Consider the following 60,948-nt stretch of genomic DNA (forward strand, 5'->3'; position numbering starts at 1 on the left):
TGAACGCCCACCTGGAGGGTTATCTTTATCAGGTGCTAATGTACTGAGAGATGGTGTACAGTGTACTGTACATCACTTTTCCCATAGAAAATCATTATTTTAAAAAATGGTTTATGAAATTACAGAACCAAATTCATTATACTCCTTACTAACTAACCAAATCCTGAAACTGAATGCAACACATTTCAAGTTAAGCATTTTTCCATAGAAATCCATTATAAAGAAAATGTAGCTCTTTGCATTTATATTGAATTAGATGTCTCAGTACATTAGGGCTGGTGCTGTATAACTTGGTGTTTGTTAACATATCTTTGTTTTTCTTTTGAGAGGTGATCTGAATATGTGTGGCTTAAAACAAAAAATTCTATAGATGTTTTGCCCATCCGTTTATTTATTTTGCCAGTCACATGACTAAAAACTATTAATAAAGCACCAGTACATAGATGGCTTACTAAAGAACTAAAAAAATGTTCTTTGTGGAAATTAAACGGCATTATTCTATTAGCAATTTAACTGCAACCTTAGAGTGTAAATTTCAATGTGTATTTTTGATAAATATGCAAATTAAACATCATCTTCAATCTTTTGTGGTGACAGATACGCGTGAGTGTGTGAACTGTGGGGCCACTGCCACCCCTCTGTGGCGGCGTGATGGAACGGGCCACTACCTCTGCAATGCCTGCGGACTGTACCAAAAGATGAACAGACAGAACAGGCCTCTCATCCGACCCAAAAAGAGACTGGTACACCTCACTGATACTCAGTAATAATAGTAATAGAGTAATAGCCCAATAATAATGCAAATCTGAATTTTTAACATCATTACTCTAGTCTTCAGTGTTACATGATGCTTCAGAAATCGTTGTAATATGCTGATTAGCTCCTAATATTACCAATGTTGAGAGCAGAAACCGTGACACATTTGTTTTGCAGGAATCTTTGATGAATAGAAAGTTAAAAAGAACAGTGTTTGAGATGGAAATCTTTCTGTGACTTTCACCTTTCTGTTACTGTTTATAAGACGTAGAGTGACTCTAGCCTTCGTCTCTCTTTCTGTAGGTCATCAGTAAGCGAATAGGAACTCAGTGTGCCAACTGCCAGACCAGCACCACCACACTGTGGAGACGCAACGCCAGCGGAGAGCCCGTGTGTAACGCTTGCGGACTCTATTTCAAGCTTCACAATGTGAGCAATTTCCCTCATTTCACTTGATTGTTTTTGGACGAAAATGCCAAAATCTTATTCGGTTAATTTTAGTGAAAGCTGATTTGTATCATTTCAGTGGACGAATTTGTGTTGACACTCAAAACCTAGCAGTGCATTTGTGCTGTTACCTGATTTGCATAACTAGTTTTTGTGGATCCAGATCCAAGATTAATTACTTCCTGGAATTCTGTGGCACTTTCAAAACATCATGCGTCAACATTTCAACTAACCTTTTTCCACCAATTTCAACCCATTTGTCATTATTTTTCCAATTCCAATTGGTTCAGGTAAAGGCACATGAATCACACATAGCACCTCTAAAGTTGCTGTATGTCATTTCTTGACTGTGCTAAAGCATACAAATACCATAATATGTTTGAAAACATGCTAAGTTCACATAGTTTTTTCCCAAATCAATGCTACAGCCATTTATTTTACTTTGAAATGTGCGTTCCGTGTCGAAGTCTGTCTTTGTTTTGACACGTCTTTTCCAAGACGTCCTCCCCATCCTTCCTTGTCTCCACGTCCCTCAGCTCTCCCAGAAGTCGGATGTTGCAAATTCCACCTGACCTAAAAAAGCCTCGGCATCCATCTCTAGAAAATCTTAAAATTGTGTTTTTTATTTATCCTTTGTTTTACCAGGTGATGAGATATCCCATTGAGATATTCAAATCTCTTTTACAAGGGAGCCCTGGAGCAACAATTACATGAGTTACACATAAACAACACAACAAACTAATGTAAAAGAGTTTAAGAATGACTTATTAATCATTGAAAACATGTGCATTGTTAAAATTTGGAACATTTAATAATTGAAGAGTTCCGATGCAAAAGCCTCTAAATGCCATTTGAAATTTTCTTCTTTAATGATGATTTTTATCAAACTTGTGTATATTTAAGTTCAGTAATTTCACTTAAATAACAATTACTAGGTAATTATCATTGCCATTTAAGTGAAATCACTGAACTTAAATATACAAGCTTGATAAAAATGATCATTCTAGAAGAAAATTTCAAATGGCATTTAGAGGCTTTTGCATCTGAACTCTTCAATTGTTTACAATGTTCAAGTGGGATAAAAACAAAAAGCTTCAATACTTTTTGGAGCAAATTCCCCCCCATTGGAGCAAATGAACGGGAGTATACTAAAACGCAGATAAATCATGTTTGAGCCACTGCACTGTAAAAAAATATTGATGGTTTAACTTAAAAAAGTAAGTAACCTGGTTGCCTTAAAATTTTAAGTTCATTGAACGGGAAAAAGTGAGTTAATACAATTAAGTAGATTAATTTAACCATCAGAAACTCAAAATTATATGTTATCTGAACTAAATAAATTATTATAAAGTTGATTTGACAAAAGAAAAAATGTTGTGATTACACTGTAAAAAAAATATTGTTGGTTTAACTTAAAAAAGTAAGTAACCTGGGTTGCCTTAAAATTTTAAGTTGATTGAACTGGAAAAAGTGAGTTAATACAATGAAGTAGATTAATTTAACCATCAGAAACTCAAAATAATAAGTTATCTCAACTAAATAAATTATTATAAAGTTGATTTGACAAAAGAAAATATGTTGTGATAACAAATCTTGAAAATATTTTTTACAGTGTGTAGTCACTCGGACTATTTTAACAATGTCTTTCATAACTTTTGGGCCGGCAAGTTTCTCAGATTTAGTCATAAATATCCTAATTTGTGTTCCGAAGATGAACGAAAGTCTTACGGGTTGGAACAACGTGAGGGAGAGTAATTACTATGGTTGAGTGAACTAACCCTTTAATATTTTCAATCACACTCATCAGGTGAACAGACCGCTGACTATGAAGAAGGAAGGCATTCAGACACGCAACCGTAAAGTGTCCAGCAAGAGCAGAAAAGGGAAGAAGTTCAGCACTGCAGAGGAGAATCTCTATTGGGATTTTTCGAAGAATCCTGCCTCTGATCAGTATTTCGACATGTATCCTCAGAGTCCTGGTGCTCTGGGGGTCTATAGCCATTCTTCCCATTCACTGCCGCCCACAGCTGCCTTCTACAGCCATGCCACCCTGCCCTACCCATACCACCCGCCGGCTGCCATCCTGCCCAGCGTGATGTAAGAACAACTGGACTGTGACTGTGTACAAAACACTCACTGCACAGCCACATGTTCAGATACTCATCATGAACACACTTGAAAACTTTACAGATGTGGATGCATGAGGGCAATATACAGTTGTCCTAAAACATATTTGGACATTAAAGTCACAAATTGAATATTTAAAAATGTAATTATACACTCTTAGAAAAAAGGGCTCTATATATGAAGAGTTCAGATGCAAAAGCCTCTAAATGCCATTTGAAATTTTCTTCTTTAATGATGATTTTTATCAAACTTGTATATTTAAGTTCAGTAATTTCACTTAAATGGCAATGATAATTACCTATTAATTGTTATTTAAGTGAAATTACTGAACTTAAATATACAAGTTTGATAAAAATCATCATTAAAGATGAAAATTTCAAATGGCATTTAGAGGCTTTTGCATCTGAACTCTTCATATGTAGCATAGGGTTCTTTACTCAACTGCAAAAAAAAAAAACGATGATAATGACAAGAAAGAACACTTTTGGCACAAAGGTTCTTTATAGGCTATTAATCATTCATATATTACATTATTCTGCAACATTTTGGAGTTGTAACTAAGTTATTGTTTATTAAACTGTTGTAGTAACTTAATATCCAATTTTAATCATGCTGATTTTTGAAGGATAAAAACTGAAATGGCACTCTTTGTGTGATATTGATTAATTACTTTTTTTAACCCCCATATTTTGAATTTTGTGATCATTCATGCATTGCATTTTAGGGGTTCCAAATACGTAGTGCTTTAGAACCTTTTAAGGTTCTAAATAGAACCTTTTTTTCTAAGAGTGTAGGCAAAATATCAAACCAGCTGGCATTTATTTTAAATAAAAACACACTTATCAAGTTAGAAAGCATCATGACACCTTTTGAGAATTAGTTGAACATTAAATTGAGCAAAAGTGACAGTAAAGACATTTATAATGTTATTTCAAATAAATGCTGTTCTTTTGAACTTTCTACTATATCAAAGAATTCTGAAAAACATATCATGGTTTCTATGAACATATTAGGCAGCACAACTGTTTTCAACATTGATAATACAGGTTTCATCCGACGCTCCTAATATCAGAGATAGTATTTTTAATCTAATTTTTTTAAGGTTAGCTCTTCCTTTTTTTTGTACTTTTCCTCTTTTTCTCTCTCTCCTGTGTGTGTTGTATTTTGTTCTGTTATGTAAAGCGCCTTGAGAAGCTGCTTTTAAAGGCACTGTATAAAAATAATGTTATTATCGTCAATGAAATGTTTCTGAGCAGCAAATCATCATATTCGAATGATTTCTGAAGGATCATGTGACACTGAAGACTGGAGTAATGCAGCTGAAAATCACAGGAATAAATTACATTTTACAATATATTCAAATAGAAAAGAGTTATTTCAAACTAATATTTATATAATAGTATTTTTATTATAAATGTATAATATTATTATAATATTTTTTATCTATATAATATAAAATATAGATAATCATTTTGATCAAATACACGCAGCCTTGGTGAGCATAAGAGACTTCTTTCTAAAACATTTAATAATCTTACTCGCCCCAAACATTTGTACAGTAGTTTATGTATATTCTACATTTATATTTTTTTAGTGTTTGTAACCACTTTTCTTTAACTACCTTTTTGTTTACCATTTGTAACAGTTTTTAAAGTGTTTTACAGAAATGAATATTGTTTACAAATAAAAGTTTACATTAAGCACATTTTAATTGAGCTCAGAGTACAGAGTATCGACACGCCGAGGCTCCTCAACATCTGCATCTTAATAGACGTTTGAATCTGACGGTGTGGTGGTTTTTCTAAGGCACCATTGTGAGCTCTGCAGCTTGGATGAATTAGCTCATAGTGGGAGTTCGACAGTTACAATGTGCGATGACAGCACATGCAAATCCAGCACTTTCCACAGAACAGCGGCGCAGCTCTAAAATGAGACAGTTTTCAGTGATGTCACACCATTAATCACATGACCTCTTCAGTGATGGAAAAACAATACTTCAACAATATTTGCTTATCTAGTGAAACATGTCATCTTAAGTTTAGCTAAATTATTGCTAGTCATTACTTAGATTTGCAAGTCAAAGGAAAGATGTTCAACTTTCTTATTTCTCTCTGTAAAATAGTAAAAATATAGCAGCCGCACACTCAAACACTGTGCACTGTGTTTGAGTGTGCGGCTGCTATATTTTTACTATTTTTCACGTTTCAATGCAGCAGCACCTCCCTACAAGACTTTTTTTGACGGATGAGCGGTGGTTCTTTTGTATTCTTTTGTATCTTGTATTATTTCTCTCTGTAGAAATGTGTGTGTGAATGATAAAATGTGCTTTTAAATGTTCTGTTTTGTACTTTTCTCTTTATCTCTGTTGGTTGATGTTTAGGGTGAAGCCAAATACAAATTTTCACCTTGCGCAATAAAAGTAGTCTAATAACAGTAAACAACTACTGGTAACCATGTCGCTTCCTAAAGTATCGGTCTTGACATTCATTAAAACTATACACTCACCTAAAGTAGGGTGAGCATATTTTGATTACCAAAAACTAGGACACTCGGCCCAGCAAACACATGGGCCAACTCAAATGATACTCGAAGTTTACTCAAGGATGCCTTATTAAGTTCAATACATTTAAAGTAGGTTATGCCTCCTCTGAATGGATAGAAAATTGTTATATTGTTATATGAAAACAGGACATGTCCTGGGAAAACAGGACAGTTGGTCACCCTACTTAAAGGATATTTGGAGCACCATACTAATACTGTTTGACCCCCTTTCGCCTTCAGAAATGCCTTAATTCTACGTGGCATTGATTCAACAAGGTGCTGAAAGCATTCTTTAGAAATGTTGGCCCATATTGATAGGATAGCATCTTGAAGTTGATGGAGATTTGTGGGATGAACATCCAGGGCATGAAGCTCCCGTTCCACCACATCCCAAAGATGCTCTATTGGGTTGAGATCTGGTTTTAGTACAGTCAACTCATCGTCATGTTCAAGAAACCAATTTGAAATGATTGGAGCTTTGTGAAATGGTGCATTATCCTGCTGGAAGTAGCCATCAGAGGATGGGGACATGGTGGCCATAAAGGGATGGACATTGTCAGACAATGCTCAGGTAGGCCGTGGCATTTAAACAATGCCCAATTGGCACTAAGGGGCCTAAAGTGTGCCAAGAAAACACCATTACACCACCACCACCACCAGTCTGCACAGTGGTAACAAGGCATGATGGATCCATGTTCTCATTCTGTTTACGCCAAAATCGGACTCTACAGAAATCGAGACTCATCAGACCAGGCATTCCAGTCTTCAACTGTCCAATTTTGGTGATCTCTTGCAAATTGTCGCCTCTTTTTCCTATTTGTAGTGGAGATGAGTGGTACCCGGTGGGGTCTTCTGCTGTTGTAGCCCATCCGCCTCAAGGTTGTGTGTGTTGTGGCTTCACAAATGCTTTGCTGCATACCTCGGTTGTAACGAGTGGTTATTTCAGTCAAAGTTGCTCCTCTATCAGCTTGAATCAGTCGGCCCATTCTCCTCTGACCTCTAGCATCAACAAGGCATTTTTGCCCACAGGACTGCCGCATACTGGATGTTTTTCCCTTTTCACACCATTCTTTGTAACCCTAGAAATGGTTGTGCGTGAAAAAGAGCACCGCTACATAAAATGCTGACCCAGTACTTGAAGGTCATTGGCTACTGATACAGCGGGAGCCAATCAGCTGTTCCCTATAGAGGACCCATCAGCCTGCGCAGGCTAGAGTTTCATGCCTGTGCAAAACTCACTGCACAATGATCGGATGTTGTGTGAGGTTGAAAATCATAACGCTGACCAACCTGTCATCGGATTGAGTCGATATGCACCCAATCACATGCACAATAAGTTAACAAACTGGCATCACCGAGTGAATAATTCCATGCCGGTATGGAAAAACGTCTGAAATATGGATTTGTGTCTCAGTTTTACTCTGGTTGGTGATGATATCTCAGATGGCGCCCCTCCCTCTCCTCCATCTGTTTCCATCTCTCACGGTTGACCACATTGCTCTGCTCCTTTGGCTTCTAGTGGAGCCTCATTGTGCAACGCAGGCGGCTTCTGGTTTTCCGGACTCTCTAAAAAAAAGAGTGCAGAAGGGAAAAGGAGATGCACAGAAGAAGGCTGCAAGCTTTTCAAGCCTGGTACACGAGGCACATCGCTCGCTTTTTTCTGTCATCGGCTTCCTCCATTCAGGGTGAAGCCGTGTTATCTGGTGGAGTCGGCACCATAGCGAGGGGGAAATGGTACTGAGTGACTTGGAGAGATTAGCAACCACAGGACAGGTCCAACCAACGCGTACAGGCCTGTTCGTTAGCGCTCATCAGCTCCTCTGCGCTCACGCTTGCAAACTCTTTTCCATTCATGTAAACAGAGTAGATGACATGATGATTTTTCATCACAGGTCACAAGGTCAGAGGCCTCCTCTAGAAGAGCCTGACTAACTGCTTGTGTGCAAACTGTTGATCACATTATGAATAGTCTGATTGGACGCTAATTGTGTTTGCAATGAAATAAAATATTTGAAAAGAGCATTTTTAGATGGTCTGCTTGATATCTGATGACACTTTATTTTAACGTTCCCTCAGCAGAAATCTGAGTAACTTTGAAGCCCCATGTCAGCTTATTCTACCAATATACTGTAAATGAGAGTTAGGTGACATGTAGTTGTAAAGTTTCTTATAGTCAGTAGACTGTCTAAAGTGGATCATTAAAACACAGTGTAACCAAATGCTCCTGCAGATATGATTAGTTTGTCATTCCTTTTGATGGTCTTCACCAATGGGTCACGAAACTACTGGTTGACCCCATGGTAAACGCATCTTAAAGTAACCGTGCATTCTGATTAAATGTAACCTAAAATATTTAATTATTTTAGTTGTTTTATCAGTGCTGATGACTGTTTTATAAGGTAGTGGCTCTTTTAGGGGGCCGTAAATGTATTAAGATTAATGTATTAATATAATCTAACTCTAAATTAAAATGCTTAAAAACGAACGATCAAGATGTAAATTAAGTCATATTTCTTCTCTTATCCCACCCCATCAATAACGAATCATTTTATTGAAGAGCATATTTTTAGGTTAATTACTTTAATATATCAATAATCCCCCAGTTTCTGTTGATAAAAAAGTTTGACAACAAGCAGATTTGTCATAATTACAGCAAAATGACTGAACAGCTTAGCCGGTGTTTTCAATTTTTTAAGGCAATTATTTTTTTTAGTCCACCTAGAAATCCCTTGAGGTAGCTACTCAGTTTGTAAACTCCTGCTTTAGCCGATATGGGATGCTTTGAATATTGAATATATCTTATTATTGTGCAGTTTGGACAACGTAAATTGCGTAAATTGAGAAAAAATAGAACAGAAAAAACAAATAGGCTAAAAAATAAACAAATAAATAAAAATAAACAGGGTGTACTGGTAAATTATTATTTTTTTTTTATAATTTAATGATAATGTAAAATCTCTTGTGCCAAGCGAAATAACAAATTTGTCTTTTAAACACATTTTCCTGTTAACGCTCGTTAAAAATGCAACAGTGACCTCCAGCGTTACAGCACAGACTACAGCGAGCACGCGCGATGGGTTTTTACTGACGTCATTTTAGTGCGCCTGCCAGTGCTCGTAGAAAAATAAGTGGGAAGAATGGCTGTTGAACTTGCCTTAAATATCAATCATGAAAGGAGCGAGTTAGCCGCTGTGTTTTAACTGTTTACTAGTTCACATGGTAGTCAGATTCTCTATTCATTGGACCAAGTTTTGCAGATCAATTATTCAGGTGAACACATCAAAGTTACAACTAAGTTAACCTTATTAAGAAATAAATTCTTGAGGTCAACAATTGATTTTGAATGACAGCCTATGGAAACTTTCACTAGTATTTATTTGCAGGATTTGAATCCTCCATACCAAGAATTAAATTTTCACTAGTTAAATTGATAATTATTGATATCAAGAATTAGCATTGTTACTAGTGAAAATGTAATTCCTGATATCAAAAATTGCCATTTTTATTACTAGAAATATTATTCCTGGTGTCAATAATTATCATTTTAACTATTGAAAATTTAATTCTTGATAATAAGGATTCATATCTTGGAAATGAATAAAAGTTAAAACGGCTTGCCATAGCACTGTCAGGATAGCACTGTGTTTACTGGAAATGATAATTTTATAGAGAGTGGTGTGAAGGATTTTTCTTTTTGTTTTTACGTTTATACGCTTAAATAAGAGTTTTAAAGCTGACAGTTGAATGTAACTCTACTACTGTCTGAATCTGAGCCTTCTCGCGCCCCGTAGCGGAGGAACCGCTTTATGTCTCATCGAAAGTAGTTAGTTCTTGGCGAAATCTGCGCTTCTGCTGTGCAGATTTGGGCGTGAGTTAGCTATTAGCATCTCCAAACAACAACATTGTGCTTTCCTTCGTATACACCTTAATGCATATTTACCTTACAGTTGTTTTTGCTATGCGGTCCCCATTTTGCTACGTCTATTTTCCACTTTTATGTCCAACTAAGAAGAATGACAACAGCCACGAAAACTTAAGAAAGCAAAGGGCTTGAGGCTCAAATGACTGGCAGTTTCGTCTTTTCCCTAAAATTTCAAGGTGTTTTTTGTTGTGGGTTTTTTTTTTTTGCCAACGACATAAAAATCTGACAACAGTTCTTTTCTTATCCTCTCACACATTTCTGAAAGCAGTAAGTAAAACCTGTTATGTATTCTTGTGACATCTGTCACTTTTTGAGATTTATGGGCGTTTTTTACGAAAGAAAATGACATGGTCTGTTTTGCTTATCTCATTATATTGAATTTGTGGAGTGGAATGATTCAGAAGCAGAATGATTGAATGGGTTATTAATTAGTAACTTTTTCTTTTGATTAATTTGTGTATTGGTTTTATTAGTAATAAAGAATCACAAAACAAAAATGAAATCGAAAATGAAACTAGCTATCCAGTGATGTATATAATATATCATTCATAGCCACACTTAAACAACTTAACACAGCAATGTATGGGTAATTTATTCTGCATATATGCAATAAAAACAGGTACAACATCTGCAATGACCTCTATGTTATTATTAAATGATTATATCTTCTATATAATCAAACTTGCTTATAGATTAACACCCAAGTTGTGACTTTTGATGTAGATGTTTTGAGCGCCTGTCACTAACACTTTTCAAGGTCTTTGGTGTGGATCTGAAATCCTCCACTGATGGATCCTGGTCCAGATTCTACTCGTTCTCCAAGAGAAAAACCAGAAACCAAAGTGAGATAGTGTTTACACTCCATTACAGTGGCGTAGAAACATGCAAAATGTGGTGTTGCGTGTTTTAATCAGTGTGTACATGAGTAGTTAATAATCCACAGATATTCGTGAAGTTTGCCCACTTGATTTACTCAACGTTGTGCTTTGTTTTGCACATTTTTAAAGGTCGGGTGTGGGTGCTAGTGCTTTACTTGGATTCCTGTTTTGAGAGTTTTGCCCTCTGCTGTGTTGTAATTCTCTCTAAAAGACCTTTTTGTTCTTCAGAGAGAAAACAACAACCCGAACCGTAAGAAGAGTCTACAGGAGGCACGGAGGAAAGGTAGAATGGACCGGAGCAAAGTGGAGGAAGAGATGAGCAACCTGGTAAATAAACACTTAATCACAGTCACAGTTTGTTTTCTCTTAAAATCTGTCATGTGTCAAGCACTTTGAGATTTGATGTCAAATGTAAAGTGCATTATAAATAAAATTCATCATCATCATGTTCGATAAATGTCTGTTTGATATTTCTCATCATCATCAACAACAACAACAAAGATATATACAAGCTAAATCTATTTTTGCATAAATAAAACATTGAGATTTGAAGATTGAGATTGTCATTGCAACATAATTGTCCAATTCTCCCTATTCTTGTCTTGTCATGGAGCTTATGTACTCAAAAGGCTAGCTTTACTGTACCTAATCATCTTAAATTACAAGTGTGGCAAGACCATCAAAGTAGCTCCCCAACATTGGCAGTGATGCACGTTTATGGTGTTGTGTATAGAGTTGATTATTAAAGGAATCGTTAACCCAAAAAAGAAAAATTCTGTGATTAATTAGTTACTCACCCCCATGTCATTCCAATCCAAACCCGTAAGACTTTCATTCATCTTCGGAACACAAATTGAAGATATTTTCGATCAAATCTGCCACTCAACTACCACTCAAAATGTTCATAATGTTCATAATGATGAGATCATAAAACTAATCTATATGAATTTAGTCCAAGTGTTTTTTTTAGACATGATCGCTTTATATGATAAACTAATATAATTAAGGCTTTTATTAATGTAGTGGAAAGTCCAGGTTCAGAAAGTAAAAGTCCTCCTCAGTATTTTGTTCCAATCACCTGGATTTGATAATTAGCACAGTTTTTCCAGCCAGGAGATTAAACTAATTAATCAAATCAGCTGGCTGAGTTCATGGGTGAAATAAACATATGGCAGGACTTTTTCTTTTTTGACCCCTGGACTTTACACCTCTGCATATAAACATTCATCAGCACACACACCTCTGCATATGATAAACTGAAGCTCAAGCATGTTCGCTTGATGTGCGAGAACCAATGAGGTTCACTCTCGAGTTACGCAGCACGTTTGAGCTTCTGCAAGTTGGATCTAACTGCCCAATTCATATGGATTAGTTTTACAATCCCATTATGAACTTTTTGAAGCGTCAAAGTGGTAGTTGAATAGACTGTCAATAGAGGGACAGAAAGCTCTCAGATTTCATCAATAATGATTTTCATTTGTGTTCCGAAGATGAATGAAAGTCTTACGGGTTTGGATTGGAATGACATGAGGGTGAGTTATTTTTTTTATTTTTATTTTTTTTTATGAGGGTGAGTTATTAATGACAGAATTATCATTTTTTGGGTGAACTAACCCTTTAAAATTCAGTAATGTGCATGTAGTGTTTTATTTGATCACTGTGGGATTGCATGCTCAGAGAGAGAGAGTGCTTTTGAACACTTGTTTTTCTGGATCCTTTTTCAGGATGTGTGTGGGAAGACTAAAGCATCAGGAACAGGTCTTGTCTATATAGATGCCTTCACTCACTTTCACTGCCTCTGGGATGCCAGGTGATGCTTTAGAATGGTTGAATTATAATTGACCAAAAAAAAAAAGGAAAATTCTGTCAACATTCTGGCATCTAATTTTGAATTTTAGTAAAGAGAGAGTCATGCGTCAGCATAAAACGGAGGTTCAGATAGTCTTTTATTACATATTTGATGTATATCCAAGTGAAACAAGAAAAATTGTAGGGTGGGACTTAATTTTGTCCATTGAGGATTTATTGGATCGGCACTTTGTTCTCATTTGCTATTGCTGTGACCTCATGTAAGTGACAGGTTGTAACTCTAGGAATAAATAAATAGTCTACTATTTCTTACAAAATAATTGTCAATTTTGATTTTTGACTTTAAGACTCTCCAGTGGATGCTATGAAGCAAAAGACAGAATCTTCTGATCAAGTTTGTGCATACATGTAGATGCGTTAAAATTAAAGCAAAGTATTTGTATGCAAAAAAAAGTATTTGTTGTCATTGCGTCAACAAAAGCTGCACTTATTCTTGATATTTAATCTTATTTTAAATAGTTTACTTTTATAAAAGTTCTTATATAACAGCGGATTGGATGTTTTTTTGCAGTCACCCAGAGTGTCCAGCGAGAGTGAGCACTGTAATGGAGACTCTAGAGACGCAGGGGCTGCTGGGACGCTGTGTACGAGTCGAGGTAGAGACACTCCTGTAGTGATGTATTCTTTTACAATCCCTCCTGTCTTTGAGCAGTTTTAAATAGTTTAACTTTGCGTTTCAGGCCAGAGCTGTAACAGAAGATGAGCTCTTACTCGTCCATACGTAAGTTTATTAAATAAAGATTGGTTTTGTTTGATGATTATCTTATGTGACATGGGGAAATGTGTTGTGTATTACAGAAAGGATTATGTAGAGCTGATGAAATCCACGCAGAAAATGACAGAGGAGGAGCTGAAGACTCTCTCTGATAAATACGACTCTGTCTACCTGCATCCTGTAAGTCACCCAATCACATGTCTTTTCCAGTCCTGGAATTTACTGTATGTTTAATTGTTCATAAAAATCAAAATCAAAAAATTTTAGCCGGGTTTTCCGCCAGGAAGGCTCTATAGAAATCCAGCTCCCTATTGAACGAAGTTAAACAGAGAGTGTGCGTTCACATACACCAGAATGAATGCATTCACAGCAACATTCATCAGGCAGTAACAGTACGTTCAGTTCACGGTCAACCAAAACATGAAGAAGTTCAATGAACGCGTTCAGGCACAACACTGGTATTTGAGCATATGAAATAACATTTAGGTTACGTAAATATTTTGAAATATGTGTGGCAAACAGTTTCAGAGATTTCAGAATTTCTTCATTCAAGTAGATGGGACTTGGTCTTGGCTGCCTGAAATACTTGCCTAGAGGCGTTGCATGTATGGCCACCAAGTGAACAGACTTTCCTGATTATTTTATGGTTTCCGTGGCGTGCAGCATGGCGAAATAACAAATATATATATATATATTTTTAAATTCCATCAGGAATTTTTCACCTCAGCCTGTCTGGCGGCGGGATCAGTTCTCCAGCTGGTGGATAAAGTGATGACATCACAGCTGCGTAACGGCTTCTCCATCAACAGGTCTTGTTGCATTTGTTCTTCTCAACAGTACTAATATCTTTTTATTTTGATTTATTCATTGATTTATTTGAGTTTCTGTTTTTCACAGGCCTCCGGGTCACCACGCTCAGGCAGATAAGATGAACGGCTACTGTATGTTTAATAATCTGGCCATAGCGGCGCGCTACGCTCAAAAACAGCATGGAGTTGAACGGTGAGAGTCTGCATTTTGCTTTAGCGTCATACATTAATGAACACTTCATGGCCTGGGTTCACAGACAATTAGTTCAATTAGGACGTTAAACATGCCTTAGAAAAAAAAAACATTACTGGTGTGCATCTTGAGACAAAACAATGGCACTGACATATTTTAAGATATGCCTGTGCAAGTTGCTTTCAGTTAAAACATGCATTTTAGTCTGGGACTAGATTTAAGCCTTTTCTGTTAAGCCGGGGGTCAAATATGATATTGACTTGATTTTGTTTCTTGATATATTTTCCTGGTCTTATTATCAGCAATTCATTAGAGCATTTTTGATCTAGTGATTCATCAAATGTAATGACTTTCGCCACCAATTGACATTGACGTACTCAAATATTAGCCTAATGATCCAATCAAATTCACGTCTGGTTCTGGATTATTTCCCACTGAATATTCCAAAAATGTCACATGACATAAGTTGAATGTGTTTCAAATGCATTTTCACGTTGTCTTTAATGAAGTTTATGGTTTGAGAATCTATAACATGGATGGTTGCTTTTCCAATCATACAGAGTTCTAATTGTGGATTGGGACGTGCATCATGGACAGGGAATCCAGTATATTTTTGAAGAGGATCCCAGGTACCTTTGTCTGTACCAGCACATCATATTACAAAAGTTCTGTATAAATAGGTGCAAGTCAATTTGCATGCTTGTGCACTATTCTATGACGTTTTTTAGTATAAATAAAGTGTGAGTAGTGTGTTTACACTGAAAAATCCAAATATAAAAAGTACAATTTATAAACGCAGATGATGAAATCAATTAATCGAAAAAGCGTGGATGTTGGACACTTGATTATGTTGAGGAGGGGCTATCAGACTCCGCCAGTGAATAACAAAATAACCTCATAAATTGTATACACTACACAGATGTACATGCTGTCATCTAAAGAGCATCTAACCTCTGTCCTCCTTGTGGCAGTGTGCTGTATTTCTCAGTGCACAGATATGAAGATGGCTCGTTCTGGCCGCATCTCAAGGCGTCTGACAGCAGCTCGGTGGGTTCAGGAGCAGGACAGGGCTACAATATCAACCTGCCCTGGAACAAGGTACACCCCGCTAGCTTACTCCACTTTACGCGACTCATTTCGAAAGGTTAACCGATTTACAGTTGCATGTAGAAGTCATAACAGACGTGTTCAATTTCAGAGATGAGGTTGAAAAGGGTCATTTAAAACTAAATCACCACCTTGACTAACATTATAGTGGACTATAAATGAAATGAGTGTGGTAGAATATGGTCTTTGTAGGCTGGTGCTGAATGTGTCCTGATCTCTTTGTTTTAACTCCAGGTAGGGATGGAGGATGGAGATTACATCACAGCTTTCCAGCAGCTTCTCCTGCCTGTGGCGTATGAGGTACACCTTTTATATCGGTCACCTGCACATCTGATTTAATGTTTTTATTGTCTAATCATCTGATATTTAGGTCATTTAGAGATGTTTGTACAAGTTCCAAAATATACTGACAGTTTTGTCAATGAATAAACATTTTAACATGAACATTTAAAGAAATATTATTTAAAATTGGTTCCATTTGTATTTGATCTCTACGGAGGCGTATTGCATTCACTTGAAGAAAAAAAAATCTACTCAGTGTTTCTGAATTAACAAGTTAATTATCTCAGAATTACGAGATAATTTTTCATGGAAAAAAATTTTTGCTCTGTTTTTCTGAATTAACGTGTTAATTTTTCATGGAATTTTTTTGCTCTGTTTTTCTGAATTAACTCATTAATTCATAAAAACAGAGCAAAAACTTTTTTTTCTCATGAAAAATTAACTCATTAATTCATAAAAACAGAGCAAAAACTTTTTTTTCTCCTGAAAAATTAACTCATTAATTCATAAAAACAGAGGAAAAACTTTTTTCTCATGAAAAATTAACTCGTTAATTCAGAAAAACAGAGCAAAAACTTTTTTTTCTCATGAAAAATTAACTCATTAATTCATAAAAACAGAGGAAAAACTTTTTTCTCATGAAAAATTAACTCGTTAATTCAGAAAAACAGGAAAAACTTTTTTTCTCATGAAAAATTAACTCATTAATTCATAAAAACAGAGGAAAAACTTTTTTCTCATGAAAAATTAACTCGTTAATTCAGAAAAACAGAGCAAAAACTTTTTTTTCTCATGAAAAATTAACTCATTAATTCAGAAAAACAGAGCAAAAACTTTTTTTCTCATGAAAAATTAACTCATTAATTCAGAAAAACAGAGGAAAAACTTTTTTTTTCATGAAAAATTAACTCATTAATTCAGAAAAACAGAGGAAAAACTTTTTTCTCATGAAAAATTAACTCGTTAATTCAGAAAAACATAGCTTTTTTTTCTCATGAAAAATTAACTCATTAATTCAGAAAAACAGAGGAAAAACTTTTTTCTCATGAAAAATTAACTCGTTAATTCAGAAAAACAGAGGAAAAACTTTTTTTCTCATGAAAAATTAACTAATTAATTCAGAAAAACATAGCTTTTTTTTCTCATGAAAAATTAACTCATTAATTCAGAAAAACATAGTAGATTTTTTTTCCTCAAGTGCATGCAATACGTTTCCGTAGATATCAACTCATTTTATTATAAAGAAATAATATATGGAGATCTCTTGTGTATGTGCTGCACAGTTTCAGCCTCAACTGGTGTTAGTGGCGGCCGGCTTTGACTCTGTGATTGGTGATCCAAAGGTGGGACGCTCAGCTTCGTTCCTTTAATATAATTTTCCAAAGCTCATTCAATTATGTTACTCATTTAAAACGTTCTGTGTATCTAGGGTGAGATGCGAGTGAGTCCACAATGTTTCTCCATCCTGACCCATATGCTGAAAGCTGTAGCACAGGGCCGACTCGTGCTGGCTCTGGAGGTATGAGCATATTATGCCATAAGAGGACGAAATATTCTTCTTTGTGGTTCACATCTCACACGCAGTATTTCATCTGTTAGGGTGGGTATAACCTCCAGTCCACAGCGGAGGGTGTTTGCGCTAGTGTGAGGTCACTGCTGGGTGACCCTTGCCCTCACCTGACCTCTCCTGGTGCTTCGAGTGAGAGGTGAGTGAACCGTGGAGCACATCTGCCTACGTTTTCTTATATTTCTCTCTGTTACGCCCTATTTGGTGTGTGTTTTTATTGCAGTGCCCTGAACTCCATCTCAAAGACCATCTCTGCCTTATATCCATTTTGGAAAAGTCTTCAGACTTTTGGTAAGAACCAAGATTTTTTGTTTTTGCAAATAAACAAATCCGATCACCATATTGTGTTGGTACACTCATGAAACATAATGAAAACTATTTATACATATAGTACATATGAAAAGTGTATAATGAAAATTATCAAACAAATGAATAAAATTGCAGACAGTTTTGTTTTTTGTTTTTTACAGGAAAAAGAGTCAGTCTTGTTCCACTCAATGTTAATGACTAGAAAACATGTGACTTGAGTAATGGATAAAAAATCTCCCAGTTCGTTTAACTTTAATGTGAGACCAAATATTATTATTCAAATATAGATTTTGACCAGGCCAAAATATGAGCCTAATGGACATTCTTGGTTGTCTTTGCAATTTGGGCAGGATCATTGTCTTGTTGAAAAATAACATCTGACCATTTCTCTGTAGATGACAACTTTTCAATTGTGGGAAGCAAGCCATTCTGCAATATTGCCTGTACTCTGAAGCATTTATAAAACATCACAGTGAAGTAGCTCACATGCTTCACTGTCGTAGAGATGCTTTTATTATATTTATCACCAGAATTTTGAAGATACCCCTTCTGGAGCATCACCATGTGTCATTGTGATTCATCACAACACACAACTCTGCTTAAAGCTACACTGTGTAACTCTTTTAGTTTATTCTTAGCTAAAAACACTTAGTTCTTTCAAAAATATATGTGCTCATTAATGTATATTTACTTCGTTCAAGTAATAAAGTATTCTCGTGAGTGTATAATATGCCATTGAAAATACATACGGGTAAGGGGTTCTAATGTCGGTCGCCATGTTGCCCCTCCATCTTGAAAGTACATTAGCCAAAGAGGGACATACCCGTTAATTCAAGCTTCGCCTTTCGCGTTTACGTTTGAGTTAACACTCATGGACGAGGTCGAACTGGAAGCCATGTTAATCTTGGACTACATTGGCCACCGTAGGAGTTAAAACAAAATCGGAATTGAGAGGAACAGAAACTAATATTCGCTGGATGGTCATATACCTTTTCACCTCTAGATGGGGGTAAAAATCACACAGTGTAGCTTTAACCACTCTGAATCAAACTTCCCATATTCTGGCAAAAACTTAATTCTGTCTTTAATGTTTTTCTGATTCAGCAATGGCTTTTTAAGCAGTGCAGTTTCTTAAATGTAGCTGACCAAAGCCCATTTTTTGCCCATGAGTGTATATGTATATCAATTATTAAATTATTGGAAACAGCATGGAAATGCATTGGTCATTGAGATTACATTGGGACATTATATTATCCTGTCATCTTCAGATAAAAAGAAAGCACTTAGCTGCAAACCAATAAACACCACTCAACATCACATTTGCACAAACTGCCAACCTTGGTGAAAGATTTATGTTTTCTTAGCTCTTGAATGTTTGTTTGATGATCTTTAGAGGGGGGTCCTCTGTCCGATGTCCCTCCCCTGCCCGCTCCAGTGTGTCCTGAAGTGAAGGTTTCCTCTTCAATCACTGGGCTAGTGTATGACCAGAGAATGATGCTTCATCACAACATATGGGATGGGTGAGAGTGACTGCTGCTTAGACACCACAGTATCCCTGTGAAAAAGATGTGTGTGTGTTTTGATTATTTGGTTGTGCATAAATAAGATGAGGATGTATCGATTCCCACAGTCATCATCCAGAGCTCCCACAGAGAATTTCACGGATCTTTTCCCGACACGAGGAGTTGGGCCTGCTGTCCCGTTGCCATCGGATACCAGCTCGCTTGGCAACAGAAGAAGAGCTGGCATTATGTCACAGGTGAGATGCTTTTAGACGAGTAAATAAATAATGATCACATTACTGTATTAAGTTACATACCAATCTGTATTACTAAAACTAATGCAACATTGCATTTGATTTAATTCATGTCTGTTTAACTCTCTAATGCTAGCTCTAAACACATAAGCATTATTAAGAGTACGGAGCACATGAAACCAAGAGATCTGAACCGACTGGGGAACGATTACAACTCCATCTACATCAATAATGAGAGCTACACCTGTGCCCTGATGGCCGCCGGCTCATGCTTCAACTCCGTACAGGCCATACTCACAGGCCAGGTCTGTCTTTTTGTGGCTTTTACATGTCTCAGTATAAACATTACTGCTTGATTTGGCTCTCAGGTGTCCTCAAATATTTCTTTGGTCCTGTAGGTGAGAAACGGCGTGGCCATAGTCCGTCCTCCGGGTCATCATGCAGAGAAAGACACAGCTTGTGGTTTCTGTTTCTTTAATACGGCCGCTTTGGCCGCACGCTATGCCCAGAGCATCACACACAAATCCCTGCGTGTCCTCATCCTCGATTGGGATGTTCATCATGGAAACGGCACACAGCACATCTTTGAGGACGATGACAGGTTTGTCAAAAATTATTTTTGTTCATTTAAATAAATCTCAAATAATGTAAAGTATAAATTAGATGAAACTTAAAATATAATTTAAAGCTATATATATATATATATATATATATATATATATATATATAAACAATTAAATGACAAAAGTACGTTTAAATTAAACACAATTGAAATAAAAAATATAACAAATAAAAGTTTATTCAAAATATTAATATATACTGTAATTTTATATACACTCTAAAAATATTGGGTTGTTTTAACCCAACTTTGGGTCAAATATGAACAAACCCAAATGTTGGGTTAAAAATGCCACTAAAAAATTTTACCCAATGGCTGGGTTTGTCCATTTTTGACCCAAAGTCGGGTTAAAACAACCCAGCAGTTTTTAGAGTGTAAATAATACACAAATAACACTGGTATGTATTCCAAAATCAGGTGACCATAAGAAGTTCATTTATAATTGAATATGTTCCCTTCAACCATAAAGTAGTATTTTAGTTTGCATGAGAATTTTTGACATTGTTCTCTGACCCTTAGCTCTATTTGCTAATGTAACTAGGATACTTCTCTATGCACATGACCTTGTGTTTGATTGGCCAACCTCTTTGCATTTTAATAAGCAACAACTTAGATTTGTAGCCAGGTCCAATATAGTGTTTAGCTGCGCCATCTTTCAATAACAGCCTGTTCCCAAAGTAGCATTACATTGTGACCCCATATTCAACATTTAGAAATGGCAAAAAGGGCTCATTTGTTTTATAAAAAAGTCTGGATGAAAAGGCAAGGGTAATAAAAACACTCTTAATGTTGTCATTTGATTTATAAATAAATATATATATATATAAATATATTTTAGACCTTTGTTTTTAACCAGGTTCTTTCACTTTTTCCAGTGTTCTGTACATTTCTCTGCATCGTTATGAAGACGGGACGTTTTTCCCCAACTCAGAGGATGCTAACTATGACAAGGTGGGGCAAGGGAAAGGCAGAGGATACAATGTCAACATCCCCTGGAATGGAGGAAAGATGGGAGACCCAGAATACATGGCAGCTTTTCATCACTTAGTTATGCCAATAGCCAGAGAGGTAAACTATGCAAATTTTTACCTGATGCATGTGTTGTTTGGTGTTAAATACTAAGTGAATGGTGTTGTTTGTGTTCTAGTTTGCCCCAGAGCTGGTGCTGGTGTCTGCTGGGTTTGATGCGGCACGGGGGGATCCGTTAGGAGGGTATCAGGTGACCCCAGAGGGCTATGCCCACTTCACGCATCAGTTGACTGGTCTGGCAGCAGGAAGAGTGCTAGTCATACTGGAGGTGGGTTATATTCACTCTCACTATGTTTACTCTTTCTACTATTGAGTTTTTCAGTGGCCAATGCTGATGTCAATATCTAGAGAGCATGGTGCGTGATGCTAGCCATCATTTCTTTACAATAAAATTAGAAATAAATGTTCATGGTAAAATGTTTCGTCCTTGATAACACTGTTAGTATATTTTGGAACGATTTTGGAACCAACCACTTCAATTATTGGCCAGGGTTAATAATACCCAATTTCAGATGATTAATTGACTTGGCTGATCATATATAATTAATAGTTAATCAATCAGCAAGGATGAATTAAATTAAATCAATAGTGACTGTAAAGACATGTGCAATGTCTGCAAGCCACATTTTCAAATAGAGTGCTGTTTCTATTCATCAAATAATCCTGAAAAAAATGCACAAAAATATTAAGCAGTGTTATTTTTAGTAGCTCAGTGATTTCTACATTGATAATAAATTTTTCTTGAGCAGCAAATCTGCATTTTAGAATTATTTCGGAAGGATCATGTGACACTGAAGACTGGAGCAATGATGCTGGAAATTCACAGGAATAAATTATTTCATAAAATACATAAAACACTTATTTTAAATTGTAATGATATATTTTTGATCAAAAAAATGCAACCTTGGTACGAATAAGAAATTTTCTTTGTAAAACATTAAAAATTAGACTCCAAACTGTTTAAATTGTAATATTTCACAATATTATGTTTTTTAATCTATTTTTGATCAAATAAATGCAACCTTGGTACGAATAAGAAACTTCTTAGTAAAACATTAAAAATTAGACTCCAAACTGTTGAACAGAAGTGTATGTACTACACACTGGTTAATGATGTCATCTAACCCTCTTCACCATAGGGAGGATATAACCTCACCTCCATCTCTGAGTCCATGTCCTTGTGCACCAGTATGTTGCTGGGAGACTCCCCTCCACTTCTGGACCATCTGCCCCCTCCCAAGACCAGCGCTGCCGTCACCATCAACAACGTCCTGCGTGCCCACGCCCCCTTCTGGAGCTCCCTGAGAATACAGAGTGAGTTTACAATCTCAAACCAGGAGCTAAAACCTTCTACATTCTTTGCCAACCATAACCATGTATGTCTGGGTCTCATTCATACTGAAATGTTTTCATTATATCTGCTCACGCAAATGAACTTCAAAATAAAAGACCTCTGTTACACACCACAGATAACTCAAAATCAAACAATTAAATACCAAAAATAAATAAATAAATCGTTTAAGGACTATATTTTCAAGACGACATAAAGTCATTAACACACTTCACATCAATATCATATCTGAAGAATTAAACGAATGTAAGAAAAGTATGATTATTTTAATTTGTGTGTTTATATCAGTTCCAGAGTCCCTTCGTTTGTCTTTGCCGTCTCCTAAACCGAAAGGCAAGCGGGGATCGAGCAAGAAATCGCCTCGCCAGTCCACCCCTGCTCAGAGTCCCGGACAGAAACCGCCCAATCTTGAGCAGTCCGGCCTTGACGAGCTCACTGAGGATCTGCTTTCTCTGAATCTCAACACCTCATCAAACACCAGCCCTGCGTCGATTGCAATTGGAGGAGCCAGACGTAAGGTGAAACCCAACCCACAGAGGAATTCGGCAGGCCAGGAGTCACCCCTGAAACCCTCGTCAGAGAAAGCCGGAGATGGAGACAGCGCACATGCAGAGATAACAGCTGTAAAAGCAGAGATCTCAAATGTCATTATCAGTATATGTCATTGACTCATATTGTATTCAGTCATTAAACATGCTCTGTTTACCAGGACCAGTCGATCCGAGCGTCTGTGGTCACTGGAAATCCTGCTGGCATGTGTGACCAGGAGAGCTGTGGTCTGGATGCTGCTTGTGGTAACGCTCCGAAGACAGTCATTGAGGTTTTCGGACAACAACCCACGGATGTGGTAAATGTGTTCGTCATATTAGCATAATAACATTGCAGATTAATGTGGCTCATATATGTGTAGAGTAACAGAATTTTAGATGACTTGGTTCTCATACTCTGTTGCTAGGACGGCATGTATGTGGTGAACCCGTTGCCATGGTGCCCACACTTGGAGTCCGTGCGACCGGTCCCCGCTGGTGGCATTGATGTCTTCCTGCCGTGTGAAGAGTGTGGAGGTGATGCTGAAAACTGGATCTGCCTCTTCTGCTACAAGGTAACAGCTCAAAATCACAACATATTGAGGTTTAGTATTATTTAGACTTGCACAATAGGTCTCATCCACTAACCGTGTGTGAAATCTGCAACATTTCCACGAACACATCATCATTCAGCAATCATTTCTATACAAGGCAGAGGCTATTTGCACTAAATTAAAGGGATACTCCACTTTTTTATGTAAAAAAGGCTCATTTTACCACTACCCCAGAGTTAAACAGTTGGGTTTAACCGTTTTCGAATGTATTCAGCCGATTTTTTGATATTTAGAAGAATATCAGTAACCAGACAGATTGTGGTCTCATTGACTTCCATAGTATATTTTTTCCTACTATGGAAGTCAATGAGACCAGAAACTGTCTGGTTACTGATATTCTTCTAAATATCAAAAAATCAGCTGAATGGATTCGAAAATGGTAAAACCCAACTGTTTAACTCTGGTGGAGTGGTAAAATGAGCCTATTTCCAAAAAAGGTGGAGTATCCCTTTAAAATAGCAACATTTACTTAGCGATAGATGCTATTTACACACTATTTACATAAATAGCATTATTTTCTTTGCAATAGGCTAAGTGTAAATTGTAGTTACATGATATTTCTACTTATAAATAGTGGCAGATACTATTTGCACCTCAGTGTTGTTGTACATTAGATGGGATGTAGTAATAACATAGTGTAAATGATTATATTTATTAAATGGATGCCGCCTTAAACGCCGATAAACTCTTTATTATTAAACACACGTCAGGCACTTTATTTCCACTTTTTGAATATTTTCTACATTTTTATGGAAAATGAATGCTTTATTTTATAGGCCGAATCAAACTTTTTAAAGCTTAAAGCTTTAGCGTCTTCCGAAATTTTGTCTGTCCTAACCAGGTGTCAGTGAACAGAGTTAGTGTAAATAGCTTCTGCTAACAAGACCGGCTGTTTGCGCTTAGCGTAAATAGACACTCCGACTATAACATTTCTAATAGAATGTAGGAATAATGGAAAGCACATGTAGGCAAAAAACGCATAGTTTTATGTGTTTAATAAAAATACAATTTTCTACATAGTTCATCTTAAATGTCATCACATATAGCAAAAGAGTAAGAAAAGAGGCGCTATAGCTTGAAATGCCAAAATGCAAAGTGTGCGTTTTGTTTATTTGAGGTGGTTCTCACTGCGGTACATGAAATCCACAGGGAGGAGTTGGATCTCCTCCCACCTTACATACACCTAAACCTACCCAACTCCGCCCCCTGATCCCTAAACCCAACCCTAATCCTACCCATCTCCACCCCTTGGATCTTGATCCGACTCCTCCCCGTGGATCTCATGTTCTGCATTGAGGTGCTACTAGTTTTTTCCCTCTTTTTTTCAGGTGCTCTGCGGGCGTTATGTGAACCAGCACATGGTGACCCACGGGCAGGTGTCGGGTCACCCTCTGGTGCTGAGCTTCGCTGATCTTTCTGTCTGGTGCTACGCTTGTGAGTCATACATCCACAACAAGGTAGGTGCCGCCCAGATCACTGGCCTGTAATCCACTGTTATGACGAATGCAACATGAATAAATGATGTACTTAACTTATAAGACTGACATGCTTATTTCATTTATCTATTCTGACATTACTAATACTTGACTCTGCGTGACTGTATGTTTTACAAAGATGAGATGGACTTTGAAAACACATGCACAAACAGCTGTGTGACTGTCTGTCTGTATCTGCACTCACAGGTGCTCCATGAAGCCAAAAACGCTGCTCACCTCATGAAGTTCGGAGAGGAGATTTCTCCTTTCAGCTAAACCAATTGAGAGAAGGAAATGTGTGTGTGTGTGTGTTTGCGTGTTGTGAGATGGTTGTTGTTTGCATGCATATAAATGCAGTGGAAATAACACCAAACTGAGCAAACTGAGTCTTTCTTCCTTACTTGTGTCTAAAACATATTTCATAGAGTAGATTATCATTGTATCTATTATGAGGTTCATCTGCCAAAATAAAAATTGTATTAATAGAATTTGTTTCATGTTAAAGAAAATCAGTTTTTAAAAGGTGCACTCTCTGCAAATTGATATAGTATTTTTTTAAGTTATTGCAGGAGCCACAGTACCAACTGTAATATTTAGCGTTTCCAATGTTTTTGCATTTTCAATGGACAGCCAACAGTGTTTGCACTGCACTGTTGTGAAGCATTCCTGTTTTCATTGTATCACTCCAGGCCAGGACATTCAAACTGTGGAAATTACAAAACAACCGTAAGCTTAAAGCAATAAAAAAGTGCAATATTTCCCAAAACAGTGTATGAAGACTATGTAACTATGTTTTTGTATATTTCCATTGTAATTTTTTGCACAAGTGTAGTGAGACAAACGTTTGGAAACTCTCACTTTGTAGCCGTTGGTACTTGTTGCAATCTGAATAAAACCTGTCTGTTCCGTGTTCTTAAAAGCCAGTTCTTTCTTCGGTCACATTTGCATCAGACCCGGCGTCAAAGCTCCCAAAGCAAATATAAATTATGATCATTAAATATTTTTGGCATTATTTTCACGACAATTAATGACTATTCTCCCTTAATTCTCATTATCATACTGTACAAAACCCCACAAAAATATGTATTATTATATTATTATTAGTATTACACATTATTGCATTTTTATTAGGGCTGTCAAACGATTAATCGCATCCAAAATAAAAGTTTGCATAATATTTACATAATATATGTGGGTGCACTGTGTATAATTATTTTGTGTGTGTATGTGTATATATATATAAACACACACATGCATGTATATTTAAGAAAAAATATTATTTATATATAAAATATTTATATTCATATATAATATAAATGATATATATACATATATATAAATACACATGCATGTTTGTATATATTTAAGAAATATTTTCATGTATATTGACCGATAATTTCATTTTCTCGTTGTGTGTGCATCATTGCATTGCATTGCTCTTGCGTGTGTGTGTTTGTGTGTACACGCAGAGACCCTCCTCCCAATCAGAATGGCCCTGCGCTCCCCCTCCCCTCTCCCACTCTCTTCTCCCTCCATATGTGCGAGGAAGATGGTTGCAGCCAGTGTGGGCCTGTTTTTAATGTCGCACATCCTGCCGTAATCCTACCGGGAGCAAGAGGAGGAGAACAATCCCTCCATTCAGGTCAGTTTCTCTCTTTCATTCACTCCATGCTTTTACATGACATGCTCTCCAGTAATGCAATTTGACTGTGATTTTTTTTTCAGCCAGTTCCTGTTTTTGGAGGAAGAGACCTGGAATCAGCCAGAGCAGAGAGGTGAATCACCCTTCATCCATTTTTTTTACATCTATATCGTTGACCATGTTGAGATCAGGTTTTGTGTTTGTTTTCCTGTAGACATTCGCTTTCTTAGATGTTCTTTTGTGCATCATGTCTCTTTTTATCATTTGGCAATGCTTTGTGATATTTTAGGGTTAAAAATGACTGGTTGTACTTCGTACAATAGTAACACCATGTTTTTTATGTACATGTTTTGGAATTCATTGAAGTTTAATGTAAATTAATATGATGCACTTACAAAATAGTATAAATGGTATTACCATAAAGTACTACATTAAAACAGTAAAGCTTTACAATAAGCTAATTTCAATTTTAATGGTAATTTCAACATTTGCTTGTACATTATTAATATATGTTAATATTATTTAATGGACCCGAGCTAACAATGAACAGTTGTATTTTTATTAACATTAACAAAGAATAATAAGTTCTGTTAGAAATTATTTGCTCTTTGTTTGTTAACTTTAGTTAATTTATTAATTACCATTAACTCATAGTACCTTGTTGTAAAGTGTTACTGTAAAAGCTATGGTACATGAATTTTAGTCCAATAGTATTTTTCAAAATACCATATTATAATCAAATGATACAATCATTGTATCATTTCAATTTCAAATGGTAACATTTCAAAGATATTTTCTGAGTAAAAACTGATTTCATATGTAAAAAAACCAACAACAACAACAACCTCAGTCTAGACATCCACCATCAGGACCCTCGAAATCAAAATGGTTAAACTCTTAAAGACCCAATGTGTAAAATGTATTTAGTCTCTCTTATGTCGTCCCAAACCTGTATGAAACACAAAAGAAGATATTTTAAAGAATGTTGGTAACCAAACTGTATCAGTTCCCTTTGACTTCCATTGTATGGACAACAAACACACACTCAAAAAAAAGATATGTTGACTTTAATTAACTTTTTTATGTTAACAGGTTCCACATAACTGGGTTATGTTAAACATAATTTATTAGGAATAAGATCCTTTTAACCCAATTCAGCTCTGAGCAGAGTGTTAAATGAACACTGAAGCAGTGTTAAAGTTGATTAAGAGCCCAACTAAAACACACACTGATCACCACAAGGGTGACTTCAATAATGAACAATCATCCCTCAATTATTCACTTCATTATCTCATTAACTTTAACACTGCTTCAGTGTTCATCACTTAAAACTACTTAATTCCATTATGTTGAAGTTACATACATGAACAAATTATGTTTGTTTAACGTAACCCAGTTATGTGGATCCTGTTGACATAAAAAATGTATTTAAAGCCAACATATCATTTTTTGTGTGCATATGGTTGCACAAGAAAAGAAAGTCATACAGGTTTGGAATGACAATTTTCCTTTTTGGGTGAACTATCCCTTTAATATGGGTTGGTATTGAGGTTAAGAACAAATGGTTATGTTGATTATTTTGTCTTGCAGATAAAACTACAGAAGCGAGTTTCCTCTTGCCATGCAGTACCACTCGCCTGAGGTGTCCCGTCTGTATCAGACCGAGTTCATCCGGAGCGCGCGGGCGGTGGGCGTGCTGTGGGCCATCTGTACGCTCTGCTTCGCCATCATCGAGGTGGTCATCCTCATCCAGCCGTCATGGGTGGGCACTCGAGAGCTGCACTACCGCGGAGGAGGACCGGCCCCTCCGAGCGGGACGCTGGGCCTCTTTGAGGTCTGCGTGGAGACCGATTGGCCCGTCCCAGAATGCCGTGGGTCTCTTCACACCCTGACCCCACTCCCTGCCTTCCAGTCTCCCGCTGTGCTGGTGTGCATGTCTCTCACCATGGTGTGGGCCAGCGTGGGCTGCCTGTGTCTGTTCCGCTTCTGCAACACAGCAACCGTCTATAAGATCTGTGCTTGGCTGCAGCTCACAGCAGGTGAGACGCTTCTCAGGTCAAAGAAGTGAAATGTTGCGAGATATTAACATTTAAACCAACTGTGTTCTCTCTTGACATTACTCCAGTCTTCAGTGTCACATGATCCTTCAGAAATCATTGTTTTTGTGCTGCTTAATAAAGTGTTGCATTTATAGAATTAGATAAACACGAAATAAAACTTTTATATAAAACAGAAATCTTCTTTAACAGTCTGTCACTCCGAGCCGAATAGAAGTAGTAAATCTTTCGGACGCCAATATATGTATAATTTAAGTCAAATCTAATTTCTTGGTATTAAAAGAAGCCTGTTTTAGGACCATTATGTTCTTTTGCATTGTGACACTATTTTCATGACAATCAGGCAATTCATTTTCCCTCAAAAATAATTTTGGAAATAATAATTAATGAATGGTTTCACAAGTGAAAGATATATGTGTGATTTCCTCTAAAGAGCTCATATAATATCATTTTTAAAGCAATTTTCTGTCTGGTGTTTCCTCATGTTTTTTTTTGCACCAAAAACATCATAATTCAGTTTCCCACGACATGATTTATGCCCTGAGTATCATCACCTTAAGAGTTAAACATGCCGCTATTGTACCTTTCAAGATTTCTGAAGGATGTAAATGAGCTTGTTTATGATTGGCTAACCTCTTTGTGTGTTAAATGAGTCTCTGGGGTCACAGGCTGTAGGTTTGCTGTCGAGTCCTATATAGTTTCACTGACGGCCTCTTTGCAGAGCTATATTACATTGAGAATCTCTCCACATTGAAATGTGACCTTCTTGACTAGAAAACATGCTAAGCAGCAGATTATATCTTGTTATATATTATATATCGTTCCTAATGGATATCTGTTTGTGTCCCCAGGCTTCTGTTTGGCCCTGGCGTGTGTGTTGTTCCCAGACTCCTGGGCGTGTGCGGAGATGCGGGCGCTGTGCGGGGAGCGTGTGAGTAGTTTCTCCCCAGGGAACTGCTCCGTTCACTGGGCGTACATACTGGCCATGCTGGGGGTCCTGGATGCCGGCATACTTTCCACGCTGGCTTTTGTATTGGGGAACCGCCAAGATGCCCTTCTGCCAGAAAATGCCAAGGATGGTGATGGTAAATGGAAAATCAATTCATGTTTTATTTAGTTTTGTTTGCATGATTTTTAAACTAGATTATAAAAAACAATCTCATTTAATATATGAAGAGTTCAGATGCAAAAGCCTCCAAGTGCCATTTGAAATTTTCTTCTAGAATGATAATTTGTATCAAGCTTGTATATTTAAGTTCAGTGATTTCACTTAAATGGCAATGATAATTACCTATTAATTGTTATTTAAGTGAAATTACTGAACTTAAATATACAAGTTTGATAAAAATCATCATTAAAGAAGAAAATTTCAAATGGCATTTAGAGGCTTTTGCATCTGAACTCTTCATATATATATATGTTGTGTGTGTATGTATGCATGTATGTATGTGTATATATATATATACAGTATAAATATATTACATTCAAATATAAACGTTTTATGCTTTTTTACTTTATTATTATTGTTAAATAAAATTAATTTTTTTTAAATGGTTTCAGTTAATTGAAATAAAGCTGATATTAAATAAAACATAAATATTAGATGAAGCTGATGATAAAATTGCTAAAATGACCAAAACTAAACTGAAATAAAGATCAAGCTAAATAGTAAACTTATATTAACAAAATTACTACAACTAAAATGAAAATGATTCCTGAAAACATAAAATAAATAGAAATATTAATAGATATTATAATAAAATATATTACCAATATGCCAATATAAAACCTATATATATATATTATATATCAATATATTATAGAATTAACATATATAATATAACATATTCAAATATAGAATTAATGTTGGCAAATTATTTTTCTTTTAATGCAGATATACAACAAACTGACTTTCCTTTTGTTTGTGATATTGTGGTAATAAGGTGATATCTGGAGCTGTACTGCTTGCTTTCTTAATTTACTAAATTCCTAAAATGTACTAGATGTTAACTCGATTCATTATCACATTATCCTCTACATCCATATCATGTTTTCTCCTCTCTTCTCAGTGACGGGCTTGTTACTGGCAGCATGAAAGAGGCCTGAGCTGTTCTCAACAGCCAGAAACTGCTGGTAAAACTGGAATCAAGGTAATGTTTTTAATTGGCACTAGCATTGGCAACCCAGCATCCTCTCCTAATCTTCTGCAGCTCACATCACTGTTCCTTCTCACCCTCTCAGTCAGGTGGCGTCTGTGAACTTCACTCTCGACGATTAACGATGACATGAAACGTGTGAAGAAATGCTCGGCATGATGTCATCATCCTGTGAAGTCAGCTTACATAACCTGTCTGCGTAGAAACAGTCACCTGGCAACTGTATCCGAGTCCTTTCTCCCCTGAGGGAGGAACATTAGTCTGATCTAATAATGGTGGCTTTAAATAGAGAAGAGGAAAGGTCATTTTCTTTAGTGCATTTCTATTTGAGTTATCGTCCAAGTCTAACAGATAAAATGAATGTTGTTTCCAATTAAATGATGTTTGGTTCAGTGTTCTGGACATTTCTTGTGCATGAATTTAAGACGAGATCTGAAGATGTAGTCACAGTTTCAGTGTTATAACTCAGTCACACTTAAGATTAGGGTCCAATTCTCACTATTAACTAGGACTTTTCCCCAATTAACACCTAATTACTTCTTATAAATCGTTAGTACGGTTGTTAAGTTAAGGTATTGAGAAGGATTAAGGGATAATAGTCATGTGGAATAAGGCTTTATTACAATAAACAGTTAATATCCTAGTAATATGCATGCTAGTTAATAGTGAGAATTGAACATTAAATTAAAGTGTTACCTGTTATTCTATATATCTGTTTAATTAGTTTAATTGTTGACCTATTTATATTTTTAATGCATGCACACACACACACACACACACACATATACACTGCCCGGCCCTGAAAAAAAGTCGCTGTTTGGATTAAAATAGGCAAATACTCTATAATTGGATCATTATTGTTGTGATTATTATGTTTCTAATATGGTAAAGTCAACTTCAACATGCCGTCTGAATCGTCGTCACCCACCGTTTATACACAAGTCCTTTTGTGTTTGTGTGATTTTTTTAAAGCCAATGCATTACATGCTAAATGTGAAGTCATTTCTAATTCACTTCCAGTTTATAAGCAATGCACATTTCTCAACAAACTGTTGGTGTTCACATACACTTTATTAGCACGTACAGTGATTTTTGTTGTTTGACAAAACTTGCAGTGCAGATATGAATTTTTGTACAAGATCTTATGGCTGCACGAATATCGAAAAGCGTTTATACTGTATACTCAGAGAGCCACGATTTCCTTCACAAATTCATATAGTCAGATTATAAACCCAGAGGGCATGAAAGTTGGGACAGTGATTAGTTATTATCAGACAGAGTGCTTCAAAGCCAAGTCAAGGAGGACAAAAAACATTTCATCAAGCTCGGATAGGATGCAAATGACATTAATGACACACGCCACTATAACAGCCAATCAGAGAAAGAGAGGACGACATTTAGATGAGCATAAACTCACATAGTGCTGCTTATTGCTGTATAAAGCAGCTGATCTGATGTGTTGTGCTGTTTAAACCTGTACCAGATATCTTCTGCAATAAATATAATATTTCAGAGAGTTTCGTTTCTCAATCATTTGTTTCAAACAAAAATGTCATTTCTAAAAGAACATACAATAGATGTAGTAGTAGATTTAGGCATGTCTTACAACTGTTACTGTAAATATCAATAAAAAATTAATTTGTGAAAGCAAATAATAAAGTGAAATTGACTGATTTTGGATTACGCGGTTTCATTGGTTGATGTTCGGGTTTGTTCTGTGTAGATTCATTGCTATTTGCATGTAAATCTCATTTCTCAAGAGTCATTTGATCAAAAATACAGTAATATTGTTAAATATTATTACAATTTAAACATTTTCTACACATGATGAACAACATATATTTATGATAGATTTATTAATGTGTGATTTTTAAGAAATCTTTCTAATAAGCTGATGTGGAGCTCAGGAAATATTTCTTATTATCAACGTTGAAAACAGTTATTCAGTGAATAACTGAAAACGATGAACATAATTTAACTGAAATAGAAATATTTTGTAACATTACAGTCCCTTTTGATCAGTTTAATGCATCCCTGCTGAATACAAGTGTTAACTTATTGACCAAAAAATAAAAATAAACGTCAAACTTTGAATGTGGTAGTGTATGTAAATTTGATTTCACAATGTTTAATTTGTGAATGATCAATGGGTAGCTGTTTTATAGGCTAATTTATGTTCATTATTACAGAAAATATTCAATACAGCAACCTAGAAATGACTTTATTTTCCATATAGAGCCGTATTAACAGCAGAAAGTACAATGTGAGCTCTGTTGCTTCGCTTAAAAACTGAAAATGGGGTGCAGAGGTTCTCCACACCCACAGACAGCTGTAAATATATGGAGCATGATAGGAGCAGAACCAGCAAACGCTCCTTTAATCAGTGGAGAAGCTCATGGACTCTGGGTTACTGAGATGTAAATGGCCCTCAGATCCTGGTCAAGCTGTGGTTAGTCAGAGACCAGCAGCCTAAATAATTGGGTTACCAACAGGTAATAAAATGGCAGTACAATGTGGCAAGAAAGAAGGACAACAAAAAGCATATTCCATAAGCTGTTATGTGTGTGGAATTTATTACAGTATAACATCGAAACGGCGTAACATCACATCAGAGTACCTTGGCAAGCAGGCCTGATTGGAGTAGATGTAGGCAGATGACAATGAATGCTGGCGTATCAGTAAGCTCGCTCTGTCTGTCTAGATTTCCTTCTATTTCCCCTCCCCACTTTTCCCTTGTTTTCCGCTGACTCTCATGCACTCTTCAGGCTGGCAGGTACTGGAGGATGTGCTGTGCGATCATGGCGGGGTCGAAGGTCAGGGCCCTGCGCTTGCGGCTGGTCTTTTTGGGGGGCGGCAGGTCAGTGTCTATGCGCTTCATTCTCTGCAGGCCGACATGTGCCGTTCTGTCGTCGTCATCGTCGTCGTCGTCATCGAGTCTCTTCACCCTCAGCAGTGACGCCTCCACCTGCGGGACGGGGGCCGAGTCTAGGGAGCGGCGGGAGCGTTTTAGGACGGGTCCTCCGGATCGCTCCGCGCTGGCCACGGCGCTCAGGTCACGTTTGGCGCGCTGGTTTGAAGGGCCTCCCTGACTGCCACCCGATGCCAAGCCCGAGAGGATCTTCTCAACAAGATACCTTAACATGAAATCAAAATATATCAGCTTTCATTTTAATTTTAGTTTAATATTTGTTATGTGCTTTAGTCATTTAGTTTTTGTTTTTAAATGACCCCTGGAATTCATACATTATAGCATATTTTAATGCAACTAATTAGACCTATATTTATAGAATAGCAAAGTATGCCTAATCAATGACTATACGTAATATATATATACACTGTAAAAAAATATTGATGGTTTAACTTAAAAAAGTAAGTAACCTGGTTGCCTTAAAATTTTAAGTTCATTGAACTGGAAAAAGTGAGTTAATACAATGAAGGAGAATAATTTAACCATCAGAAACTCAAAAATATATGTTATCTGAACTAAATAAATTTTTTTCGTTGATTTGACAAAAGAAAAAATGTTGTGATTACTACACTGTAAAAAAATATTGTTGGTTTAACTTAAAAAAGTAAGTAACCTGGGTTGCCTTAAAATTTTAAGTTGATTGAACTGGAAAAAGTGAGTTAATACAATTAAGTAGATTAATTTAACCATCAGAAACTCAAAATAATAAGTTATCTTAACTAAATAAATTATTATAAAGTTGATTTGACAAAAGAAAATATGTTGTGATAACAAATCTTGAAAATATTTTTTACAGTGTATATATATATATAAAGGCTATCATGATCATTTTGCCAACAATGAACCATGGATTTGTTTAGTTTATAATTTTTTTTCTTTTTTAGTTGAATTCATTTTGTGCATTTGAAGAAAAATAAAGACAACCGTTTTAGCCTTGTGCGAACTTATTTAATAGAATTAGACTTCTAGAATGTTCTTTCAAGTGCGAAAAATTATATTTTTCATTTAGTAGTTTTTCTTATCATAGCCTACAAATGTCTTCGGAAATTCCTTTTCCTCGATTTACTGAAGCATGTAAAACACATATCATTTGCAGCTGCACAGCCCTGTATATATCTATGCTGCATATATCTATGCCGTCTGGCTTGCTCATAGGCTGTGCCGCGGCAACTGCACATCCAATGGCGCGACCAATGAGACAACTCTACATTAACACGTCAGAGCCTGCCAAGGGGGCGCCAAGTCCCCGAATTTTCCATTATAGCAGGTCTTTGTTCATTCATAGTCTGTCTGACATATATTAGAAGATGTGTCTGTCATGGATTTGCACTGAACTGATTCTCAAAAATACGGAACAAAGTGTGTTCCGTATCAGTTCAATACGGAACAAGACTTTTATGCGTCAAATACGGAACGATTCCATATTATACGGAACGGTTGGCAACCCTATTTCCAGCTAGAAACAATACATTTGTTTCAACTTTTGTTTCATTTGCTGGTTTCCGTTACCTAAGCATCTCTTGGTCTTTGTCCTGCTCTCTCTCTGGAATCCTGTTGGTTGTCGGAGCGAGTCCAGCCTGCATCAGTCTCTCCTGCTTGTAGCGGTTGAGTAGAGCCTGAGTAAGCTGAGGATCCAGAAGGCCCTGGGGCTTGGCCATGCTCACGGCCTGCTCGGTCTCATCGTAGTCCGGAGGGTACGGTGCCTGAAAATCCCCCTCATCCTCCTCGTCTTCCTCTGGTTTGCCCTGTCCGTTGTTCTGTGCTTGGTTAAGGAGACGCAGCATTGATGCCAGATAAGCTGCTTCTTGTTCCCGCCTCTGATCGTTCTCCACCAGGCGCTGGAGGGCCTGTCCCAGACCTTGAGCTCTCAGGACCTCCGGCTGATAGTACAGATCATTGCTCCGGCTCTTGAAGTCAGCAGCTGGATAAGCCATCATCTGGGCCTCGTAGGGCACTGAATCCCGCAGGTCTCTTCGGAGACGCACTCCTCCCGCCTGGCTGTCAAAACTGCGACCTCCGCCACGCATGGCAGAGAGAGGCTGAGAAACAGACGGAGGAAGACAAAACCGACAGCTGATTGGTGAAAAATGTCTTCTGTTTCCATGTTAAAGCAATATAAACAACTTTGTGCACATTTTGGTATACAGAGAACTTTTATTTGCATGCATTGTACTCTTAAATATACCATTTGTAAAGTTACAGTATATTGGCTCCCCCAAAACACACACACACACACACACACACAGGCCCTGCCATATATATTAATACACACACGTATATTATTTTTCATTATTTTTTAATACATTTTAAAATATTTTTAAATCCGCCAAACCAATCTTTATCATGTTTCCCATATTTTAAACCCTATAACGAACAACAATATGTTTTTTTTTTTTTTTTTTTTTAAATAAGCATTAAAATACACTACATTTGTATTTAGTAGGCCAACGTTCGTTGTAAATTCATGGGCGTTTTTAATCAGTAGCCATGTTTCCATCCACTTGTCAAACGAATTATCTAAAGTTCGGTTAAAAAACTCATGCGGATAAAGCTGGTGAAAGTGTGTTTCCATCCAACGACTTTAAAGCGAATAAAAATTAAAAACCTGTACGTAATGACGTCACATGCTGTTTTGCGATCAAATCACGTGACGTTGAACTTGATAACCGTAGCAAAACTTTGCGCACCGTTTTGAACTGCGTGCCTCAGGTGAAGAAGAGAAACCCTGAAACAAGTGAGGTTGAACGAGAGAGCTATGCATTTTCAGCATGATTTTCAGTGATATGAGTGGAGGATGGAGTTATACTGCGCATTGGTAAGTAGATGGAAGGAATGGGGCTCTCCATTCATAAATGTTTATGTTTGTAATGGTCTGGCGCCGCAAGATTAACGTTAGTTCCCTGGACAGGTGACAGTGTTTGGTTTGTGGGGATTTGGTTTAGCTAACGTTAGCGGTAAATTTGTGAAATTACATGAATTAAAAATGGATAAAGATGCTATAATAGATTTCAGTCACTTTGGTAGTTTCAGCTAAACTTTTTTTAAATTATTTTTAAGGCATTAGGGTGGATTTTAGCAGTGATGTGTAACGTTAGCTAATGTAGGCTAGCCATTTGGCGGTTTGAATTTTAGCTAACTATAGATTTTTGAATTGTAGTCTTTTAAAAAGGCATTTTAAATAATAAACTAAGTGCAATGTAGTGTTGTAAAAAAGAAATGTTTATTTTTTGATACTTATCTACTGAAATATTATCTGAAAAGCTTGGAGGGGGAAGGGGGGCGGGGGTTAAAATGACAACAACAGCTAATATACCTGCTGCCAAATTATGAGACATGAAAAATATCTATATGGCAGTTTTTCTGCATGGTATTGATTTCAAAATTATGGTCAGTGAAAATGTTGAGTGGCTATTAGTAATTTTGGAAAACAACTAACGTTAGTCAGAGTGGCTGGTGAGCAAAAAGGTTCATGTCAAGCTCTGATTGTTAGTAAAAACAACAACGTTTTTACTATAATGACTGAAATCGCTTGCATCATTTATAGCAATAATGATGGAATGGGGCTCAGCATTCATATAGACATTTTTGGTCTATGACCGTACATTTGTGATGCATATTTGTCTGGGAATGAAATTGAATTAATTAAAATGGTCATAGATGCTCTACTCAAAGCAATTTAAGTTGCATTTTTTATTTGTAACTTAATGGACTAAATCATAACATATTTTAATTCGTGCAATTTTATTTTGTATTGTTAATAACTTAATGCAATTGCATAATGTAATTGAATCTTATTTAGCAATTAATATATTCAGAGGACAAACTGTATGATAAATGGCTGTAAATATGTTAAATTTGTTCTGAAGTACATCTGCCTTTGAGAGCACAGAAACACACACCTCCCACTTCAATGTAACACTTTACATACTAATCATTCATGCATTCATCACAGTTCGCCACATTTCATTCAGAGGAAGCATTAGTAAGCACTTTTTTCTCTCCTCTCATCTGCTGATCCACAGTGAATCAGGCATTCAATTACACTTGCACACTATTGAGAAGAAAAGAAAGATGCTTTTCATGAAGCTGAAATCACTGTAGTGTGCATAGCAAGCACACTCTGACAGTATGAGTAACCAGCTCCTCTCCGGCATATATTAGTTCTGTCACTGGCTCTGATGATCTATGTCCACCATTACTGACAGGAGACCTGCGTTTCAGCAGTGATTGATTGTCTAGAGAGCCTTAAATCTGTTTCTCTGTTCATGTTAGCCACTGAAAAGCTCAGCTCAAGCCTGAGGCCTGTGGTTTTAAACAAAGTGCCGAGTCATGACATTGCCTTCACCCTCTGTGTGCAGCATATTTGAAATCGCAAAGCGAGTGCTGAGAGACAAATCTCTGTGCAAGATTTAAATCGTATTCTGCATCAGTTGCGTCAGAATGATAAATGAAACAGTTTGAGTCGGATCTTCAGCTTGAGCTTTGTGGGGTATTTCAGGGCTGTTATGATTCATAATAAATGAGGCAGATAGTGACGTATGAAACTAAAGGAACAGGATTCCTCTGTGCGCTGATGTGTGAGTGTATTTGATGACTCACTCTGGCGCATTGTGACGTCTATCCCGCCCCTGACCTGTATGTGTGTGGGTGGTAGAAAGATCTTGTTATCTTGTTGTCCATGAGTTCAAGTGGTGTTGATGTCCTCCGGTTTCTTACCATCTGCTCTACTCCGCATTACTGCGCCAGTGGAGAGATTTCTAACATGAACAACTTTCTGCAAAGTTACACTGCTAGTCTGCTAGTTAAATTCCCGCAGACTCCAGCCAAAGTGCGTGTGTCATTATAAAACATACTAGAGATTATTAATATTAATAGTGTAACATAAGCTACAGTTTTCATTAAAACATTTTACAGTACAGTTTAAGTGTTAGCCAATCGGTCCTGTTACTGTTAACTAAAAGTATAAAAAATCATTTTCAGTTATTGAAATAAAATAACAAAAATTAGAATTAGAAATCTAGAAATGAAAAAAAAAGTACTAACATTATTAACTCTAGTTCTGTCAAATCGATTAATCACATCTATCATAAGTTTGTAAATGTATGTGTTAATGTGTTTGCTGTTTGTGTGTGTGTGTGTATATGTACAGTGTATATATATATATATATATATATATATATATATATATATATATTACACACACACGCACATATATTTACAAACTTTTATGTTAGGTGTGATTAATCGATTTGACAGCACTAATTATTACTAATAATAATTACTTAAACTAAAGCTGAAATAAAAATAAAATAAAACTATTAAAAAACAAACTAATAAAAAAATAAAAAAGCACATATAGAAATGTTGCCTTGGGAACTAAATGAAATAAATAGTAATATTAATACTGAAGATAATAATTACTAAAACTTAAGGTGAAATAAAAATAAAATAAAGCTAACTAACAAACTAATAAAAATAATAAAAGAACATTATAAAATTGCTATAACTTAAACTAAAATACAAATTGCAAACTGAAAATATAAAAACGTTAATTAAGATATTAATAAATGCTATTCATATATATATATATATATATATCTTAATATATATATATATATATATATATATTTATTTATCAGCTTTACTATAGCCTATACTATAAATATGTAGTACAGCTTATAAAGAAAAATATATAAAGTTTCAATGATATTAATCTTTCTTTTTCTTTTAAAATAAATCAGTTAATTGAATTTGAATTAAATTATGCCACATGAAGCGCAAGCATTTTTACAGTCTAGATGGATATAATGGATGGATGGATGTGAGAAAACTGAGTGTGCTCTCTGAAAGCAGTTGCCATGGCAGCGTTCCTCCTCCGCTCCGAGTGAAAGACTGGCTGTTTGTTCTGCTAATGAGATTGTGCATCCTCTACTATTGATTTTGTCCTGTGTTGTCCTTCAGATACGGCCCATAATCCTTCACACATTTCCAGAATCACTGTGTTTTTTATATTCAGCTCAGTATCAGTGACGGCCGCTGTCCGTGGTGCTGAAAACCTGAGCGCACACGCTAATGAATGCAACAGATGGTCAAAACAAACTCTACTAGTTACTTTAATTCACAACAGCTGCCCACAGATCTCTCCAGTGCATCAGTGCTGTAATATATTATCTAGAGATCTAGAGACCAGTATACCACAGGCCCTATTGTTGCAAATAAGACTTTGTAACACTTGTTATTGAATTAAAAAGAATATTCTCTGAATAGACCTACATTTAGTTAATGACAAAATATAGTACAGTCCTGGATTAATCAGTAATAGAGCTGCAGAATAAACAAATGCTGTCTCTCATCATAAAATAACACGGAGCTCTGTAATTGAACGATGCATGTGATATTTAATGTGATCTTGGGCCTCTATTTCTGGACACTGCCTTTCAGAGATATTTCTAGAATTGAATCAGGATTCTATTCGCCAGTAGAGCCCTGTTGATGATATATGCTCTGTTGTTGCCAGGCAATGAGGATTGTACGCCCTATTTCACGCCATCTGGCTCGAGTGATCTCGATCAGTTCAGCAAAAATGAACACGCAGCTAAGCGTAACTAAAAAGCTAAAAAGCTAAAAAAAATAAATAGTACACAGTGTACTCTCCCATATTCACAATAATCCATGTGCAATGATTCAAATACATATATTTAAAATGAAATGAATGAAATCAGCATTTACCAGCCAATTCAACCCTTTATTCTAAACTGCATAGAGGCAAAAAGGAAGAAAACACGGTGGTTGAAATGTAGCTATAGAGCTCACCAAACACACATGATGAGGGTCTGGTGTGGTGTTTGCTTTACCTTTGCCTCTGGTGTGAGGATCTGGAACAGCGTCAGAGAGACGAAAAGCAGAACAGAGTTGGTCAGAAGGCCCGACATCCTGAAGGAGAGAATGTAGCTGCCTCTGCAGTGAAGAGATACGCTGCCACTGAACACCAGCAGAGATAGACAGAGAGAAACAGAGGGAGGGAGGGGGAGGAGCTTCACTGTTACTCTTGAGAGAGAGAGAGGGAGGGGGAGGAGCTTCACTGTTACTGTGGAGGGAGGGAGGGAGGGAGGGAGGGAGGGAGGGAGGAGCTTCACTGTTACTCTGGAGAGAGAGACAGAGGGAGGGGGAGGAGCTTCACTGCTGGAGAGAGAGAGAGAGAGAGAGGGAGGGAGGGAGGGAGGGAGGGAGGGGGAGGAGCTTCACAGTTACTCTGGAGAGAGAGAGAGAGTGCTTGTGATTTTGCATGGTAAAGATGGTGAAAATTTACTACTGCAATCTGAAAAATCAGATCAATGGGTAAATAATGTCTGGCTGTACAAAATAATGACAATTCACAATTTCGGGATTTTGCAGTACCTTTTTATCTTGCAGTATAATCAAAAATGCAAGTGACATGAAGTTTTCAGAATTGTGTAGTGGTAGTAGTACAGTGAATATTATTATAACTAAGACATAGTAAAAACAAGGCATGTAAAATGTAAACATAAATTCTAGATTTATGTAAAATGCATAATATGCAAAACGTATTTATTCATTTTGCATGTACACTTCTAAATTACTTACAAATGAGAAAAAAGTTAAATGCCAAAGCCACAGATATTTTCAATACAGAACTTCAAGAGTGAACGAGAATATTAAAGCCAGCGATAAAGTAGTAGAAGAATAGAGATTTAATTCATGGTTATGAATTCAGTAAAAGTAACCTTCAATTTTAAAAATTGTGATTTAAAATAAGATGTAGATACAATTATTATGATAGGTATTTTACTTTTATTTTGAAAGAGTATTATAATTCAGCATGCAGAAAATGATTTGATTAATCTGAGTCGATTAATTGATTGGTTGTCTCTTCTTTCCACTTCTGGAACTCTGTCTTCTTATACATCCATATAGCATTAGCTGTCCCAGTAAACACTGAACCTGTTGAAACAAATCTAAACAATGTGGCAAAACACAAAGCTATGTGCAAATGAATATTAGACATGAAGATGAGTTGATTGGATGAAACATACTTTTGCTCCTGATGATCACTACCACAGTCATGATGACGAGACTAACAGCAATGCAGGAGAAAAAGCCGACGAGGAATAAAGATACTCCTTTATCATGCTGATTTTCAGTTAAATCTGAAAGCAAACACAAGAAACATATCCCCCCCCCCCCCAAAAAAAAAATATTAATAATAATACAGTTACATTCACAGTTTTTGTTTTGTTTTGTTTTGTTTTCTAGTTTGACTCCTGCAAACTAGAAATATCTCTGAATAAAACATAAAAGCTAATACAATTTTATTCACCTGTTGCAGAAAAGTAACAAGAACAACTAAAACTAAATTAAACGATTTACAGGCCAGAGTTTCTATTTATTAGCCTATATCATTTTTGCAGCTTTGAGCGATGTAGCCAATCACAGACATATGTGTTGATTTAGTAACGATAGACTTCCCTCACCGCTCAAAACTGACTTTTTGTTCAGTGATGTATGCTGGCAAATTCTCGAATTATAACAAACAACGCATGTATATATTATGAAAGATTCATTGTTAATAACAGAGATAATGGGAGCGCACTTTGCGCACAGTCATGCCAAACCATGCCTGTGAGGTTAGGCATAACGTTACGCCGAGTTTCAGGCCAAAGTCCAGTTTGCGCGCTGTCGCCTCCGTCATGATCATCTATTTTTTATATATATATATATTCTAAATATACTTCTTATTTATTAAAACCAGTCAATTGGTGGATGAAACATTGATTTAAATTAAGATTCAATTAATAAAAAACGAAATTCACTTTAAAGAAAGGTTTCTTTGTGGTTTCTCTTTAATATCTCTGTGAAAGTTTTAAAGTCGCTTTCAGAACGGTCATGTCTGTGAATATAAAACGCATGTGTAGACTGATATTTTTCAAATGTCTAGACCACTGATCTATATAATATATCATTGTATAGATGAGGGGTCTGGACTAGAGTGCTAGCATTCTATGTAAACAAAACTTCAACAGGAAGTGGAAAACCGTTTAGTCCGATTAGGAAACCCTAAACTGATTAGGAAATAGAACGGGCGCAGAATATGGTGGGTAAACCTAATTTGCAATGGGGGTTGAATAATTACACTCTAAAAAATGCTGGGTTGTTTTAACCCAATTTTGGGTCAAATATGGACAAACCCGAAATGTTGGGTTAAAAATGTAATGTAAAAATTTAACCCAACGGCTGGGTTAGTCCATATTTGACCCAAAGTTGGTTTAAAACAACCCAGCATTTTTTAGAGTGTATGATTACAACTGTAGGTCTCACTGTAATTTAGGAATGCTAATAAACAATTTGTAAATGAGGCATGTCTTTGCCACATATGGTGCTGGTAATGTTCATTTTAAATTAAAATAAATAAATGAATAAATAAGCTGTTACTTTAATAATTCAAATAAAACATTAATAAAACACTGTAAGTCCACTTACTTAAAGCCTGTTCACACAAAGAACGACAACTATAATGATAACTATATTAGCAACCACACCAACGCATGATCGCGCATCTTTTTATTCTGTTCGCGCGTTGTGGGTTCAAAGTAGTGAAAATGGATGATAGGCATCTCGAATGTTGATCTACTACTTCCTAGCACCATCCCCTATAAATAAATAAACACACACACATGCATATATATATTAGCAAAAAAATCCCAAAGATATTATTCCTCCTATCTTTATCGTTATAGTTGTGGTGTGAACTCTGCTATTCTTTAATATGGAGAAAGATTTTTAGAACTAGCCTATATCTTTATCGTTATCTTTATAGTTATCATCCTTGGTGTGACAAGCCTTTATTGTTCTCTATGTAATACATATTTTCATATATCTAATAGAAGCTCAAACCCTCATGTCATGTTGGGGGTTTGAGTTTCTATAAGATGTATAAGATAAACATACAAAGTATATTTTACTTTTTACAATTTTGGAAAGCTGTATTTATAACCACTAAACCATTAGAAAAATGTAAATGCTTATCTAAACCTTAACTAATAAGAAAGAGATTATCCATACCTTCATTCATTCAAAAAATAAATAAATCGGTAGTAACCAAAATCAAAAAGCATCAAACAGCAAATCTGCTGACTTACTTTGTGTCTGGTAAGATGTTGTGCTCATGTTGGTGGCTTCAGCTTCAGTAAAAAAGAGAAACACAGTCATTTTTATTTACTTTTTACAATTAATGAATAAATTATTTAAAGGGATAGTTCACTTTGAAATTCATTTTTGGTACGTTTTAGCTTACCTCAAGGACCTCCAAGATGTAGGTGTCTTTGTTTCCGCAGTAGTTTCAATTTTGATATTTTTAGGTCAAACCGGTCTTGTCTGTCAGTCATATAATGGAGGTCTATGGTCACCACCTCAAAGAGCATACACAGAGAAGACAATATAAAAACGAACGGCGCTTTGGTCTGCGCAAGCGCCGGAAGTGATCTCTCGCGTGTACGTCACTCATTGTTTACACAGAGATTTCAGAAGTGTTACCCTTCACTGTGAAGATGTAAACACATATTTAGATATACAGGAAATTGCAATGAAAGACGATTTCGATATATCAACAGACAACAAGACAACGTGCCCTCAGATCACTTGGACGTGGCTGTGGTTACGAGAGGTAAAAACGATATAAATACTGTTCGTTTTTCACACAAACCGCTCGTTTCGTGTCTTAGGCCATCAATGTGTACTTACATTTATGAGTCATTAAATCATGTATGATTTGGACTTCTCTGTGCATGCTCTTTAAGGTGGTGACCATAGACCTCCATTATATGACTGACAGACAAGAACGGTTTGACCTAAAAATCTTAAAATTGAAACTACTGGAAACAAAGACACCTACATCTTGGATGCCCTTGAGGTAAGCTAAAACATACCAAAAATAATTTAAAAGTGAACTATCCCTTTAATAATATTAATAAATTACAGAACATGAAATAATGAGCCTGTACTTGTATACAACTGTATCACTGCCATTAAATTATTACAGGGAAACCACATTATACTTGACAGGACAAAACATTTTTTTTTTCAAGTGTTTAGATTACGTTGACATTCAGGTGTCAAAATAGAGCATTAGAATTTTAATTATTGTTACATTCTGTTTTACCATATGGGCTGTAGGTGTAAGTCTCACTGCGACGGTTCACCGCTGAATTAATCTCGTGCACACAGGTGAAGGAAACAGGAGGACTCACTTTCACATCAAACATACACTTATAATGAAGTGAATAACACAGTGTGTCCTTCATTGTGTAGTTGTGTTCACCCTCCACTGACAGCTGGAAAGAGCTCTCAATGGACCACCTCCCAAATGAACACATCACTATTACATGCGCTCTGTCCTGCATTTGCCCATACACTGTGATGTTGGGCTGTGAGACATCTGAAATAAAACACACCAACATGCTTATTTGCAATATATTCTTCAAACTGAGAGCCAAGATGAAACTAGAAATATTATATATATATATACATATATTATCCTTTCATTTACTCCAGTTAAAGAGTGTTGGTGTTAGGTTCTAAATTTCGGCGCTGGGTTGCGAGTATTGGGCATAATTTTACTCATTCCTACAGGTTTCGTACTCACCCATTGTTTTATATAAATGACGCACACATAAAAACTAGAGACTCTCTAACTAGAGATCTGCACTCCCTCGGGAATACTGCAGGACCCAAAGCAAAAGAGTGAGGCACGGGACTAGATTTAATGGCCGAGTAGGGATCAGATCGATATAAAGTATCTACTGTATACATCGATACTGATGACGAATATCGAAAGTATCGATACTCAAATAAAAATATTTTAACATAATTGGATGATTAACCCATGTTAGTGAATAATTGTGTTGTAGAACATTTTCCTGCTCATCTGAATGTGCGCAAAAGCTGCAAGTCAGAACCAATCAATCACAGAGAGCATTCACACACTGCCAAAAGTATCATACGAAACCACGCACTGTTGAGCAATGCTTAACAGAAGACAGAAAAAAAACAGGAAAAAAAAAACGTTTGAGCTATTTCACAAATTGATATTGTAACCTACATACATAGTTTGTGCAATTACATAGTTTTAAATTGAATGTTAAAAGTTCATACTGATGTACTATTCTGTAACTAATTTTAATATAAATCATTTAATGGGTGCAACAGCCTGTCACTGGCAGTCTGAATGTTACATTGAGTGACCATAGTCCAATTAGACCTATAATATAATGTAGATTTCCATGGTTACCACTACAAGTAAACATTTTAAACTTGTGTAAACAAAAATATAATTTATTTCCAATTAAGGTGTAATGTTAAAACATTGTGGATGTTGAATGTGGATGTTGTCATGTGATTGCATTTTGGTTTGTGTCATCAACTCATCAACCGATTCTGACCATACCAATGTGTGAAAAGGAACCAAAACGCCTGTTGCGGACCAAATGAACCGAATTACAGATGTGAAAATGTCCTTAAACGCCTCTTCCGCTCTTCAGAAGTGTGCTGTTGCTACACGGGCTGGTCGCACTGGGCTTTCTTTTTTTAAATTAATTTATAATGTGGTAGTAATGAAGGAGAGCCTGCCCTTTTATTATATAACTAATATAGCATATTCTATGTTTTTGCTACTGTTGGTGTAGTCAAGTAAACTTTGCTAATGCCAGTGCAGTAACAAGTTTGTTTCCAAAGAAATTATAGTAACAGTATTAAACATGATATTTTTAAGTAAATAGCACATAATATTTTCCACAGTGTACTTGTAGTAGTCATTAAAATGGCAATGTTTCTGTAGTGAATATAACTGTGTTGACTTACTTTTTGTGGGGCAGAAGCCCCACTGTCCACCGTTGTCGTAATTTTTTTCTGTTGAACACCACAGATGACCATCAGTCCTGCCATCCACAGTGCACTCAGCGTACCACTTGCCATTAAACTTAAAAGGGAAATGGCATGGTTTCCCAAGTGAATTACCACCTATACTAGACATCTCTGCAGAACATAAATAAATGAAATTAAGGGTGCAAGTTTAATTTAGAATGGTTTAAGACTTTGATCTAATCAAGTCTGTCACCTAGTTTAACAAATGCTAACATCACACAGGGAAATTCATTATATATCAATAGACATTAAATATGAATGTTACATTTTGTCAGTATAAAGGGCTTAATGGTTGCCCAAATATCTCCAAATATTTGTGTCCAAATAATATTATAGACTTTTGGTCATACCTTGATATCCATGAGAACACAAATTTTCGTTGGTCCCATAAATCTGCCATCGACTCCAAACACCTGTTCCAGTAAACAACACCATATTTTTGTTATCTTCATTTCTATGGTTCAGGTGCAGTGGATGTCCCTTCAATCCAAACAAGGTCTCATTTTTACATTCCCAGGTTTGTCCGGGGTTAGACTCATTGCAGGGCAGAAGGATAATTTGGGCCCAGTCTTCTATCTTCTTTGCCCCCAAACAGAGACCTAAAGAGAGGCTGATGATTCGTGAAGAGGAAATCCATCTGAAATACTGTGCCTCAGATGATTCGTCACATGATGCAGCCTCTACATTAGCACTCACAACTGTCAAACATTTGTTGTGGTCCTCGTTGTAGATAAGGAAGGGGCTGGTTTCTGAATGTATGGAAAAATATATCAGACACTGTAAAAGGCAATACGTTACATACTGTATAAATTTATAAAACTAAAAAAACTAGACGCTGTGTCACAACAGGCCGAGACTGATTGTGCATTGAAGTAAGAATTTTTTTACATTTTATATTTAATTTTCTTGTGATTGATTGTTTAGTGTATAGTATTTTAAACACAATCATGCCAAAAAGTACTTTAAAGTCCCTACAAATTCTTTGAAATTCCACATTATACAGTAAATTTCGTTTTTATTAATGGATTCTGTCTGCATTTTCTGCATTAAGGAATTCATAGTGCCCTAGATAAAACGTAATAAATACATTTAACAACTAATAATTAATCATCATGACTGCAATGTTACTAGAGATGGAGAAAAATTCTACTCCAGTGTAACCGGGTTCCTGTCCCCAAAAACATTAGTACTCAAAAGCACTTTCCTCCACGTTTTCTGCTGTGCATCGTTTATTTTTACCACGCATGCTCACCTGCCCACCAGTTATATGCACCCCTGAGTATATCGATAGTCACATATTTCAAATTTCGTTTTACCCCGGCCCTTAGTGGAAAATCATAAAGAACTTTGCTGTGTGTATAAATTCGCTAAATTTACTTTTTGATTCACCTGCTACGAGGACTGGTAGATGAACAAATCCACCAGCCAAGCATACTTTTTTACCGGCCAAAATAATAAACAGCCTTTTTGTGTCACACATACATTAATTTATATATATATTTAAAAAAAAAATTGTCATTATAGTTCTGGTCTATTATTTTCAATTTTAATATACTCATATTACACAATTTACACACATAAAATAATATTTTTGTGGTGGTGCCTATGAAAAAAGTTCTGTTCAAATGAAATGTAATAATTGTATATTTAATAAAATATATGCAATAATGATATATTATAATTATTGAAAAAAATTATTTGGTTTTACTCTACCTATTTTTTTTTTATTCCATTTAATCTGACTGATCCGATCAGTAACTGAAGGACTGCTATATTTGCAGTATTTACTTTACAGCTTTACTCGTGAACTATAAACCCTGTTCATCAAGAAGGTGCTGGACACTATGTGTACTGCATCCAAACCCGACTGAACTGTGCTCTGGCCCACCTCTTCCAAGCCTCCACCTTATAACCAAGCCCGTGTACGATACGGAGCGATCACACTAGTCAAACAAATCAGACTTTGGGGGTCAAACGTGCTTGGGCGCGGTTCAGATCGCCTAGTGTGAGTACACCCTAAATGGGCTAACAAAAAGGCCTAAAATCAGAGTAAAAAATTAGCTTTTTTTAAATTATGACAGTTTTATTGTAAAAGTTATACTTACATCTATGTAATTTTTTTAAAATAATTCTATCTAATAAAAAATAATTCAGTACATGACCCCTTTAAAGGGTAAGTAAACCCTAAACCAACTTTTTTGGTTAATGATCTGTAAGAATGGGCTTTTTTAATGCTGATCATTGATTCGAGTAATTTTTTTGACATTTTGGGTATAAAGTGTTTTATTTCTACAATATACGGTGTAAAAACGTCTTAGTGCTGCCCTCTTTAGGTTGAACAGTGGCTACTGCAGTTGAATTTTCCTATTGGATGTTTGCGGTTCGCAGGTTTTAGCTCACCACACCCTTGGTACTGAGCTACAGCTACCATGCCCTCGGCTGTTTAAAAATCCGCCCCATGACAGTCACGGTTCGTCTCAATTTTTTTAAATTGCACTTTAAAATATTTTTCTTAAAGAACACTGACATTAAATTATATAGATTAAAGGGATAGTTCACTTTGAAATTAATTGTTGATATGTTTTATGCCCTTGAGGTAAGCTAAAACATATCAAAAATTAATTTCAAAATGAACGATCCCTTTAAAGTCAGTAGACAGACGATGCCATCGAAACTGTTGTACCATTGACCGGTGTAAAACACAAATTATAATGACTCATCATATCTTTTAAAGTTTTTTGAAAATGAAGACTGACCGATTAAAGTGATTAGATCGGATGACGCACCTGTCACTGAAGTAGTAGTAGTATGCCATGCATCAGGAGAAGCTGTACAAACAGACAGCAAAATTATATTGATGCTATCCTTGTAGAATAAAAAATAACTGAAAAGTGTATAGATTAAACTTAATGCACCTGTTGTTGTATGGTAATCTGGGTCCCATGCATCAGCCCCATCTGTACAAAACACAGAAAAAATGATATTGACTCCAACCTTATACATAGTTTATAGACACAAAATCTGAGGCAGAGAAATGTGATCCACTTACTGAAAGCTGACCAAAGGACCAATAAAAGGATAGAAAGCAGGTTCATGCTGTCATAGATTAGAGAGCTACAGCTTTCTGAGACACATGTGGCAGAGACTGGGCTTTAATACAGAGGAAGTCTATTAAGTGTTACAAAGAAATATAGAGTAGGAGTGAAAAGCAGAAGTGGCTATTATGACAAAAATTAACTTCATACACGGCAAAATCTTCATTGTTAAATATACACCACATGGGAACCACCAGCAGTGTATTAAAGTGAAAATCAAGTTTTTAATGTTGTTTATGTGGTGTTTTCAATATGCTTTAAGACAAACCATGTGTAAATTCATAAATCAACACCATTGCTGAGAATTTTCTCCTTAAAACTGCAGTGAACCAGAGACGGTCTCAAAAACGCAGTCACAAATATTTTAACCAATCACATCTACGTGAGGGCTGGCTTTAGCATATCATTATGCTGCGAAGGAGAGGAGTCTCAAGAGAAGCCAGGTTATCCGGGTATATTTTTCTGTTGATATGAAAAATCCAACCCGATCTCACGGCAATTCGTACGAATTTTACGAGGTGGCTAATTCTTACAATTTCAAACAACCTCACTTGTGCGAATTAGAATGATTTTTGCTAAATCGTACATATTTTAGTGGCGAGTGGCGTCTCTGAGGTGCGACCAATGAACTTAGCCCTATACGTCATTACACGATCTTCAGTCTTCACGTACCTTGGCGGGGTTTCAGACACGTGACACGACTTGCACCGATCAGATGCATCACTGTGGGATTGTTCAGGATTGTGGGTAATGAAGTACTTATCCAATACATCGCGAATAAAAGGCATTTAACTTAAAACAAGGTTAGTGCCCCATGAACTTTTGCCGTTTATATGAGCATATACAATCGCTTAGTACAGCCGTAGCTGGTTTTAAGTCTACCATGTATGGTTACGTTTTTATGGCTTATATCTCAAATGTCAATGGAGAAATTGTATTGAATTTTTTCTTCCGGCACCGGCTGTGGGCAGGGCCGTGATGCTGTATTTGTATGAATTCATCTGACCCCTTTTAATCACTCGTACAAATTCGTACGAATTGGTCGTGAGATAGCGTTGGAAAAATCAGGTCCTTTTAGCAATATAGTTGGTGAATTATGTTTATTAAAAAAATATATATAATTTTTTTTTTTCAATTTATTAGCTTGGTAACACAAGCTCAGCAGTTTAAGATATTGAATTCGTAAGCACTTACCCAAGACTCTTCTCTTTAAATACTAACGAGACTTTGATTATTCTAACACATAAAACTAATATCAAAAACACATTCACATGAGTTGCAGAAAGAAAGAAAGTGAAAGGAAAGAATGAGTTTTAAGAGAGTGAAATGATGAAATCCCAAATTTCAATATATATGCACTTGACTTTATGGGACCTAAACTGTCCTATAAAGTTATAGTTCTTAAGCATAAAATCCCGAAATGTAATTTGAAAGCTTACCCAGCAATGCCTTTACAGTGTAATATACTAACATGTGATTTCCTTCTTTGATATAAAGAGGACCAATCTACATAGTTGTTCAGCAAACAATGATGAGTACGTGAGCAAGCATTTGTTATAAAACGCAGTGCAGCATGATAAACACCATCCAGCTTTTAAAGGGTTAGTTCACCCAAAAAAGAAAATTAAGTCATTAATTACTCACCCCCATGCTGTACCAACCCCGTAAGACCTTCGTTCATCTTCGGAACACAAATGAAGATATTTTTGATTGAATCTGAGGGCTGGATCAGTCCTACATAGACAGCCTGAGGGACTGCCTCTTGACGGCCCAGAAAGTCATTAAAAGAAAAGGTTTAAATATTCCATGTGCCTACAGTGGCTCAACTATAACTTTATCAAGCGACGTGACTACTTTTTGTGCGAAAAAAACGTAAATAACCACTTTATTCGACTTTCCATTACTTCCTTATGGGCGCATGCGCGAGAACTGAGACGAGACCGTTCTTCTTCGACTACTTTTTGTTACCGGCTGCTCACCGCTTAGGAGTTTTACCGCCCCCTACCGTATAAGATGACGTACTGATATAGCCGGAGGCGCAAAACGTTCTGTTTACAAGCAGTATGTCATCTTATACGGTAGGGGGCGGTAAAACTCCTAAGCGGTGAGCAGCCGGTAACAAAAGTAGTCGAAGAAGAACGGTCTCGTCTCAGTTCTCGCGCATGCGCCCATAAGGAAGTAATGGAAAGTCGAATAAAGTGGTTATTTACGTTTTTTTTCGCACAAAAAGTAGTCTCGTCGCTTGATAAAGTTATAGTTGAGCCACTGTAGGCACATGGAATATTTAAACCTTTTCTTTTAATGACTTTCTGGGCCGTCAAGAGGCAGTCCCTCAGGCTGTCTATGTAGGACTGATCCAGCCCTCAGATTCAATCAAAAATATCTTTATTTGTGTTCCGAAGATGAACGAATCATCTGTCTGTTTACCAAAATTCTTCAAAATATCTTTCAACATTTACATTTATTTTTTTATCCCATTCTTTTGATTTCCTGAATCACTTCTCTGTAACCTCTCTTCAGGGTTCCTATAAACATTTTCCATTTCATACCTTTTCAGACTCAAATTTTCACACCTCTAGATTTTTCAGAGTCATATTTCGTGGTTCATTCAACATTATTTTCAGCATTATATTTAGTAAGTAAAGTAGGTAAATACAGTCTCTAAATCTTTTTTTTCTGTTTTTTTTTTCTCTTAAAGTGTTAACATGCGCTTACAAAGCATTTTAGGTTTCTTTTCATCATGTAAGACTGGAAAAACTGGAAGATAGCGCAACTCTCTGAGAGAACAAAGCAAATTAACATTTTAATGTCTTTATTCCAGAACATTTGATGTTTTGTATTGATTATCTTTGAACTTATATATTTACCTGACATAATAAATTTTAACATTTTAAAAATTCTAACTGACATAATTTCATTAGTTAAAGGGAACATTCAATAATTCGCTTGTATAATGATGCACTGATATCATTAGAAACATTTTCATTTTTGGAGTCAGATGAAATAACGAGAGAAAACATATGAAAAATGTATTGCATTTAATCAAAAATGATTTGCCACGAGAAAAGACTTCACCCACTGATCGGAGCCGGGCTTTACAGCTTTAAAACCTCCATATACGTATATAAAACTGAACAGGGGCAGTAGTCTGTAAAACAAACTTTTTTCTACTTATCCACACCTGGAAATTACTCAAATTCCATACTTTTCCAAACTGCATAAACCCTGCCTCTTTGAAACTGTTGGCCTTTATGAGGAGGAGACTGCCAGTTTCTGCTTACACTGCATAAAAATAAGATGGGAAAGCGCATCACAGAATAGGGAACTTCCACAGAAAAAAAAATACGCTCTTCTGCTTAAAAGGTTTTCGACAAAAAGAGGAATAAGACCAAAATAAACATTAGTTGGGCTTTCCCGAGATGAAGAAACTTTTCTCTATCAAAGAGACATTGCTTTCTAATCATTTATTAAATTGATACATTTCTGAGTAAAAATGGGTTCCTGTTTTTTTTTTGTTTGTTTTTTTTTGTTTTTTTTTGCAAGTGTATGACTTTTTTTTTTGGTAACAGTTTACAATAAGTTCTCATTTGCTAAAATGTAATAACTACCACAAACTATAGGCAATTAATTAATTACAGTATTTTTTAAACTTTTTTAATGTTAGTTAATAAAAAATACAGTCATTCATTGTGTGTTCATGTTAGTTCACAGGACATATGGTAAAAAAATACAACTTTTGATTTTAATAATGTATTACTAAATGTTGAAATTAACTTTAGTTAATATTAACTAACAATGAATAATACTACTACAGCATTTATTAATTTTAGTTTTGATTTTTTTTTTATTTGATTTATTCAACAATGATCATAAACGTATACAATCATGCCAGAGGCAATTCATATACATTTCAATGCAACTTGTCGAGGATAAAATACACAAAAAAGCCTCAGGCTTATTTCCATTGTGGTCCTCTATAAAATGGGCGACCAGTTCCAGTGGGAATAAAATCAAAAACAAACAACTCACGTCTCACACCTTAATAAATTCATATGGGATCCTATTTGGAAAGCCATTTATAACTTCTTTTCTAAATATAGTTAAATATACATAGAATATATATTCTTTTCTAAATATACTTCTTTTCTCAATAGACTAATGTTTGCTGAAATGTGAGGGGTGTACTCACTGTTGCGAGATACTAGATATAAAATAAGGATTTTACTTGAATGTTGAAAGAGTAATACAGTTCAGCATGCAGAAAATTGTATTAATCTGAATTGATTAATTGATTAGTTGTCCATTCTTTCCTCTTCAGAAACTCGGATCTCTTCTTATACATTAATATATTCATCAGATGCCCCAGTAATCTTTGGACCTGTTGAAAAACAAATGCATTCTGCTTATTTTGTGTCTGATTTGATTTAATATTGCGTACAGCAGCATGAATGTGGCAACAACACACAGCTAAATAAATGACAAACTCCAAAATTTTAACTCAAATTGCGATTATTACTGAAGCTTTTATCACGGTATATACAGTATCATCACAATATTGTTGCAATTTTTTTGTTGTTGTTCTATAACATGTTTAATATATTTTTCTTGTGCCAAAAAGACCGCTTTTGAGATGTTTTCTTGTTCTTTTGAGCTTTTCTAAAACCAAGTGCTACAACATAAATGATGCATACAGTATAGTTTTAAATGAATATATCAGAATTATTATTTGTTTGGGTGAAATGCTCACCTTTAGCATTGCTCTTAAAGGTGGCTATGATCACTGCAGCTGTCATGATGACGAGACCAACAACAATGAAGGAGAAAAAGCCAATATAGAATGAAGAGACTCCTTCCTCACAATGATCCAAGATTGCAGAAAAATCTGAAAGCAAACACAAGGACCAGCAAAACCACATGAATTTCACATGTGTAAAAACATATGCGGTCACATGTGACGTTTTCCATATGATTTGCATAAGGAAAACGTGTTTTTGGAACAGTTCCCTTGTAAAAAACATGGGAAATTCATTTGATTATTCTGTAATAGAAAAAATATACATTTACACCCCCGGGTCTTCAGGGCACATACCGTATGAGATTTATTTTAAAGAGCCTGGATCCAACATGCAAGTAATAGGCATTAGGATTACAATACTTCTTTTATCTGAAAGTGCCATTTGTAGTATATTTATGTTTTACCAGACTGTATAGATCTCGCTGTTGTTGATGTGTCCATATATGGTGATTAGTTATGTTGATTAATTTCATTTCGAAATGAACAAATAAAAAGAATAATTTCTTCCTTTAAATAACCAAAAATTATGCATTAGTACAACAGCAAATCTGCTGACTTTGTGTGTTGTAATACAACACGCTCATGATGGGGCTGTTTTGAGCTTAATACATGTTCTTTTTTTTTTCTTCACTTTTTAATTTTGAAAAGCTGCATTTATAGCCATTAAACAATTAAGTGACTTCCCTAGTGATAAAAACCTATATGAAAATGTATTTAAACATTTATTTCCAGCCCATTCTCATCCCCAAGGCAGGCGTCACCTAACTGACGCCTTGGAAAGCATTTGACCATGCTTCAATATCTGACGCTTTAGGCGCCCTTTAGCGTCAGTTAGATGACGCCCTAGGATCGCGTGTACCCTACCCTTTAAATGCAAGTGTTTTGGTACATTGACATATGTTGAGGTGTCAAAATCTATCATGCCATCATAACAGTATTAGGATTACAATACTTTTGAAAATGTCATTTGTAGTGTATTCTCAGTTTGTTTTACCAGATGGGCTGTAGATGGAAGTCTCACTGCGACGGTTCACCGCAGAGTTAATCTCGTGCACACAGGTGAAGGAAACAGGTGGACTCGCTTTCACAACGAACACACACTTCTCATTTGAATAACACAGTGGGTCCTTCAGTGTGTAGTTGTGTTCACCCTCCACTGACAGCTGGAAAGAGCTCTTAGTGAACCTCCTGCCAAATGAACACATCACTATCACATGCTCTCTGTCCTGCATCTGCCGGTACACTGCGATGTTGGGCTCTGGAGCATCTGAAATAACATTGACATATTTATTAATACCACTGGCGTAGGAACCGGGGGGGACGTGTCCCCCTCAATATTGAAAAATGCGGCATGTGTCCCACCCAAAAAATTCCATACCTAACCTACCGCAGGAACAAAAACTGTACATTTGGAACTTTTATTTTTAAAGCGTGACAAAGAAGATATCCAGTTTTGCCAGCAAGTCAAACAAACCTTCCCATTTCATGTTTGAATAATCACCATTTGCTTCATATATTTCACTCACCGGAGCATCTGATTGGTAGAGAGAAGTTAACGTGAAATTTCACTATTTTACTGAAACGCACCAGCTTTGAACTGGAACCTTCATGATTTTTCTAATCTGACATCTGAATGATATTTTTGTTATTAGCTCCATTTTATTTATAATATCACATACCTTTGTTTGCAGTTTGAATAAATAATAAACACAGCAGTTTGAACTCTTCTCCACTTTATTATTATACCACACATCAGATCTCCAAAATCCCGCGACCGTACCAACAAGTGCGCACGACCCATCTACGGCACGCCCCGAGGGGAAAAATACATTGCATACACACATACAACGAGCGCTAGTACATCATTACCGGTGTTAACAGAGTTAATGTTGGATTATGTCATTTACAATCCAAAAAGGTCTGTTACAATAATAATAATAAAAAAGATTTTGAGGACAGTTACACTGTATTGAGAAAGTTGAGAAATAATAATATTTTTAAAGTTTTCAACAATAATTGTCATTATTGAACCCTTGCTCTTATTTTGTTTCTGATTTCTCAGCTTTGTCATTATTTTAACACATAATTTATTTTTTATATATTTTGACACGGTTTGTTTTAAGAAGTTTCAAAGAGTTAGCAAAAGAGTAAAGTAAAAGTTAAAACTTTTTTATTAAAAGTAGGCATTTATTTTTTTATTAAGTATTTATTTTGTATTAACAATGTATTCATTTATAATGTATCATTATTGCGTGACATTTGTGTCAATAATCGTCAAGCACAGGTGACTTCACGTAGTGGGAGGGGGGCCCCAAAACAGACCGCCACTGCATGTACTGCATCACCAAACTGTATGTTACTATTATGGTGGTGGGATAGACGTTGATTCATAGTGGCCAGTATGTCCCCCCCAATGTCAAAGACGTTCCTACGCCCTTGATTAATACAAAACTGTTCTAAAATGACAGTCATTATACTGCATTATACTGCATATATAATATCTATCTATCTATCTATCTATCTATCTATCTATCTATCTATCTATCTATCTATCTATCTATCTATCTATCTATCTATCTATCTATCTATCTATCTATCAATCTATCAATCTATCAATCTATCAATCTATCTATCTATCTATCTATCTATCTATCTATACAGTAAATAAAAGTCATCTTACTTTAATATCCAAAATTATGCATCATTGCAAGAGTGCAAATCTGTGGACTTACTCTCTTTCTGGTAATGTGTTGTGCTTATTTTGTTGGGTCGAGCTGCAATGAAACAAAGAGAAACGTTTTGAACAGCTGAATGTCAAAAATATGTATGTGTATGTATATATGTGTATATATATATATATATATATATATATATATATATATATATATATATATATAATAAATCTCCACACTTACCAGTGGCCCAATAACATGAAACATTTTGCCAGTATCCGCAGGGATTTAAAGATGATCCTAAATATAAAAATTATATATTGACTGGATATATAAAATAATGTGCAGATTATATAAAATTGTACTAACTAAATACACAATAACTAATAATGACAGAAAAGTCTGTAGATTAAATAGATTAAGGTTTTTAGATAATGCACCTGGCGATGGAAGTAGAGTTGTGAAAGGCGACTCTGTACAAAACAAAAACACATCAACAATTAAATTGAATTCTATGCTGACAAATATAGTGTCAATATTAAAGTTGAAATAATGGAAGATGATCCTAACTATAAGTACTTTTTATGACCACCAGCTCAGATGTTTTTATGATTAGCAATGTTAAGCCGCCTTGTCCTTCATCCTAATCCTGATTGAATCGGAGCATGGTAGGGAGGTGTTTCCTTCAAATATAGTTAGCTTTGTTTTTCTTATTTGTTTTTTTCCCTTCCTGAACTGTGTTGCTCCTTATTAACTTATGTTTAATAAATTCACTTTTCGCACTTTAAAGAGTGTTTTGAAGCCTTGGGAGTGAGAGTGGGGACTCCAGGGATCTTGTTGATTGGTCTGCTTGCCAAGTGTACGAGTCTTTAGTTTAGGGTGTCCCATTCGGGATTTCAGTGCTCAGAAGTGTTTGTGGGCGGGTGAAGACGTGGGCGAAGCCAAAATACACTCTCGATGACTCGATGCCAGCGCCTCTTAGGTCTGCAACTTCCTGATGTAACCAACTGCATTTGTGAGATAATCGAGCCGAGAGATCTCATAAAAAGCCAAGTGTCTCACAATCATATAACAGACAGATATTCATTTGAATGCACTAGATTTATTCAAAGTCTACATGCAGTTTGTAGGATGGTTTGTATTTATTTGTGAAATATTATTAAGGCTTATTTATATATATTTGCAAAACACATGGGTTACTCCACTGCATTTCATTTAAATGGACCTTTCTACTTGCACATTGCTTTCTGTTTGTTTGCGATTCGAGCTTTCCTTTACAAAGCAGATCGAGTTTGTTTGCAAAATGCTGGCTTTGTTTGTTTAATTATGGCAAAATATTAACTAAGGAGTATTGAATTAAGGAGTGTGCCATCTGGGATACAGCCATAGATTGCAGTTCGCTTGTCTTTTTACTCTTTTCTTTTACCACAGTCTCTCATATTTACACATTCACATACCTTCATCTAGCGACTATGCACATTTAATTCCACAAATGAAAACAGTTTGACTAACTATATCAAATATTGACTGAATATATAAAATATTGTGCAGATTATATTAACTGAAAACAGAATTTAGAATAATGACAGAAAAGTGTACTGATTAAATAGATTAAGATTTTTAGATACCTGTCAATGGAGACTCAGATGTGTGAGGCGATTCTGTACAAAAACACAGCAATTTTTTTTTATAATAATAACATATTGACTGCTATCTTTGTATTTTAAAATATTTTGATATACTGTATTTTTCTGACAGAAAAATGTATAAAGTCATTAGATGGTGCACCTGTTATATAATATCGGGACCATGCATCAGATGAATCTGTACAAAAACAAAGCAAAAAATTTATTAACACCTGTCCTTACAATAGAGAAAAAATCTGAAGCAGAGAAATGTGATAAACTTACTGAAAGCTGGCCAAAGGACCAATAAAAGGACATAAAGCAGGTTCATGCTGTCATAGATTAGAGAGCTACAGCTTTCTGAGACACATGTGTGACAGTGAATGAGTCTGACACTGACTTCCTCTGTTTTAACAAGTAAAGGCAGAATAGAAGGGGCAAAGCAGAACTGCCTCTCAACACAAACATTAATTTTCTATTTCTATTGCTGCTGGGCTTCCAAAATCTAGCTGATTTCAAGATATATTAGGCATCAAACAGTATCATATTTTATAATTGAAATATATATGCACAATATCTGGATATAGCTCTTAATTTTTACACAGTTTAAAGATGCTTACGTGCACATTTGTTATTTGTGTCGATCTGGACATCAGAACACACAACCACAAGACCATAGTTTTTTAGACAGAGACATTTGCCCTGGTATCACCTATACCACACACAATTGTCAAAAAAAACAAACAAAAAAAACAAACAAAACTAAACTTCTAGAACTCCTTATAAGACTTTAATTTTAAGATCACTTAACTTTGAAATCACACAAGATTACAAGTATTTAAATTAAAAGTAAAACTTATTCTGCTTTGACATCAGCAATCATGTGTGTACTGTAGTGATCCACTGAATATTTTTTACGTGATATGCAAGTCTACGTATCATTAAATGCATGTAAAAGTAATATTATTTGTATATAAGGTAGGCCTACAATATATAGCTGCAAGCGTCAGTCATCAGGGTCCAAACACCAGTGGCCTATGTGAATGATTAGTGATCCAATTGAAATGTATCTTATGTGGGTTATTTTACAGCAGTGTCTATCTTGAATCTTCACTGATAGTTTGATGAAACAGGTTGGAGCAACACACATGTGTCACAAAGGCCTCTGTCACGCATAGACTTTTAGGCAGAAAAATAAAGAAGAATTCAGAAGTAGCCAATCAGTTCAAACACAATAGGGTTCCTGGCTGCATCTTCGCTGCTTAGACCCCTAATTACAGTGGCCGAGAAAGCTCAACGCGCTGCAACTGAAGAAAACGTATGCCGATAAAAGAAAATGCATGCAAATTAAAAAAAAAAAAAGCATGCAAATACAAAAAACCTGCATGCAAATAGAAAAAACGCATGCAAATAAAAACCCTGCATGCAAATACAAAAAAAAAAGAATGCAAATAAAAAACCCTGCATGCAAATAGAAAAAAACGTATGCAAATTGTAATAACACCTGCAAATTCAGAAAACATCTTCATCAGTTTCACAACACATGTGAGCTCCAAATACTCTTAACACCACCCAAATACAGAAACGTGCTGCAAAAGCTCACAACACAAAAACAGAAGCACACTGCAAATAACACAGACCACAACAGAAATGTGTCCAGGGGAACCAAATAAGTGACGAGCCCGGCTGGGACGTGCTGGTGCTTACACAGCTTAAAATTCTACTTTATGTATTTATTTATTTTGCAAAACATACACAGATTTCATTTTATGGCATTCAACTTGTAATTTATCTTTCATCAGTTACACTGTACAAATTGTTTCATGTTATGTTTAAATAAAGAAAAGTTTCATAAGAAATGATAAGTAATGTAGGGTCCAAAGTTTTACAGTTGAGACACACAGACATATACACGCATGTTTTAAAAGCCTTTTTGTAAAGTAAAAATAAAAATGTATTTGCAACCGTTATGTTAACAGCATTATATTTATATTTCTGTCGTAAGAACAGCTATTCAGCTGATGAACACCGTGCTGCGTTGTCATGGGCATAGACATCATATAGATAGACGCCCCATCGACCACTACTGCCTATTGGCACGGACGAGCC

At 35.9% G+C, this 60,948-nt stretch overlaps 6 protein-coding genes across 10 annotated transcripts in view; 3 read left to right on the plus strand and 3 right to left on the minus strand.

Moving 5' to 3' along the window:
* gata1b (GATA binding protein 1b) overlaps window positions 1-3,534 on the plus strand; it is a 9,644-nt gene extending 6,110 nt beyond the window's left edge. The window contains exons 4-6 of the mRNA XM_039665620.2: window positions 598-743; window positions 1,060-1,185; window positions 3,011-3,534. Coding sequence (XP_039521554.2) covers window positions 598-743; window positions 1,060-1,185; window positions 3,011-3,304 — 566 coding nt within the window. The 3' untranslated portion in view covers window positions 3,305-3,534. The remainder of the gene's footprint in view (window positions 1-597; window positions 744-1,059; window positions 1,186-3,010) is intronic.
* A 6,178-nt stretch (window positions 3,535-9,712) lies between these two features.
* hdac6 (histone deacetylase 6) lies at window positions 9,713-25,812 on the plus strand. 3 transcript variants are annotated; one of them, XM_039665600.2, is made up of 28 exons: window positions 9,713-10,060; window positions 10,551-10,635; window positions 10,900-10,998; window positions 12,396-12,481; window positions 13,052-13,136; window positions 13,221-13,261; window positions 13,339-13,435; window positions 13,967-14,064; window positions 14,153-14,257; window positions 14,818-14,886; window positions 15,229-15,355; window positions 15,599-15,664; window positions 16,930-16,989; window positions 17,076-17,165; window positions 17,246-17,352; window positions 17,437-17,504; window positions 18,916-19,042; window positions 19,153-19,281; window positions 19,415-19,583; window positions 19,677-19,879; window positions 20,773-20,965; window positions 21,045-21,194; window positions 22,066-22,240; window positions 22,566-22,900; window positions 22,987-23,124; window positions 23,233-23,379; window positions 24,747-24,875; window positions 25,101-25,812. In XM_039665600.2, the coding sequence occupies exons 2-28, from the start codon at window positions 10,582-10,584 to the stop codon at window positions 25,167-25,169; spliced, it is 3,216 nt and encodes a 1,071-aa protein (XP_039521534.2). In that variant the 5' UTR covers window positions 9,713-10,060; window positions 10,551-10,581; the 3' UTR covers window positions 25,170-25,812. The 3 variants fall into 3 exon arrangements, with proteins under 3 accessions (XP_039521534.2, XP_039521543.2, XP_088975985.1); XM_039665609.2 differs by lacking the exon at window positions 10,551-10,635; XM_089119859.1 differs by lacking the exons at window positions 9,713-10,060; window positions 10,551-10,635; window positions 10,900-10,998 and adding an exon at window positions 12,167-12,203.
* A 434-nt stretch (window positions 25,813-26,246) lies between these two features.
* Window positions 26,247-32,282, plus strand: lhfpl4b (LHFPL tetraspan subfamily member 4b). 2 transcript variants are annotated; one of them, XM_089119864.1, is made up of 6 exons: window positions 26,247-26,535; window positions 26,619-26,668; window positions 28,138-28,574; window positions 29,444-29,677; window positions 30,662-30,742; window positions 30,834-32,282. In XM_089119864.1, exons 3-5 carry the CDS (start codon window positions 28,157-28,159, stop codon window positions 30,685-30,687), a joined length of 678 nt encoding a protein of 225 aa, XP_088975990.1. In that variant the 5' UTR covers window positions 26,247-26,535; window positions 26,619-26,668; window positions 28,138-28,156; the 3' UTR covers window positions 30,688-30,742; window positions 30,834-32,282. The 2 variants fall into 2 exon arrangements, with proteins under 2 accessions (XP_088975990.1, XP_039521524.1); XM_039665590.2 differs by having other exon boundaries at window positions 26,250-26,535; window positions 28,126-28,574.
* On the minus strand, window positions 31,799-40,719 carry pcsk1nl (proprotein convertase subtilisin/kexin type 1 inhibitor, like). Its single transcript, XM_039675360.2, has 3 exons — window positions 40,571-40,719; window positions 35,226-35,755; window positions 31,799-33,882 (listed from the first exon to the last, which is right to left on the minus strand). The coding sequence occupies exons 1-3, from the start codon at window positions 40,646-40,648 to the stop codon at window positions 33,510-33,512; spliced, it is 981 nt and encodes a 326-aa protein (XP_039531294.2). The 5' UTR covers window positions 40,649-40,719; the 3' UTR covers window positions 31,799-33,509.
* Window positions 40,720-41,102: 383 nt separating this feature from the next.
* On the minus strand, window positions 41,103-49,815 carry LOC120481587 (uncharacterized). Of its 2 annotated transcripts, none has more exons than XM_039675316.2 (9): window positions 49,702-49,815; window positions 49,568-49,609; window positions 49,439-49,480; window positions 47,003-47,401; window positions 46,590-46,763; window positions 44,893-45,168; window positions 43,874-43,915; window positions 41,771-41,884; window positions 41,103-41,678 (listed from the first exon to the last, which is right to left on the minus strand). In XM_039675316.2, the coding sequence occupies exons 1-9, from the start codon at window positions 49,745-49,747 to the stop codon at window positions 41,575-41,577; spliced, it is 1,239 nt and encodes a 412-aa protein (XP_039531250.2). In that variant the 5' UTR covers window positions 49,748-49,815; the 3' UTR covers window positions 41,103-41,574. The 2 variants fall into 2 exon arrangements, with proteins under 2 accessions (XP_039531250.2, XP_088975987.1); XM_089119861.1 differs by having other exon boundaries at window positions 49,409-49,480.
* Window positions 49,816-53,540: 3,725 nt separating this feature from the next.
* Window positions 53,541-59,209, minus strand: LOC120481658 (uncharacterized). Its single transcript, XM_089119863.1, has 9 exons — window positions 59,125-59,209; window positions 59,003-59,038; window positions 58,843-58,875; window positions 57,655-57,687; window positions 57,458-57,514; window positions 57,275-57,316; window positions 55,537-55,809; window positions 54,495-54,629; window positions 53,541-54,125 (listed from the first exon to the last, which is right to left on the minus strand). The coding sequence occupies exons 1-9, from the start codon at window positions 59,168-59,170 to the stop codon at window positions 54,082-54,084; spliced, it is 699 nt and encodes a 232-aa protein (XP_088975989.1). The 5' UTR covers window positions 59,171-59,209; the 3' UTR covers window positions 53,541-54,081.
* Window positions 59,210-60,948: the final 1,739 nt, after the last annotated feature.

The sequence above is a fragment of the Pimephales promelas genome, chromosome 14 (assembly GCF_988280905.1).
Source record: "Pimephales promelas chromosome 14, fPimPro1.hap1.1, whole genome shotgun sequence".
NCBI classification, from domain to species: Eukaryota; Metazoa; Chordata; class Actinopteri; order Cypriniformes; family Leuciscidae; genus Pimephales; species Pimephales promelas.

Bases quoted from the DNA above. Each gene is read 5' to 3' on its own strand.
- hdac6 (XM_039665600.2), top strand. From the start codon at position 10,582: ATGGATCCTGGTCCAGATTCTACTCGTTCTCCAAGAGAAAAACCAGAA. The intron at 10,636-10,899 runs GTGAGATAGTGT...TTTGTTCTTCAG, and splicing joins GAGAAAAACCAGAAACCAAA to AGAGAAAACAACAACCCGAA. The intron at 13,137-13,220 runs GTAGAGACACTC...TTTGCGTTTCAG, and splicing joins GACGCTGTGTACGAGTCGAG to GCCAGAGCTGTAACAGAAGA.
- lhfpl4b (XM_089119864.1), top strand. From the start codon at position 28,157: ATGCAGTACCACTCGCCTGAGGTGTCCCGTCTGTATCAGACCGAGTTC. The intron at 28,575-29,443 runs GTGAGACGCTTC...TTGTGTCCCCAG, and splicing joins TTGGCTGCAGCTCACAGCAG to GCTTCTGTTTGGCCCTGGCG. The intron at 29,678-30,661 runs GTAAATGGAAAA...CTCTCTTCTCAG, and splicing joins AAATGCCAAGGATGGTGATG to TGACGGGCTTGTTACTGGCA.
- pcsk1nl (XM_039675360.2), bottom strand. From the start codon at position 40,648: ATGTCGGGCCTTCTGACCAACTCTGTTCTGCTTTTCGTCTCTCTGACG. The intron at 35,756-40,570 runs GTAAAGCAAACA...TCTGTTTCTCAG, and splicing joins TCCTCACACCAGAGGCAAAG to CCTCTCTCTGCCATGCGTGG. The intron at 33,883-35,225 runs GTAACGGAAACC...TTTCATGTTAAG, and splicing joins AAAGACCAAGAGATGCTTAG to GTATCTTGTTGAGAAGATCC.
- LOC120481587 (XM_089119861.1), bottom strand. From the start codon at position 49,747: ATGAACCTGCTTTCTATCCTTTTATTGGTCCTTTGGTCAGCTTTCA. The intron at 43,916-44,892 runs GTAAAACAGAAT...TTTTTACTGAAG, and splicing joins TTACACCTACAGCCCATATG to CTGAAGCCACCAACATGAGC. The intron at 41,679-41,770 runs GTATGTTTCATC...TTGTTTCAACAG, and splicing joins AGTGATCATCAGGAGCAAAA to GTTCAGTGTTTACTGGGACA.
- LOC120481658 (XM_089119863.1), bottom strand. From the start codon at position 59,170: ATGAACCTGCTTTATGTCCTTTTATTGGTCCTTTGGCCAGCTTTCA. The intron at 57,688-58,842 runs GTATCTAAAAAT...TGTTTTGTACAG, and splicing joins ATCTGAGTCTCCATTGACAG to AGTCGCCTTTCACAACTCTA. The intron at 57,515-57,654 runs GTGCATTATCTA...TTTTATATTTAG, and splicing joins AACTCTACTTCCATCGCCAG to GATCATCTTTAAATCCCTGC.